The following is a 70,746-nucleotide window of genomic DNA, read 5'->3' as shown; positions in this document are numbered from 1 at the left end:
GTACAGGAATAATACTCTTGTCCACCAAGGAATATGTAAAGCCTTATATAGATAGCATTGGAAAGGTTTGGTGCTGAGGGGTAGCTTTTTTCTTTTTTTTTTGGGGGGGGGGGGGGGGGGGGGGGGGGGGGGGGGGNCAACCCCACAAAGTCTGCCTAAAACCAAAAGTTTCGTAGTAGTAAAGCTTACAATTCAACTAGCAGCAATGGCAAATACAATTTAAAAGAAAAATATATCTTTACCTCAGTTTCCGATTGCCTAAAGCTAAAGTGCCAGTCACCATTGATATCAGTCACTGCAACCCCCTTAGGTAGCGCATCAATGGAGACCACATCCTCACTGGTTGCAACAACTTGTGATGAAGGGTTCACTAATATCAATTTTGTGGTATCATCTAAGTTTGGAACTCCTGAAAATGAACCCTCATTGTTCTTTGTGAAATTTTCTGCTGAATTAGCTATAGATGAACCAAATTCATTATTCAATTTATTATCCACATCAGCAGGTCGAATGGATTCCAATGTGCCCACATCGGTAATGGGCAGTATAGCAGTGTCTTCCTTTGTATTGCTACTGATTGTTGGATGAACCACGGCAGGTGTTTCTTTTCTAGGCCGTGGTTTAGCTTTTGGTCGAAACTTAGCACCAGCCTGAGCTGCTCAAAATTCAAGAACTTAATATTAAACCACCAATTCTTGATTCAAATACAGAGATGAAACACAACAACTTTGAGTAGTTTCAAAATAATCACTTACCACGGTTGGCGGCTGGTTCACCAAGAATATCGTCAAAAGAATCCATATCAGAACCCTTTGTGTTTGTCTGACACCAGTAGAAATGTTTACATATTGATCTGAAGAATTGTTCTGTTCAAAACAGTTAGAAGCTTACAATGAAACAGTGGTCTTCTGGTGTATTTGATAAAGCTATGCAGATGGTGAACAATTAACACAAAAATTAAGTTCGATATGTAGTTGCAAAAGCATTATAAAACCCTTAAAACTGAATCAGATAGTAAAGTGAATTCTTTTTATCCTTTTTTTTTTTGTTGCAATCCACTTTGAGGGGAGGAAAATGAAGAATATGCTATAACTTCTCAAACTCCAACCAAAAAAATGATTACCAATATTAAACCCTGAAGCATAATATAATTGATCTTTCATCATATATGTTCAATTTATTTTGTTGAAAGAAAAAAAATCACTCATAATTTAAAATTAGGTTAATTGCACTTTACCCACTTGTGGTGTAGCCCGTTTTAAAGTAGCTTACCCTTGGTTTAAAAAGTGTCACTTTACCCAACTAAGATCATCTCTGTTAGACTTCCGTAACCCATCTTGCCCATTTCCATTAGAAAAAAACCCTTCTAGGGTATGAAACATAATAGAAAAACAAATCTAGCCACTCCACAGATTCTTTCCCTCAGTATCTTATAAATCCCATCCCATGACCCAAGTTTTTGGTATTCCAGGTATGCAAGTGAAATTAAAGAAGTTTGATGCACATAATAGACCATCGCAATATTAAGAAATTAAAAAGAAACTTATTCTCATCATTCAGTTCAAATCACCTGACTAAACTATTATTTAGGCAATGTAACTTAAAATGTACAGTAGGTACCCAAGGATTGACAGACAAAATTTCAAATAAATAAATAAGGACAAGAAGAAAAGGGGAAACTGCTGCGTATGCATGACCCAAAGAAAAAAAAGTATAATGCACACAGAAGACTATTCTCTAATGGTTTTTTGACGGTTCGTCATAAGAATTGCTGCACACAGAAGACTATTCACTTGTTATCTCCATTCCTAGTTGATGAGACCACTCAATTCCAAAGCAATTTTGCAGACACAATTAATTGAAAGCAAACTGAAATTGCCTTAAAGACATCTCCAAAGCTCGATCTTTCTATGTACAGCAAAGTGCAGATGAATATACAAGGAACTCTAAATAATAATTCTCCTCTATAATAAGGAAAAGAAACCATTTCACTTTAAGTTAGACTACAAAATCTTGTTGTAATGCTCTTAACTGAAGGCTGAAGCTAATTAGATGCTGCCACTAGGAGGGATACTAATCAACCTTTGGTCTTAAAACAGGATTTCCATCCATACTTAGCTCAATCTCCCATTAATCACTGTTAAGTTTGAATGAGCTCTTCCCACATACATGACAGTTGGCAGTAATTTTCAAATTGAGCTATCATCTCCATTCAAATCTCCAATGTTACTTTGTAAACAGCCTTTTTGATATTAGAAAAACACCTAGGTGAAGTTTTGATTACCCATATTTATTGTTACAGGAGTTGCATTCTTTTGAGTATCACAACATGTATTTTCTCCAAACTGACTTAACAGTGGATACTACTTTTTTTTTTTTTTTTTTTAAGAAACAAACTCATACACGCATACACATAAGGGAGAGGGAAAGGGGTTTTAACATAAAGACATATCATAACCCCACTCAAAAGCCATGGTAACTTTTAAGAAAGGGTGTGGCAAGTTATATTACACACAACACACTCTTTTAAGTAATGTGGGATAATTACCCATTCTTTTTTTTTTAGAAACAAACACACACACGCGCACACATAAGGGAGAGGGAAAGGGGTTCTAACACAAAGGCACATCACAATTCTACTCAAAAGCCAGTGAATAGTGCTGTGAGACCCAGTTTTAAAGTTAGATTTGCGCTTTTTTATACTTGCAAATCTCGTGAACAGTGCATGAGACTCAGCCAAAAAAACGCAGAGGCACGGTTTGCTACTATCCAAACCCAGCGTGAATGTGTTTGTCCAAATTGGCAAGCAATTGTGATCATTTCTGAACCAATTTGTCTGTTTGTTTTGTTATTTGCATGTAAGTGCTTATTGTCTAAGGCAACTTTATATTCTGGGTGTTAATAGGGTTCTTGGAATTTTAACACAAAACAAACTAAGAAAGAAACTTTCTTGTGATTTTTCTCTCTTTTTTTCTTTTCTAATTAACAGTCTGCAAAAGTCAATATTATATTCCATCTTGGAATTATTGATTTTTTGCCGAATGGAAACTTTTTTTTTCTTTTTTGGAGGGAAACTTTAGTTGATTCTTTAAATAAAAATTAAAAATGGCAACTTTGGTTCTTTTACCCCTTTTTTTTTTTTTTTGAGGAACACTTTGGTTCTTTAACTAGCTGGCCTTTCTCTCCCTACCAGCTGGGGCATGCTTTGCAGATTCTTTTTGACTACATTTGTTTTTTTTTTTAAGAATCTTTGACTACATATTATTTTTTGCAAAAGAATCCAAAAACTAGAAGATAATTAAAAGCTTTGGAGATGACATTATTGTTTAGTGAAATAAATCCTTGTGCCGCTCTTTGTTACCTAGTACTAGTATGTAGTCCCGTGCTACCGCACGAGAATGAATATATTATTAATCATGAGTTTATTTATGTTTAAAAGGTTCAGTTAAGTCTAAATTCATATTATTAACCAAAAAATTTCATTAACAAAACTTAGCGGTATATATATTTTACATAGAAAGATGAACGTTGGTGGCAATGTTTATCCAAAAGATCCATTCACACTTTTGAATCTTCAATCTCCATTGGTGATTGAAATTTTCGTAGCTTAAAAAATTTAAAATTAAAAAATAAAAAAAATAAACCCCTTAGAGTTGTACTCATTTTGTAGTTTTACGATTGGTCATTTTTTAACATGATGGGCATTTGTGTGAAGAAAAAACCTCTGAAGTTCCATGGCTGATAAAAGAAATTCTCTCCAATATCTTTTTATAGAGAGATGAGTTTGTGCATATTTTTATACATCCTTCATAGTTGCATTATCACGAAGCAGGTCCAATGGATTTAGATTGGTACTACCGATTCCCAAAGCATGAGTGTTTAATATGTTATTAATTTCATCTCATTGGCTTCTGCACATGACAGCAAAATTAAAAATAATTAGATTGTACACGTGTATAGTAAAATTGGACTCCAATTTCAGATTCTAATTGAACAATTGGAATGATAATATATGATAGTAATAACGATAGGAAAATTCAAATAAAATTTCGAATTAAATTGTAACAATCTGAATAAAAAATTATAGTAGAAAGACAGGGAAGTAACTTACACCAACATTTAAAAATCAAATTGGACACATAGCACAAAATTAAACTACAATTAGAAATTAATTTGATTCGATTTGAATTCTAAAATTGAACTTCAACTTAATATAATATATATGATTATAAATTAATTAAATCTTAATCCAGACACACTAAAAACTATTAAAAAATAAGAACTGATCATTGAGCTTGGAATCTTCTTGGAGGCGCCAATGAAGCGCTAATGTATGAGAGTGTGAAACAAGGAAGAGTGAGATTGAATATTGTGTTTGAACCCGACTTTGCTCTAAGCAGTAAGGAGGAGGAGAGGGCAGTGTATGGATCTAGTTGGTAGAGGTTGAGAGAGGAGGAGACATGAGATGACAATATGGAATTAGGAGGAGATGATGTTTTACTTTTATAGTCTTTCTCGTTGGATTCTTTGGTTCTGGTTGTGGAATTAGAAGAGCTCCAGACTCTATTGAGATCACCTATAAAAGTGTATAGGTGAGATGTTCTTACTTAAGCCAATAAGTATTATTATTGTGGTTTTTTGGGTTTCTGTATTAAATGTTAATGCATCATTTATTTGGGTACAAAAATTAGAAAATTTATATAAGATACATGGCACAAAATTGGAGTCTAATTTATAATCTTTATAAAAGTGTGTAGGTAAGATGTTTTTACTTAGGCCAATGAACATTATCATTGTGATTTTCTTGGTTTCCGTGTTAAATGTTAATGCATCATTTATTTGGGCACAAAAATTATAAAATTTAGATAAGATACATGATACAAAATTGAAGTCAAATTTATAATCTAATTAAATTTTTTTAAAATTTTAATTAGGATAAATGACACAAAATTAAGAATTCAATTAAAGTCTAATTGAATTTTATCTTTACTTCACTTACTATTATATATATGCATTTGCTTTGCTGGTACACAAAATTTGGCGTGCTTCATTTTATGAAGATGCTGGCTAGTGATGGCCCATTATGTTTTTTTGTTTCCATGCTTAATCAAAAAAAAAAAAACAGTTTTTGTTTCCTTGTTGATGGCTTGCTTGTACGGTATCATTAATGTTCTGGCCTTTTTGGGTTGTGACACCAACCGACAGTATATGTGGCCTAGTACTAGCTCTTGAAAGTAACAAAAAGAAATGTTATTAAAAAAAAAAAAAAAAAAAGTAACAAAAAGAAGAAAATTGAATGGGTACAGTTTTACCTTGTCTTTTAATATGTGGCCTAGTACTAGCTCTTGAAAGTAACAAAAAGAAATGTTATTAAAAAAAAAAAAAAAAAAAGTAACAAAAAGAAGAAAATTGAATGGGTACAGTTTTACCTTGTCTTTTAGAACCATTGTCAATAAAGTATTTTTATAAAGTTTTGATATATAACTTTATTAGAAATGTAAAAAATTGTCAAAAATAGTAGTAATTATTTTTTTCTTTTTCTATAAAAAGTTTCTAAAAATATATCTTAAAACAACAACGTTAGAGTTTATTTAGTTGGGAATATAGAAAATAGAGAAGGGATAGAAAAATGAAAAAATAAAAAAATTCTAATTTCCTTCATTTGTGTTTAGTTGGGAGTGTAAAAGTAGAAAGATGGGAAAAAAAAATTTATATGAATTTACTCGTATACCATTGTCAAAAAATAATGCCCACTTAAAAAAAAAGGCAAATAACCTAAAAAAAAAAAAATCCAAATTTATTAAAAAAAGAAAAATCATGCCTAGAAAAAATAAGTTTAAAAAAAAAATCAATTCTAGTTAAACCACAAAAAAAAAAAAAAGGAAAAGAAAAGAGAGAGAGAAAGTCCAAGAAAGCCAAAAAAAAAAAAAAAATGGCAAACAACAAAACACATCCAACACATAAAAGGGAGGAATAGTTCAATCATTGACTACAACTATTCCTCTTTCCTTTATTATTTTCTCTTTCAAATTGGAGATATACAATTTTGGTAGGTCAGGAGAGAAAACAACTGAGTCTCACCAATTTTTCATCATCACCTTCTCTCTAACCAAATATTCATAAAATCAGTTTTCTCTCCTTTATTTTCTATTTTCTCTATTTCACTCCAACCAAATAGACCTTTAAGGTATTTGTTAATTTTTCCCAAAAATGAATTATTATATAACATGACTGAATCTACCAATAGATTTGACATAGATACTATCTTATGTGAACAAATTTGGCATAAACATTGTCTTATGTGATCTTGTCACAATTTAACAAGAAAAATCATACTAAAGAAATTTAAGAAAATTTTGGAGTTACTATTTAATTTGTTGTGAGTTGCCAGCAAATATGACAAAGTTCCTATTGCTTGTTCAAAATGATTTTAAAAAGTAATAAAAGAATCACACCATGTGGCAAATTTTAATTAGATTTGATATAGACATTGTCATATGTAACCCTATCACAGTATACATGTAACCCCATCACCATCTAACTTCACAATTTTCAAACATTTTGAACAATATTAGATGTATCTCTCCATTTCTTAAAAATGAATTATTATATAACATGACTGAATCTACCAAAGGATTTGACATAGACATTGTCTTATGTGAACGGATTTGGCATAAACATTGTCTTATGTGATCTTGTCACAATTTAAAAAGAAAATTCATACTAAAAAAATTTAAGAAAATTTTGGAGTTACTATTCAATTTGTTGTGAGTTGCCAACAAATATGACAAAGTTACTACTGCTTGTTCAAAATGATTAAAAAAGAAAAGAAAAAAAAAGACTAAGTTATCGCACTATGTGGCAAATTTTAATTGGATTTGATATAGACATTGTCATACCTAACCCTATCACAATATACATGTAACTCCATCACCATCTAACGACAAAAGATTAAAAAAAAGAAAAAGAAAATTGTGAAGTTATTACTTATTACCCAATTTGATTGTGAGTTACCAATGTAATGATGTATATGACAAAGTTAGTATAATACGTGCCCTATAGCTATCTATCTATTCTATTTTTTTTAAAGAAAATTAGGTTACCATCCGACGTTATGCGATCTTTTATAGAATTTGATATAAACACTATATTTTATATTATATCTGTAAGGTAGGAATTTGTTCCCCCCACATCTGATTGTCCTACCGCGGTGCCTGGCGCGGTGCGGGTTTGTCCTCGTCCCCGAATGTGTAAGACCAAGGGCCACGGGCTTGCTGCGTGCGCAAGACACCGAGCTTGCTCGAATCCCACATCGGTTAGAGAGAGCGCCCCACTACCCTTTATAACGCTTCAGGAGCTTGGGTAGTGTACCACTACTCACATGTGAGTAGTGGTACACTACCCAAGCTCCTGAAGCGTTATAAAGGGTAGTGGGGCGCTCTCTCTAACCGATGTGGGATTCGAGCAAGCTCGGTGTCTTGCGCACGCAGCAAGCCCGTGGCCCTTGGTCTTACACATTCGGGGACGAGGACAAACCCGCACCGCGCCAGGCACCGCGGTAGGACAATCAGATGTGGGGGGAACAAATTCCTACCTTACAAAAAGCGCTTTTTGGGGTTAGGATGAGCCTTAGCTTGCCTCCGCCCCATCTAATTGTGTCCTACCGCGGTGCCTGGCGCGGTGCGGTTTTGCCCCTCGTCCCGAGTGCAAGACCAAGCAAGGGCTAGACCTTGTACTTGTAATCCCACATCGGTTAGAGAGAGCGCCCCACTACCCTTTATAACGCTTCAGGAGCTTGGGTAGTGTACCACTACTCACATGTGAGTAGTGGTACACTACCCAAGCTCCTGAAGCGTTATAAAGGGTAGTGGGGCGCTCTCTCTAACCGATGTGGGATTCGAGCAAGCTCGGTGTCTTGCGCACGCAGCAAGCCCGTGGCCCTTGGTCTTACACATTCGGGGACGAGGACAAACCCGCACCGCGCCAGGCACCGCGGTAGGACAATCAGATGTGGGGGGAACAAATTCCTACCTTACAATATCCTATCACAATATAGTGTAAAAAAAATTTGCATAATTATTGTTTAATGTAACTGAGTTACTAACCAACCTGTTATATATCATTATCATGCCCCAGAAATAGAGTTATCAAAGAATTTTTTTATTTTTAAAAAAAAAAATCATACCAAAGAATTATTCTTAGATGAAATATAGCATTCAACAGTTTACAAGGAGACAATACTAACATTAAGCCCTTTTTTTTAAAAGAGAGATGCTATGTCTACAATAATTTTATAACATTTTTATAATAAATTACAGGTGATTAGTTGTTATTGGTTCAAATTTAAAACTAACACTAAGATTACTTTTTTGCTCCAATAATAGCAACTAGTAATAACCTGCTACTTAAAATTTGTTGTAAAAATATTGTAGATATATCATTTTTCTCTTTAACGAGACCATTTAGCCCATTTATTTATCCTATGTTAAACTGTAGTACTTGTGTAAGAACTAAGAAGAGTCAAATATAGACAAAAGTTGAAATAATAATAATAATAATAATAATAATGAGGGAAAGAAAAGGTGGAAGAGTGAGAAATAATTCAGAAAATGAAAAAGGTCAACTGTTGGAATCAAAAAGAAAATAAACTGGCCTTATGTTGGGTGCCAAGAAAAGCTCTTTGCAACCTTTTCCCCTTTCTTTCCGCCAATAATCAAGCTCGTATTTTAACAAAATTTCTTCCCCAAAATATATATTAACAAGTGCTTCTCATATGAATATTTAAAAAAAAAAATTTGGAGGTTTTTTTGGCCTTAACAGTCTCTCCAACCACAAGGAAAAAAGAGTCAACATTTCTACCTAATACAGGGAAAGAAAAAAAAAAAAAGATGCTGAGACTGTTCATGCAATAAAGAATAATATTTTGATTCTTAATTGAACAAATAAGTATTGAATATTAAATCAAAACAAAACCGCGGTCCAAGCAAACCAAAATATATTAGAGCTAATACTATGCTAGTTGCCAAGAATCTTGTATTACAACTAACTGATACATTCTAGTGTATTCATTGGAAACTTTTAGAACTCAAATTCCTCGACCCATAAGCATAATAATCGAATTATTAAAAAAAAAAAAAAAGCATGCCACTTTAATAATGATTGAGAAATAATTATTGGGAGTTTTAGACTTGAGAATTTCTTCTTCCAAGTTCCTACAATTAATGACCTATTTATATTTCTTGATACTTTGCTTCTGATTTTCAAAATTAAACAAAAAATAAAAATAGCTTGAAAAAGGTAAAAGTTATCATGATAGTTTTTTTTTTTTACCCTCTAATACTGTTACTCATAAAAAATAAAGAGACCAAGTAGCCACCGACAATTTTCTAAAATAAAGTCATTGACAAAAAATTATTTGGAAAATTGATACTACTATATTGTTTTCCCTCAAAACGTGTTACTTTCTATATATTTATGAGAGAATAAATTTTTTGAAAATAACTTGATAAACACACTTTTCAATTGTCAATTCTTAAAAGAATAATGATAGATATACAAATTTATTTTATAAATTTTTCTACAAACTGCTGATGTGGTGAGTGATTATTAGTAAATAAAAAAGTGATATTTACTGACAATTTTCTAAAATAAAGTCGCTGACAAAAAATTATTTGGAAAATTGATACTACTATATTGTTTTCCCTCAAAACGTGTTACTTTCTATATATTTATGAGAGAATAAATTTTTTGAAAATGTTTGGATAAACACATTTTTCAACTGTCAATTCTTAAAAGAATAATGCTAGAGATACAGACTATTGTATAAATTTTTTTACAAACTGCTGATATGGTGAGTGATTATTAGTAAATAAAAAAGTGATATTAATAGTAGGTCTAGATAAAAACCAATAAGGGGTTAGTCACATCAAACTTCTTAAAATAATTAGTTAGTGAGTAAATTAAGGTGTATTTAATATTCTTTATTTTAGATAATTAAAAAATAAAAGTTCACATTGCATACAAATATCTATAAATAAAATAAAATACAAAACTATCTTGATCCTATGGCCAAATATTGTTACAAATTGTATTTTTTTTTAGGGATGCAACATATAAAACAGGAGTTTTGTCATTTGTGGGGAAGGGAATTAAGGAATGAAATAACTATAAAGGAATTAATATGAATGATCATTCCATTTTTATTTTCTATTGAGTACTCTGGTATTCTTCTTAAAAAGGGGAAGAACATATAGTTAGTTATATGTAGATTTTGTTCCTATTTTGAGAAAACATATTATATCGATTGTTTTCCTATTTTGTGTAAACATAATAAAAGGTGAATAGTATAACAATGAATTATATAATTCTCACATTTTTATTTATTCTTTTAGAACTATAAAAATACAATAGATTCGTCTTATCTTGTTTCCTTTATATTATAATCTATCTATTATGTTTTATTCCAATTTTGTACGAATCCCAAAACATAATGTTAAGGAATAATATTAAATAGGTTAAACCAAAATAATATAATGCACTTTCTAAAAATAAATAAATAAATAAAATAATGCACATTTAAGAAAAAACTTGGATACTCTTTGACAAAGTCAAGTTTGTTACTATCTGCTTGAGTGATTTTTAGTTGGCTTAATGGGGCATAAAGGCACACCACAACTCCGCTAAAAAATTATGGTAACTTTTAAGAGAGGGTAGGGCAATTAATACTACACACAACACACTCTTTTAAGCAATGTGAGACAATTACCCATTATTAATTTTTTTTTGAAAAATAAACACACAGACACACAAAATGAAAAGGGAAAGAGGTTCTATCACAAAAATACACCACAACTCCACTCAAAAGTCATGCTAACTTTTAAGGGAATGTGTGACAAGTTATACTACTAGTTGAGCTAACTAGAACCTACTATTTTGATGTATTTGTATATGAAATATTAAATAAATTTGATAGTATAAAAAATAAAATATGATAATTGTGATAGCTATTAATATGTATTTATTAATATATAATATGGTAATTACTAATATAATATATTTATTATGATTGTATTTATATATTCTATTAATTAAAGATATTATAATGTGGTAAGATTCTAATTGAGGGTCTAAGTATAGAATAAAATTTAAACTAAATTAATATATGTATTAGAATATTGATCTATTACTAGCTAGGTCAGGAGATTTGAATCCTAAACGTCTACATTGCAAATACTAAGAGGTGCCAATTAGTTAAACAACAAAATTGTTGACTATATATTAGAATATTGATATATAAAATTGTGAAGTTTCAAAAACTTACACAACAATTAAGCTAATATAGAATCAAATAAGGCAGCTCATCTTATAGCTCAATACACTATTAATCAAATAAGGCAGCTCATCTGATGATGTATTTGATTTGATTAATGTACCAATTTGCTTATACTCTAAAAGAAAAAAAAGAAAAAGAAAAAGAAAAAAAACCTTATATTGCAAAATATTAAGTGGTTAATCAAAATTAAACATTTTCAAGTTTATATATATTACAGAAAGAATAAACTATAAAGTTATTTGAGAAAAGTTAACGGGTGTTTTAAAAACATTAGTTTAACATATATTTTTAGAAACTTTTGATGGAAAAAGAAAATTAATATTTTTTATAATAATTTTTTATTTTTTTCATAAAAATTATATCAAAATTTTTTAAAAATAATCTATTAACAAATATTTTAAGAACACTAAGACATAAAAAAATAGTCTTTAATTAAAAAAAAGAAAAAGGTTCTTCTTGGAAGTTTGTTAACCAAAATGTACGTGGACAAAAACAAGAAAGGCTTTAAATGCATAAAGACTAAATTGATTCTTAATACACGGCACCCATTTAGTCTTTGAGAATACCATGTTACCACCAGTGACCAAATCATTACTTAATCACATACGTAGACTGGTAGACCAAACAAAACTGAAAACCCCCCCCTAACCCCAAGGAAAAGACACTCTCACACTCAAACCCAAACACCACTCATACTCATTCAATGCTAGTTTGTTACACCTACCGCCCGCAGATTCCTCGTTCAATGCACCCTACCCTCTCTCCTTTTGCCATCTGCCCATCTAAATCCCCGGAAAATATTAAGACTATAATTTGCCACATGACGAATTGCTAATAATAGAAGAGATTATAAAGTTTTTATGATGGATAAGTGATGTGATTTACCATTTTAATAAAAGACTCTTATTTGTTTAAAACAATAGAATTTTAAGTAAAAACTGAATATTGACTAAGCAATTTTAAATAGGCGAGGTCTTTTACTAGAATGGTGGGCAAATAATATGGTCCACCATGAGAACTGAATGATTTCTCTAACGGTAGAGAAATTTTTTTGAGTTCATGTAAATTTACTTAGGTCCACCAGAGGACTTCTGACGTAACCCTCCGTAATTCTTAACTGATAAAATACTATGATTTATACAAATATGTCATTATTTATAAATTTTTATTTTTTATTTCTGATTATAAAACCCACGTATTCATTTACATAAATATCATTATTTTACTTGTAAAAATTATGCAATAAATTGTGTACTCTCTTCCCAAAACTCATTCTCCCACAGTATTACTGTCAGTAATTAAATTTATTACCATAAAGAGAAAAAAATTCAAAAAAAGAAAAGAACAACACAGTGATGAGTGAGATTGATGTTAATTATAATTCTGATTCTTCTCGAATATTGTGACTCGTTACATTGCTAGATCAGTTACAAGTTACAACAACCCAAAAATAAAAATATAGAAAAATCAAAAGAAAATTCTCTTCTTTCACTGAAACACCGCATTTATCACCGTCGGATCTTTTTCGTGATTCGTTACACTTTACTTGTACAAATTTGCAGTGCTACTCATTCTCTCCTCTTTTCTCTATCTTTCTCTCGGATTCGGATTCGCGTGTTTTTTTTCGAAGCTCCGTTTTCATTTTCGGATCGGAATGCGGTGTTCCTCTTAGGTTTTCGCCACCGAAATCCAGCTTTGGTTCTGCATTGTTCATCGGAGCTTCTTTGCTTGACATGTCGGGTCCACTCGATCGCTTCGCTAGGCCTTGTGAGTGATTATTTACTGTATTTTGTTTTTATGGTTTTTAGGGTTTCGCTTTGTTAGATTCTGTATGGTTGCTGAGAAAAAAAAAAGTGAAGGAAAAGAAAGAAATTTGACTAAAAGAGGGGTATGTTTGGTAATGTTTTCTTGGGAACCAAACGCAATTGTGTCAAAGAAATTGATTTTGTGTGTAAGTATTAATTTATTGGAGTTCTTGTTTAGGATATTGGCCATGAGAATGTATCATACTAAAGAGAAAGATTTGGGTTTTAGATTTTAGTTTAAATGACTTTAATAAACTATGAAAAATTAGATTTTTATTTTTTGGGTTGATGAAATTGATGGATGGATTTAAGAGATTTTAATATGTAGAGTTGAAATGATTAGGTGTATGGAAGGTGTTATTTCAAACTTTGGAGTGAAATTCTCAATGTTAGATTGATATTGAGCAATTCATACTACTTCTTCAGACCTTTTGGTTGTAAATACTCAAATCCTAATGCAATCTTTGTGTTTGGGTTTATTAAATGGTACCATGTGTGGTGTGCCTTAATGGCTGTGTGATTATGCATAATTATATGAAGTTGATTCCCCATTATCTTTCAAAAATCTTAAAAATTTAATGGGTTTGGGATGATGCATAATATTTTTGATAATTAAATAGTTACAACAATGGGGGAGGGGGACGTCTTTGTTGGAAACATCATGAGGTGCCAATTGAGCGACAAATGCATAATTATATGAAGTTTATTCCCTTTGATTTTTAAACTCTTATATTTATTTTGAGTATATGATTTTATATAGGTTTATATGATTTTAAGAATGTAGCTTCTTTGGATACCTTTAACCTATCCTAGTTTGGTTATATTGGTTGCTTGTGGTTTAACATTTTTGTGCTTTTCTTCGTGGTAGGCTTTGAAGGATCCTCTGGTAGCGATGAGAGAAGAGATGAGAGAAGAGACGAGAGAAGAGAAAGGAAATCTGATTTTGAAAACTCTGAGGATGAAAGGAGGACCAGAATGGGGTCTCTGAAAAAGAAAGCACTCAATGCATCTACCAAATTTAAACACTCTCTCAAGAAGAAGAGCAGTAGAAGAAAAAGTGATGGCCGAGTCAGCTCTGTTTCCATTGAGGATGTTAGGGATGTTGAGGAGCTACAGGCCGTTGATGGATTTCGACAATCACTCATAATGGATGAATTGCTACCGGAAAAACATGATGATTACCATATGATGTTGAGGTGTGTTATCTCTAATCTTTTTATAGTTTATATTTTCATATGCATACAAATACTTATGGTAACGAGCTCTAGCTCACCTCCTCCCCCATAAGAAAGGGGTAGAGGGAAAGGTTATGGGTTTAAAATTCACTGGGTGTTGTAAACTTACCAATAGAAAAAATGCATACAAGTTCTTCTAGATGTTTGTTAGGTATTGTTTGGTTGGCAGGAATGTTGATTCATGAGAGTGAAAGATTCTTGTGAGTTTAAACTCTGGGCTGTTTAAAATTCTTGAGAAATTACAACTGAATGTTTGGTTGGTCCTTAGAATTTAGTTTTAGAATTCCTGAGAGTTTACCTATCCAAAAAAAAAAAAAATTCCTGAGAGTTTAATGTAGGTTGTTCTGCTAACTTGAATTTCATTGAAAAGAAATAACTTGGATTTTATTCTATTCCTGAAAATGGGAAACATGATATGTTTAATACAAATATTCAAATCCATCAATAATGAGGAAAAAAATTATTCAGAAAAGCAGAATAATAAAGAAGCTCGCTGACATATATAACACTGAGGGGGTATACATAGATAATTGAGTCTACTGCAAGTGTAAACTTTGAATTCCTGTGCAAGTGCTTTTATCTACAAAGGTCATCTAGTTATCTTAAACTAGTTTTATACACATGTTTTTTTTTTTTTTTTTTTTGATAAATAGTTTTATACACATGTTTTGTTCATGCTTGATCTAAATGAATTTATTAAGTATTGATATTATTAAATTTTACTCTTTCTATATAATTACCCTTCAAATATACATCAGCAAAGCAACATGAGAGCAGGAGGGGCCATATTCCCCTTCCCTAAAAATTTTTTGAAATTTTTTTAGTTCATGTGAATGTGTATGAGGGTGCACAAGATCTATTGGGTGGAAGTGCCTACTGGTGATAAACTGAAACTTGGTGTGGGGGTTCTGATATGAAGCCACATGGGTAGATGAGACTCCAAGCTTTATTGAGTCAATTAGTTGGGTTGATGTACAAATGATTTGTTATCTTAATGAAGTCTAATTTTTTTTTTTTTTTTTTTCTAAAAAAAATCTATGATTTATCACCCAATATCAGATTGGATGAACAACAGATTGTGTGCTATAATTTTGCTCTGTTTTTTGCCTCCCAATAAAAAAAAGACAGAGGCTTACTGTGAATTTTTTTGCATGTTTACAAACTCCTGCTCAAGTGCCAAGTTGTGAGAGACTCTAATTCCTTGGTTTTAGGAGAGGCTTTAGCTTCCCATGAGTTGTAGGATTTGAGGTTGCCCGAGATTTTTTTTGATTCCCACTATTTAAGTCAACTGAACAGATTTATCTTTAACACTCTCTAGAATTCTAAAATCTCACCCCAAAATCTTGTCAACCGAACAGACTTGTAGTGACTTTGTGAAATGTCTTCTTTCTCATTCTTTATTAGGGACATTCTAACATGTGTCTCCTTTCATATCCCATGCTTTTCTTTTAATATTGGTTGTGATTGTTGCAGTTTTTATTTTCTGTTAGGTTTATGACTTTCTTCTCCTTCTTTTGAAAAGATGTAAGTAGCAACATTCTCAAGGATTATATTACTCTCAGGTTTTTAAAAGCAAGGAAGTTTGATATCGAAAAAGCAAAGCATATGTGGGCCGATATGCTTCAGTGGAGGGAGGAATTTGGTGCTGACACTATTATGGAGGTAACTGTGTGCATTTGGATAGGCTTATTTTCTTATCTGCTTAAAGTGAGGTAGAAATATGATAATAGGGGTGGTAAAACTAAAAACTAAGCAAATCATATGCTATATAATAAAAGTTATAAGCCCTAGAAACACTTTTCAAAGAAAAAAAGGTTAAGTCCTAGAAACTGTGATAGTGCCAAGTGGTTACACTCTCCTTACACCAAGTGGCTAGCCTTATTAAAGACTTAGGTAATTAGTTAATCACATAATTCCCCAATAATTGCGGTAATTTCAAATTAAAATCCTAAATTCTAAAAAGTTTTAATTAAAACCATTAACTTTTTAATCTTTTCAATTGACGCCTTTAATGAGTTACTATTAACAAAAAGTAGTAGAAATTAACGTAATCTGTGACTAAAACTTATCAACAGAAAAAAAAATCCTTCCATTTGAAATTTTAAGACCTTTAGACATTTAATTAAATTATTTTACAATCTATAGTAATATTTGTTTTTTAATAAAAACTTAGTCTTAATATGATGTGCATTCATTGTGTAACTTGAATTAATTTCTGTTATTGTATTTTTACTATCTATTTTATTAATTAATTTTGATTATATTATTATAAATAATTTTTTTAGTTTACAAATGATTCTTTGATTAAGCCATGCATTGCACATAAATAATACTAGTAAGCTATAGAAAATAAGCCAATCCGAACCAACACTGTGTTGTCTTTTTCCCGGATCTGTAGTGCCTATTAGTTATATTTTCACATATTTACCATATTGTTGTTTTCATCAGGATTTTGAGTTCAAAGAGTTGCATGAAGTTTTAAAATATTATCCTCATGGTCATCATGGTGTGGACAAGGAAGGAAGACCTGTTTATATTGAAAGACTGGGAAAGGTTGATCCTAACAAACTTATGCAAGTTACAACCATGGATCGGTATGTAAAATATCATGTGCGGGAGTTTGAGAAAGGCTTTGCCATAAAGTTTCCAGCTTGTACCATTGCTGCAAAGAGGCACATAGATTCAAGCACTACAATTTTAGATGTTCAAGGCGTGGTATGTGGCACCTGTAAATAACCATTGTTGATTGCAGAGTTGATGTTTTGGTTAGAATTTGAAGGAGTACCTAATTATTCTTTATTTCTTATTTATAATATTATCATTTCAGGGCTTTAAGAACTTTACAAAATCTGCACGGGATCTCATCATGCGGTTGCAGAAGATTGATGGTGACAATTATCCAGAGGCATGCAGTTTCCACTCTTTCAATATGCTGTTATGATTCCTTCTTTAATGATTTATATTAACCATGTGAGCAAAAATGAAAGTCTAATGTCAATTTTTGTTTTTGGTATTCTTTCAACTGTGCAGACTCTTTGCCAGATGTTTATCATCAATGCTGGCCCTGGATTTAGGCTACTATGGAATACTGTCAAGACTTTTCTAGATCCGAAAACAACTTCCAAGATTCATGTATGCTTCATATTCCCCTTCCCACATGTTTTTAGGATTGTGTTTTAACACTTTAGGGCCATTGACTTTTTGTATCATTTATTTATCAGTAAACTTGTCTCTGTTTTTTTTGTTGTTGGCATTATTTAGGTTCTTGGAAACAAATACCAGAGCAAATTGCTTGAGATAATTGATGCCAGGTAGTTTGGGTTTGATACCTTTGTAATATATGAATATTCTATAAGCTTTATTTTTAATGGTTGTGATGTTTACTTGTACATCTTTCAGAAGTGAAATAATATATTTCAGAACTTATGCAAATCTTTGCAATTATGCAGTGAGTTGCCAGAATTTCTGGGTGGTACCTGTACCTGTGCAGATCAGGGAGGTTGCCTCCGGTCTGACAAGGGGCCATGGAAAAACCCTGAAATTTTAAAGGTTATGTTTTACCCTCAGAGTTTCTATTTAGATTTTTTGCTTTCAAATGGGCTTTTTAGTAATCCACTTGTGCTTCATAATTTAATAGAGAAACCATTGGTTGGTTGTTTTGTTTGTTGCAGATGGTTCTTAATGGTGAAGCACGGCGTGCCAGGCAGGTTGTGAAAGTTTTAAACAGTGAGGGGAAGGTTATTGCTTATGCTAAGCCGCAGTGCCCAATGGTTAGACCTTCTCGATTCACCAGTTTTTATGGATGGAGCTATATTGCAATTATTTTGGATCTTACTCAGAATTGTCACATTTTTGTCATCTGTCGCTATCTTGAAGCAGTTAAAAGGAAGTGATACATCCACAGCTGAATCAGGATCTGAAGCTGAAGACATCACTTCCCCAAAAGCAAATAGGAGTTATTCACACCTTCGATTGACTCCTGTTCGTGAAGAAGTAGGTTTCTGACCATTTAGTCTGTGAATTTTTTAACGGAATCAATGTTTTTCATTGATGGGTTAGGGTGTGTTGGTGATACTTGTTTAGCTTAAGGTAGAATGAACAGTTTGATCTTGGGAGAGTTTCCTATAAAATTCTGGTTTTGAATTCACAAATTGGTCAATTTGGAAATGGTTACATAGCATTATTGATTCCTTGCTCTATGTCTTTGGGAACCTTGCCCCTTATACTTAAGAGAGTAACTAATTGATATTGCTTGTTTGTAATGTACAAGACCATGATCTCATAGAATTTTTCTATGCTATCTTAAAATATTGAAATTTGCTCATGATTTGTGGAATTTGCTTAGTCTTCTAATGTACTTTCATGGATATGCAGTCTAAGGTGGTTGGAAAGGCAAGCTATGCGAGTAGCTTCCCAGGGTATGATGAATATGTTCCAATGGTTGACAAGGCTGTCGATGCTAGTTGGAAGAAGCAAGTGTCCCTCCAGAAACCTTGTGCAACCGTTGCTTCCAAAGGTTAGAAATTACCTGGGTGTACTGCTCGTTTACCACATTTAACTGTCAATCTCATTAAAATGGTGAAGCTAGTCTGTTATGGTACATGTTTTTAAACTGACTTCCTGGATTTGAAGTGCTTTAAATATGTCAAGAGCATCTGATACTTGTTATGCTACTTTTCTGGCATTGTTGTTTTCATAAAAACAGAGAACCCTTTTTGTCCAGTAAAATACTAGGATAAAATCCAAATCATGCCCCTTAAGTTAAAAGTGGAATATCAGTAGCATCTCTGAAGTTTCATGTTTGTCAATTTGTCCTTTTGTTTTCAAATTGATCTTTTTATCCACCTCCCTTAAAAAGTTAACATTAGCAACTTTGAAAAATGTAGTTGTTTTGGCCATGTCTCCACCACTCATCTCTTTGCAGCTGACTAACAAGCTCCTGCCTGGAATTCCTCTCCCTTTCATTTGTAGATGTTGCTGCCGAAGCCTTCATTAGGCCATAGAAATTACTTGTCAACATCATGATTGACAAGCCTTTGTCAAACCTGATGGTTCATGATTCCTTTATCCCAGATCAGCAAATCTTAGTGTGATTATGCTTGGATTAACTTGGGTGGCCGAATGATGGTTTGGAAGGTTTATGGTGGTGGCATGGCTTGGTTTTGGGTGGAATTAGAGGAGGTTGGTATTTTGGTGCAGCCATGCAGGGTGGTTGGGCACAGTAGCAAAGCTGTAGTTAGTGTTTTGAGTTTAAAAATTATTATTTTTTATGTAAAATAAAACTTATTAGTGTTTTGTTATGTATAATATTCCTTTATATATATATAACAGTAAATTTTTAAATGGTAGTGGATGAAGGATCAACTTGACAATAAAAGTATACTTTATGGTATTTAATTTTTTTTTTTTTTAAATGGTAGAGGACGGAAGGATCAACTTGGCAAATAAAAGCAAACTTTAAGAACTAATTTGACTAAAAATGAACTTTATAGACGAAAATGACTTAAAGGTTGTAATTTGGATTTTAGACAAAATACTATAACAATCTATGTAATGTAGCATAAATACATTGATCTTTGCTTGCCTGTACTTGACTCAACTTTTTTGTCCAGGGTCTGACATTCATATAGTTACATCTGGTGTAAAACTTGATAACATTGTTCAATCTTGTTTCTTTTCCTATGGAGTGCATAATATTTTAAACATGTATACTTAAGAAGTTTAATTCTCCTTTTCAGGGACTCTTCCCCCATCTGACAACCAAAAGCCACCTGAAGGGATTCGTGGTCATATTTTTGTGGCTGTTATGACCTTCTTCATGACCTTTTTCACTGTCTTCCGTTCAGTGGCTGGTCATGTGACAAATAAGCTTCCTGAAACACTACCTAATTCTGAGCAAAATACTCCTGATGCAACAGACAAAGAGGAATTTCACCCCACTTCACAAACTCCATCTTACACAGAGGCAGAGCTCCTGTCTTCTGTGCTGAACAAGCTTGGTGAGCTTGAAGAGAAGGTCACCATGCTCCAATCAAAGCCATCTGAGATGCCCTGTGAGAAAGAGGAATTGCTTAATGCTGCTGTCTGTCGTGTGGATGCCCTAGAAGCAGAGCTAATTGCAACTAAACAGGTAAAATTGTGGAATTTCTGAAGTTTATTTTTTTTTGGCAGAAGCATTAAAGTGTTACTGTAGTGTATTTAAAAAAAGGTTGTACCCAGTGCACCTGTCAATAATTATAATGTGTAGCAGTGGGGGTTTAGATACTCTAAAGTCACTGGATCATCCAGTGCACATGGCAGCCGGCCACTACAGATGGGGCTTACATTTCAAATGTTGGCACAACATGGAATAGATGGCTTCTGTGTGCGTTGGAGACATCCAATGATCAGAAGGGATCTCAGCATTGATGCATACCTTCATAACTTAAAGAAGCCTTTTTTTTATTGGTATTACACAGGCACCCAGTTGGTTTTGTACCCATGGCCTCATACTCCACCTTGTTCTTACAAGGAGAGGAGCTGCCATTTGGCTATTTTAAGAAGCTTGTGGTGTAAACACTGGACTGCTTCTTCATTTCATATTGTAGCACATGCAACTTATGTTTGCTTCATCATCAAGCTGATAATATTGTCTCACAAAACTGGATTTATTGCCAGCTTGGTTTTTTTTTTTTGTGTCCCAATGAAGTTTTTAATTAGTCAAAGCTCCCCCCCCCCACTTTTTTTTCATTGCTATAATCATAATGAGTTTCTATTTTGTCTAGTTTGGATGCAAGGTATGTTTTTTTTATTTGTTTTAGCTAAAAGATAATTGGCTGTTATGTAATTCTCTTTTCACTCTCCATTTTGTGTCGTGCTATTTGATGTACATGCACAATATCTTGGTTCTTGACTTGCAGCGGTGTTGTCTCACCATGCAAGCATTACCTGTCTTTCTTTTGGGACTTGTTTTAAACATAACAGCACCAGCATCCTCTACATATTTACTAGATCAAATTTTCCAAAGATTCATGTATTGATTTTTGGCTTTCTTCTGAGCAGGCTCTCTATGATGCTTTAATGAGACAAGAAGAATTACTTGCTTACATAGACAGACAAGAGGAAGAAAAGTTGCGGGTAGGTTGATGTGTTGATTTTAACTGTTACATGTATGTAGTTAACCTCTTTTTTTTATTAATGAGATTTGTGGCTGATATTTCCTCTTTCTTTTTTTTTTCTTTTTTTTTTTTTAAATTTTATGGCATGCCAATCAGAAAAAGAAGTTTTTTTGCTGGTGAGATGTTTTGCTGATGGAGATACTGCAGAAGATTTGTTTGATCATGCGATGAAAACAATCTTAAAAAGTGTGATTTTCTATCTACGTCTACTGAGAAACAGACATTGTAAAGAAACGTGTAAGGCGGTAGATGTTCTAAAACTATCAGTGCTGTTTGATTTTATAATTTTAAGCCTTCATATAATGTTTGGAAAGAGCAGACTTAGACCCATCTGGTTTTCATATCTATTAAATCTAGTTTGATACTACTGCGAGTTTGTGTTGCTCGAGCCTTTAGTGTCTCGCCTAGTTCCCAATATAATATGGTCACAAGTGATCAAAATACAGGATGGAAATAGCCTTTTTATTTTTCCATGGTAGGGATTTAGACTTGTAATATATAATGTGAATCATAAAATGAATTTGGTGATAAGAATCTACTTAAGCTAGCTCAAGCAGAACAAAAATAAAACCTGTGATAAAACTAATTATTAGGTTATAATATTAACTAAAAGCACTTGTGACAGGTCTAGCACCTAAATTGTATCATGAATTGGCGGGGGAAAATACATGATTGTGTAACCACGTATAGATATTATACATACATGGAGTTTAATCCTCCAAATCATTTGAGAAAATGAAGACTTCAAACGAATAACTTCACCTTCTAGCCTAAGAAACAAAGTACATCATCTCTGACCGCCAAGCTTGTGCAGTAGCTCTTTTTCCCTACCTTTTCTTTTGGCAGAAGAAAAGACACTTTAATAAAAACTGCAAAATTCATGAAGATTTACGTAAAACTAACACAAGTATTAATCATTCAAAATATACAAAAGTGTGAATGTACCACACACACTGTTGATATACAAAGCCATTTAGTTAATAATTGGACAAAGCAAACACGAAACATCAAATGAATGCAGCAAACAGCATCCCTGGGACTCAAAATCAACATCGCCGCCAACTTAGAAAATAATAACTATTTATTTGGAGCAGTGTTCGTTAACCAGCTCTTGTATCACCTCACCAGTGGAATAGGCTCTGCAATCAGAGTCCAAAAAACTACATCTTTTAATATGCTTAGTACTACTAGCTACATCTTTTAAAGAATGAAAACACATACACTACATCTTTTAATATGCTTAGTACTACTAGCTAACATCTAAAGATTTAGTAACATACCAGTTTCTTCTTCTTCTTCTTCTCCTTCTCAAGGTAATCTACGAGCTCCTGTTGTCGAACAAGAGAATCCTCGAGTGCCTTCACCAAAGAAAAATCATACTTAGTACTGCACATTTGGTTATCTAAATTAAGATTAAAATTTAACCACGTGATTATTAATATTGGCCAATGCATCACAACCATATGACTTATTGGCCAATGCATTTCCTTGTGGAGCGTCTAAGGCCACATGATTGAATCTGATTAGGAAACCTTGAGTTACAGTATCTAAGGAACTATATTGAAGTTTTACGCTTTAGTAATAGATCCAACATCTAATTTTCTAAGAAATTAAGGCAATACCTTCTTGGTTGAGGATAGCTCTTGTTCCAGGGCATCAACACGGCTTAGTGCAGCATTCAGCAGTGCCTCCTTCTCAGCTGGCATGACTGCTGGCTTGTTGCTGAGAACATTCACCTTCTCTTCCAATTCGGCCATGCGCTTTATCACTGTCATGTAGTCTGTGGTGGAGATGGCTGGTGATGGCAACTGATGGCCTTTAATCACTGTGTCATCATAGTAGACAGAGCTGTTATAGATGGCAGCTTCAGCGACTTTCTTTGGCATGTTCTTTGTCAAGCGGACCATAGTGACAATGCCCATAGCAAAGGCCATGATCCCGGCAATAATATGATTGGTTATTCCTTTGGGGGCCTTCGAAGCACCTTGCACCGGGTAATAATCTGTGGATATGGAAAATGGAGGAATGTTTATACTATAAATCTTGACTGCAAGGAAATTTTTCAATAGACACTGATTTGGTAAACTGAAAATTCTTCTACATACCGAAAAATTAGTATAAAGCATAGTAAAATATAAAATCTTAAAGGTGGTGTGCTCGGTCTTTGGTATCACAATTCCATAAAGAGCCTACGTCAAAATTTTATAACATGTTAACAAGTGACAAGTGTTGCTTAGGTAGCAGTATATAATGCATAAAGTTGGGTATTGATGCAGTGCCCCCTAAGAATCTTTTCAGAAACAAACTACAAGCTGGAATTATTTTCAGAAAGCCTTTAAGCATTTTATATCTATCTATCTATCTATCCAACAGTAAATTATAAGTATTATATCAGCAAAATGTGTACCTTCAGTAACAGAGAATTTAGCAATTTGTACTTGTTTTGACCAAGCTGCATCCACTGTCTTGTCAACCATTGGAACAAAGCTGTTATAGGGATTATGGTAATTTTTGGTGCTGGGAAACTGCAGCATGCAAAAAGAATATTAAGGAACTGATGGAGCAAACACAACAATCTATGGACAAATTGCAAGAGGTTATGGCAGAGATCAGAAATAGGAATTAGAATGTGTACCTTCTGTTTATGTGAACAATTTATACATGAATTAATAATAAGATGCTTTGAAGAAGCAAGACAACAAAGATAGCACAGAATTCTTATTAATTAGTTGAAAAGTCTCAAAAACTTGAAGATGTTGCATATTCAACTAAAAATATAATGATCCTACAAGGTTTACTAGCACTCCTAACCTTGATGACATAATCCTAAAGTATGTGTGTTAGAGTTGATCAACTTGATTAGGTTAGTTAGCTTCATCATGCTAGGAAGGAGATGGTTTTGGATGACCAGAATGTGATGGAAGTCGAGAAAACTTACTGCTTCTGGAACAGAAGAGAGTTTTGGTTCTTCTGCATAATCCCTTGGAACATCACCTGATTCTGAGCTGAAAGAATCATACCTCTTCATTGCATTGGAAAAAAAAATGTTAGGGAATTTAAAGTTTGTATAAAGAAATTGACCAGACAATTAATGTTAACACTGAGAAGATCAACCTGCAAAAGTTGAAAGACAAACTTCACTCACTACCTTTGGGCATGCATTCCCATCTTCAGAGATTGTCTTCTCCTCAATGCCAGTCAGTATTTTCCTTGGGCATTTGGCCTCACCATTTTGAACCATCTGGCTTATCAAAATAACATATTCCATCATTTATTTTTTATGTTATACATTGCAGAGAAACAAGATATGTAACTAAATGAAAATAGAGTAAGTAGTAGCAAATCACCTTGAATATTTCTTGATCATTCCATGGGCCCTTATCAGAACGCATGCAACCACCCTTGTCTGCACAAGTACAAGTACCACCGAAAAAGTCTGGAAGTTCACTGTCTCAAATCCAGAAAAACAAGTTGTAAATGTGGTTTAATAGAAAACTTTATTCTAAAATTATTCCATCGAAGTATATTATTAGATGTTGTTGTCAAGGTAACTAAAAAAGAAGGGTCCTGTTATTGAGGAGACTGTAATTGCAAATCTTAAATATGTCACATGTACTAGACAATCTAGTCTAAATAAGTTGGTAATTTTTTTTAAAGATGAGAGACCAAATAGACAAAATATAGATTGTTTGTGAACTTGATTAAGAAGGACTTACCTGGCATCAATTATTTCAAGCAACTTGCTCTGGTATTTGTTGCCCAGGACCTGGTAAATAAATCATGTATCTGTTTAGCAACATTACATGATCAAAATCAGTGCTATTTTGAGATAAATGATAAATGCTTACATGAATTTTTGCAGCAGTCTTGGGATCAAGGAATGATTTGACAGTATTCCATAAGATCCTAAATCCAGAACCAGCATTAATGATGAACATGCGGTTCAGGCTCTGCAATAAACAGAAGGCTTTGTTAACATGATTGAAAGTCAAACACCATCATTCAGGCTAAGGTTGCAAGCCAATAAGCTCGTGGCACATGAACTTGTAGAGTTGAAATGCGAACCTCTGGGTAATTGTCACCATCAATCTTCTGAAGGCGCTGAAGAAGTTCCCTTGCTGATTTGCTTAAATGTTTAAGCCCCTGAGGAGTCAATCATGTAGGAATTTGGAAAACACATATTCCAAAAGTAATTAATTGGTTTGTATTTAAGTTCAATGCAACTTTTATAAATGAGTTTACACCATTCTATGTTTGATGTTTAATTATTGCTCGGTTGACCAAATATGAAGCAGAAAAAGCTTACATACCACTCCTTGCACATCCAAAATAGTTGTGCTCTGGTCAATGTGCTTCTTTGCTGCAATGGAACATGCTGGCAACTTAACAGCAAAGGTCCTCTCAAACTCCCGTACATGATACTTGAGATAGCGGTCCATTGTTGTGACTTGCATCAGCTTGGTGGAATCAACTTGACCGAGTCTTTCAATGTAAACAGGTCTTCCTTCCTTATCAACTCCATGATGTCCTTGTGGGTAGTACTTTAAGACTTCATCGATTTCCTTGAAATCAAAGTCCTTAACCAAGAAACCAAAGGGAAAAGATTCAGACACATACATTGTAGTCAAATAAAAAAGAGATCAACACCAAATGCTGGGTTTAAATATTAGAAAATACTCATAGAATACCTCCATGATTGTGTCTGCTTCATACTCCTTCCTCCACTGAAGCATATCAGTCCACATTTGCTTTGTTTTCTCAATGTCAAATTTCCTAGCCCTTAAAAATCTGCACCATCATGATTCATATAAACAACTTGGTTGGTTTTGTGTATTCCTGAGGTCTCTATAACTAAATGGCTACAAATAATGCAATCTTAGATCTATAGTAGTGAACACAGAACAGGAACTGACCTTAGCATCATATGATGATCATCATGTTTTGAGGGTAGTAGTTCTTCCAAGATAAGTGCTTGGCGGAATGCATCCACTGCCTGCAACTCTTCTGCATCAATGTGATCCTCAATAGCGACGGACATGACCTTACTGTTTCTCCGACCCCGTTTCTTCAAGGAATGCCTAAACTTGGAGGAGGCACTGATTGCCTTCTTCTTGAGAGATCCAAGTCTTGTCTTCCTCTCATCCTCAGAGTTTTCAATGTCAGATTTTTCAAGACCTATAAATGCATTTTGTTTAATGTTTAGAAACTCAAGTGCAAGGTGATAACAAAAAGATAGGCACAAAGATCTTTTTCCTCTTGCTACTATGCATTTCATAACATAAAATTTGACGTAAACGAGCTCCCTATGAATCTAGCAAGCTCAACCAAAAAGGCTCTATCTAAATGGCCAAAAAGAATTACAAAGCTCAACACCTTTTCGAGATTTTAGAGTTTTTATCTTTCTACTTATGCCAGCTGAAATTTTAGTTTTAAATGTTTTTCTGAAAAATGGGATAAAATGAAAGAAAGAAGAAATCTGTTGGCTTTGGATTTCCAGTAACCAGTACTATAATTAATAGCTTTTGTGAACCACTAAGGTATCTATATTCAAATGACATAAAACTGACAACAAAATCATTTTGGCTCATATTAGACTTTTTGATATTTTAAAACTTTGTAAGAAAGAAGGGATCAAATAAAAAAGAAAGCTACATTGGACTTTGTTAAGAGGAATATTCTGGTCTTTCATTTCTCAAATCTTTCTATTCCTTTTTTTTTCTCTTGTTTGACTTTTCTAGGAAACGAATTGATGATCAAGAACCTCCAAAATCATTCCTATTGGTTTCATACAGAGAACATAATCAATGAATTATTTAGAAACATCAAAACCTATGAAGATTTCCTATAATCTATTGAAACCAAAAAGATATCATAACAAGATTCAAGAAGATGACATTGCAGAAAAAACATTTAATTGCGAGAGACTTGCCTGCTTTAAAAGGTCTATCAAGAGGTCCAGACATTGAACCTGCTTTAAACGGTCGATCAAGAGGTCCAGACATTGTGTCACACATTTTTCTAGATATTCAACGTAAGCTCAACAAAAGGGCAGGGGAATCAAGCACTCATATATAACAAAGACGCCCAGACTATTGCCCTCCCCGAATATGTCTACACCTTTATAAAACCAAACACAAAGAGTCAGAAAATTTACCACATTAAAAGCGAACAACAGAATCAATATGAAAAGGTTGGCCAAAGTAAATGTATATGCATATGTTTTGTTATCATATCTGCTAGAAGCTGGACAGGGTGGAGATTAAAAAAAAAAAGGTAAAAGAATTAAATCATGATGAAAAAAAAAAAGGAGATAAACATATAAACGGCCAAAGAAAATGTATATGCATATGATATGCTATCATACATGCAAAAAGCTGTAAAGGGTAGAGATCAAAAGGTTCAAGAATCAAAAACCTGATGAAAAAAAAAAAAACGTGAGGAAGGTGAAGAAGAGAAATGGGGTAGGAGAGAAAAACCTTTTTTTTTGGCAAGAATGTAGTAAAGCAGGTTGAAGAAAAGAAGAGAGAGAGAGAGAGAAGTGTATATATGACCCGGATTATTCTCTTGAAATCGCGGCAGAAAAGGGACGGCTAAAATGGACAGCGAGGATGATATGACAGAATTAGAAAAGTGAAAGATTTTGTTCCATGACATGCCATTGACAAGGTCTCTGTAGAGGCTTGTTTTTGTTGGTGTTGGTGTTAGTGTTGGTGTTGTTGGTGGCGGTGTTGGTGTTGCTAATAAGGAACAGAAACTGAGAAAGAGTTGGCGAAATGCAAGCCACTCCGTTCAAACTCTTACTATTCCTAACAGACTTAACTAACACCTCCTACCCATTTCCCCGGAAAATTTTGTCTATAAGTTTTATCTGTTAAACTTTTTTTTTTTTTTAAGGAGATAATTACAACATGTTGTTTATCTCGCAGTTTGAACTCTTTTTCTTAAATTTTAAATTTTTTTTTATAGATATAATTGCCTTTTTTTGTGTGTGGATGAATAGATTAATTGCACATTTGTCGTTTATATATATTGTGATAGTGTCTTCTAAAAATTGTTATGAAAATATTGCGACATACTAATATACTGTTACTCTTATATATTTTCAAATTGTTTTAAAAATCTATTATCATCGTCCAATAAATGAAAAATGCTAACATGTTAATTAAAATTTCTTCACCATCAAGGATTTCACTGTGAAGTAATCTTTGATTTTATGAATTTTATTTGTTACACGTTCATATGGTAAGGATTTTTTTTAGAAACATTTTACAGTATAAGGATGATTTCGAAACCCAAAAAAAATCACATTTTTAGAACCGAACATGCAATTTAACAATTTTTTATAGTAATATAGTGAAGTTTAGTTTCATCTGATTCAGTCTTGGATTTGATAATTTTAAATTTTTAATAATGGTTTTGCTGGGATTACAGCTATAGGTAGATGGTGGTAGCTAGTTGGTATGTTTGTGAACTATATATTACATATACTTTGGATAGTTTATTTATATTAATGAGGAGAAAGTCAATTTTGCTAACGTTGTGGCACTCCACTAAATTTTGCAACCTGGGTTCTAAGTTTTCTAACTCTCTTGCCAGCTTTTGCATGGAAAAATTATGTCATATTAAATAATATAACAATAAAAAATTGGATCAAATTCAATAATATAGTTGCAACATTTTTTAATTTATTTATATTCTTATTTGCCTTCATTTTCTCCCTCTAAGCACTGGTTTTTATCTATCTATTCCAATGTGCTCTCATTAGTTCGTGGTTGAGATCATGGAACCCATATAACTCATTAACATGTTGGTTTCTTTTCTCTAGAGCATGATATTGAATCTTTTTTTTTTTTTTTAATTATCAAAATAGTAGCTTTGATCCCACGATTTTTATAACTTCATAACCAAGATAATATGGGATAGAGAAGAGTAGTGGATTTCACTACTACCATCTATCACAAAACAAATAAAACAACATCAAGTGCCATTTTACTATATGCTTTAATCAAAATTTGATAATATAATTGCACACTATCTCCTTTTTTTTTTCTTTTTTTTTTTCCCGATAATATGCAGTCATGCACACGATCTCCTATCATGCACACTACTTCTTGTTAAAATAATTATTAAATTGATAGTAAATTCTTAATGTTTTAGGTTTTTAAAATCAAGTGGTAATTTATCATGGTAGAGTTTGTGGTCTTGAATTTGAATTTTATTTTTACTCTATCTCGTCGGTGTTAAGACTTAGTTCTATTACAACCACACAATTTGACAACTTGTTGAGATGATCAATTGTGAGTGATAGACAACCACTTTTACATGAACCCCTCATTTTTTCTAAATCGCTCATAATCGATCGTATCATAGTTGTGGCAAAAAATTGTGTCCCTTGGCTTTATCTTATCACAAAATCAAATGAGTTTTTAGGTTCAACATTACTATCTATTGGGGTTTTGACGTTTTGTTAGGTTAAGGATTATTCTAAATTTAGTTCATTAAGCATAAACATATTAAATATGAAGTACTATTTGGGTTCATACTAGATCGTTCATTGGATTACCGAGAAACTTGTAACATGAGAGTCCATCATTAGCCTTCATATTAAATTTCTGAGACGCCATTGGCTTTTCCTTGACAAATATACAGTTGACTTCAAAAAATTAAAAATGGTACATGTTTTTGTACACCATAGGTCCAAAGTACATTTCGTTTGGCTGTTTCTGTAAAAAGACTATTTCTGTTAGCCATTTTGTTTGTATGTAAGTAAAACCATCTAAGTGACTAAGTCCTAAAATTCTCGAACAACTTGAAACTTTCATATTAATTTAATATCTTTTCATTTTAAGTTTAGTAGATCTAGGGACAAACCACAATGAATGTGGTTCATTCAGAATCTAAGGTTGTGTTATAACATTTTTTAAGCTTCAATTCTAAGAATCTCGTAGATTTTAGTTAATTCAAATGATACAATTTCTTATTATTGAATAAGTTATATGAAATTTAAATTTTGCCTACAACAAAAGAAATTGGTATTTTAGCTTGATAATTAAAAAAAAAATTCATAAAATGAATATAAGCTTAAAAAGAAGGATTCATTAATTGTAAGCTTAAAAATGTCAATTTACTTTGAGATCAATGAGATGGGGTTTATTTACTTATTAAGAAGAATAAAAAATTAGTATTGTATACAGGCTACGTTTTTTATTTTTAGCTATTTATGATGAGATGATATTGAATTAATAAAATTCTTTCGGAACAAAATTGCAAGATTTCACTACAAAACATTTCTGCTAAGGCGATCATATAAATTGTGAAGGTATAGCAAAAAATTAAAAGAAAAAAAAATATATATATATATATATATTTATTTATTTTGCAAATGAAAGGAAAAGCATATAAAAGTCTCAACACTAACTAAGTTTATAATGCGATAATTACTTCACAGGTATAAGTGCTTGTGAGGTATAGAATTTCTATCTTATATAAAAAATCATTATTGCCTTTTTCAACTAAAAAAAAAAAAACTGTGTTAATAATTATGAATCCTTAATTTATTGATTCCAAGTGTCCAAACACCACATCTACACTTTGGAGTTTGAACAGTTGGTGCGTTTTTTTTATTATTGATTTATTTATTAGGTTTAAAAAATAAGTGGCCTCTTTATAGTCATCAATTGTTGAGATATATTCATTCTCCAAAAAAAAAAAAAAAAAAAAATTGTTCAAAATGGTGCAGATTAACAAAGTTCATACAAAACTACATATTTCCTTTTCAAATTTTGTTTATCACTTCCTAATATTTTTTCACATCTTATTGATATTTATATTATTTAATTAGAAAAGCAAATTGCACAAAATTGATATGTATATTTTTCACAAAATTAATGCACTAAAAGAGCAAATTGCACAAAATTTTAAGTTTTGTTACTTATAAAATAAGCAAAAGGTTTCTTTATAATTGCTTATTCAAAAAACAAGTAAGCTTAAGCCTACTTGAATCTTGACTATTAAATAAACCAAACTCAAACATAATATGTCATTGAATAAGCCAAACTCAAACATAATATGTCATTGAATAAGCTAATGAGCATGAGACATGATATAAAATAGAAACTATATTATGGCAATGAGAAATGATATGTCTATAACATTTTTACAACAAATCCTAAGTGGCAAGTTGTTACTGGTTGTTATTATTAGGGCAAAAAAGTAATCTTAGTGTTAATTTCAAATTTGAACCAATAACAACTAACCACCTGTGATTTGTTGTAAAAATATTGTAAACGTAGCATCTCTCTTATGGCAATTGAGAGAGAATCAGGCACAAAGTCATGATTCACATTTTCAATATCATCAGTTTCCTTGGTTGTTAGGTCAAAGGTATCCCTTATAGTCATTATTTTATCCATCTAAACATGATAATTCCAATTTTCACCTTCCAAAATTCTAATGACAAAAACCAAAATTTCAAAATCTCATTCTCACGAAAAAAGTATCTTGTGTGTTAGGTGTATGCAGTAAGCCTCTCCCTCTCTCAACCATTTTCACCACACGCCCATAATCATATCCAAACCCTAAACAATTATAGAGTACAAAATTCCTCATTTGATGCAACAACAAAATAATTAATAACTCTTTCATTTCTCTAACAAAAAAAAAAAAAAAAATGGCGAGGATTTGTTGCAAACTAAATTGCAACAACTTTTGCAAAATGCACACATATCAATGCCTCAAATAGACTCCATTTGGTGAAAAATTTAATCTTGACACAAAAAAATATAAGTCTGGACAGATGTCTATCTGAAGCATTGACACGTATGCATTTTTGCTAGAATTGCTAGCTACAACTTAATTTGTAGTAAATCTTTGCCAAAAAAATAAATAAAAAGAAAAAAGAAAATGAAAGCAACCAATTATATTGGGTCAATGGATTCTTTAGAATTTAGATCCTAAAAGAATTCCAAATGAAAATATTTTTATTTTTCCTCACGTTTGTTTAGTAGATGAGATAACAAGTTGAAGAACATCAAATGAATACCGTTTTCCTTTGTTTGGTTAGAAGGAAAGAAATTATAATGTGGTTAAATTTCTATTATGCTTTTATTATATAAGTAACATTTTTTTAAAAAAAGTATTACTTTTTTGTAAGTTACCGTTATACCACTAGTATATGAAAATAAAATTATTACTATTTTTATAAAACTTAAAAGTTTACTACAATTTCATTTTCAGATATCTGTGAGCATTGTAGGCTGTCTCCAGAAACCATTTGCCATGCATTATGGGAGTGCCTGAAACTTGTGGATGTCTGGGATTCCATTCCAGATTTTACATTTCGTCAGCTGCGCTCCTTTCCATCGTTCAGGGACCTGGTTTTCTTCGTACATGTGGAAGGGAAAAATCATAAGCTGATGGCAATGATCATGTGGACATTATGGTACCAAAGAAACCAACTTAGAGTTGGCCTAAAGGAATTTCTTATCTCCCAGGTGATCCCTCAAGCATCACAATCTCTCTCTGATTTCAAGATGCATCTCCCTCAGCTTGGCATGTCGACCACACCAACTCTCAAATCCAATGGTCTCCGCCTCCAAGTGGTTCTCTTAAGATCAACTTCGACGGGGCTACGTTTAATCTAGACTTGGGTATGGCTGGTTTGGGAGTAGTAATCCGCTTTTCACCAGACATTGTCGAAGCTATGGCAGCAGTAAGGGCAATTTCCTTTCCACAGGAGCTCAGCCTCAACTCATTTATCCTCGAAGGGGATTCGACAACAGTGATCAATTCTCTCAACTCTGCTGAAAACTCTCTTTCTCCCTTTGGTCACATTCTTTCTTCGGCAAAATCCACTTTAGTTATTAGGAATTGTATTTCTTTTTCTCAGCAGACTTGGTCACAAACCTAATTAAATATGTTAGACATGTTAGAGGTTTGTCGGTGAAGAACTAAATATGTTATACATGTTAGAGATTTGTTGGTGAAGATGTTGATTACAACTAATTTCTTTGAATAATATGAATGCTATTCTTTTTCAAAAAAGAAAATTTTCATTTTGTATTAAGAAATGAGTATGTGAATTGATGTTCAAAAATTATTATACTTTAAAAATCAAACAATCTTAAAAAAATCAAAATTTGAGAAATTCAAGGTTTTGTGGTCAACCAAAGTTCCATCAAAGTTTGAATTGTGATGAATTGATGATATCAAATTAATTTAATAATTAATTAAACTATAAATAACAAAATATATTAATTTGAATATTAGCAATATTGAATAAAAGTATATAAAACAATTTAAACCATTTTAATAAAAGTCTCTTATTCCTTTTTTTTTTTTTTTTTTGGAAACGTTCCTTTTTGTTTTTGTGTTATATATATATATATATAGAGAGAGAGAGAGAGAGAGAGAGAGAGAGAGAGAGAGCCCCAATGGGCCAATGGGCCAATGTATCTAAACCAATTAAAGGCCTAGCCCGTCTACATCAAGGCCGAACCCAAAAAGAGATGGATATACAAAAGGATACGCTTGGATTTAGAGCACTAAAAAACACTGCCACTGGCCCACTGGAGCCAAAATTTATGGGTCCAATACTGAACTGAACCACTTTTTGATCCTAATTTTTTTTGGGTAAAATTGATAATTTTTTTTTTTTTGACAACATTGATCCAAACTTTTATCAGATATAAAACATATCTTCCAATTTTTGTCACAATTCAAGTCTTTCTCGTAGAGTTTGTAGATATGTAATGTATTATGTTCAGATAGATACACCCATCACCGTCAGTGCTGATAACAAGAATAGAATGATGATGATGACTACTGAATGATATGATCATGTGATAGAATCAAAGTATAAATGCATCGAGTGTTAAGTAGAATGATTTGATCTGGACTATCTAAGAGAATTTGATATTGGACTCAAATTGTGAAATTGAGAATCAGAAAAGGGTAGTTTTGTCCAGCTATTAAAGAGCTTAACTATCTACTATTTAAGAAACTTCTCCTATTTGAAATTTTCATTTTTTTTTTTCAAAAATGTTCATACATTTCTATGTTTAAATAGAAATAAAATTAAAGGATAATTTAATAAAAGTACAATTCTAATTACTACTAAAATATTACTTAAAAATTATATGCACTTTTTATTAATTTTCAAATTACCTTATTCACTTATAAATTATATTATCAAAATAAAAACACAAGTTTTGCTAGTTATTTTTAATCCATTTAGGCCTTTTTTTTTTTTTTTTAATTTTAATATTATATATATATATATATATATATATATAAAAAGACGGACAACAATTGAGACCATCTAACTTTTTCTTTTCCTCTCCCAAGTAGGAGACTCTTCCTCTCGTCTTCTCTAAGCCGAGCCTTCTCTCCTTCTCATTTTGTAGCAAGGGTCTCTTCCTAGAGTTCATCTCTTTCTTTCTCCCCATCACTACCATGGACAACACGGTGGTGGAGGGTTTGTCAAATCTCTGTCTCACCAAAGAAGAAGAAGAGGAAATATCCATCAAATCGAGGTGCAAATCCGATCTACTGGAGGAGTGTTCGCTCAGTCTTTTTGGGCGTATCTTAGCGAATAGAAATCAGAATTTAAGAGCATTGAAGAACACCCTACGAATGGCATGGAAAATGGGCTCCGATCTTCAGATCGTAGATGTGGGTAGTGGTATTATGCAGTTCAAGTTCAGCTCGGAGTACCAAATGAAATGCGTGGAACAAAATGGACTGTGGAATTTCGAAAACAACTTGCTATTGTTGTGCAGATGGCAAAGAGGGCTCTCTGCCACAAACATAAGCTTCACACATTCTCCTTTTTGGGTACAGATATGGGGTCTCCCTTTTGAACTTATGTCTGATGAAGTGGGTAGGGAGCTTGGAAACAATATAGGAAGGTTCGTTGAAGTGGATCGGCGCGCAAGACACTCAGACCAGGCGAAATTTATGAGAATTAGAGTGAATCTCCAGTTGGATAAACCACTTAGAAGAGGGGGAAAAATTGCTAGTGTGGAAGGTGAAAAATTTTGGGTTAACTTCAAGTACGAAAGGTTCCCCATTTTTTGTTTCCAGTGTGGGAGGCTGGGTCATGATGAGAAGCACGGCACAGAGCTCTCAAACTAGCAAAATCCCAGACAGTACGGTGATTCGCTTTGAGCTCAAGGAAATTCAAAAATGGGCATGGACAAATCTCGGTCAACTAGTAGTGGGGGCCAAGGGGAGGGCAATACAGACCGACCTGAGGATAATCGTGCCACTGTAACGAAGATTTCTTCAACCTCAGTATCTGATAATGGCGATGGCCCTTCAGGTAGTATGGAAGACCGGAGAATTTCAAGTTCAAAAAATTTTGAACAGCCTAATGGCTTTAGTGAGGGAGATGGTGCACAGAGAGCAGCACGTGCTCAGTCAAATCGGAAGGAACAAGCTACTGTTGGGAGTTAGGTGCATGTGATGGGAATAGTAGCTCCTTTTCCAAGTTGCCGTGTAAAGCTTTGGACAATGAGAGCATGCGTGGAACAATGGGGAATTTGGGCAACGTTACAGCACGTGACTTGAGTCAAAGACCTTTGACTGATTTGCAAGGTGGCATTATGGAGTTTGTGGGCTCTGAAGACGCCTTTTCTTTAGCGGGCCAGCAAACCCATTCCGAAAAACAAGACATGGAAGTGAATAGTCCTATTAAGCTCGTTGCTGATCAAAGAAAGAAAAAAGAGACTGCTTTGGAGACAACGGCCAAGGCTTAGACGGGAAAATAAAGGCAATAGGCCAATGGAAAAGATTGGCAAGGGAGAAAGGGAAAAATAAAAGCCCAGGTAAGGAAATCCACTTAATGAATATTGGGTCAAAGAGAGTAGGGAAGCTAATATTTGAAGAAGAAAAATTAGTAGCTCCCCAGAAAAAGCTACGGCTAGCTAACACAGGGGACTTAACCAAAAATGATGAGAGATCGGCGGTGGCTACAAAGCAGCATCGCCGGGAGCCATGAATCCCTTAAGTTGGAACTGCCGGGGACTTGGGAACCCCCGGTCAATTCGAGCATTGCATGATATGGTGCGACGGTGGAATCCCAAGGTAGTGTTTTTGATGGAAACGAAAGCAAAAAACAGAAGAATGGAAAGAATAAAAAATAGAATCGGGTTGGCAAATGGTCTCTTTGTTCCTTGTGTTGGCCGAAAGGGGTTTAGCTATGCTGTGGGCTAGAGATATTGATCTGGAAATTAAGAGCTACTCTCTTAACCACATAGATGCGGTAGTCAATGACACGGAGAACAGCTTCAAATGGAGACTAACGGGTTTACGGTCATCCAGAGACCTAGAGAAGGTATGAATCTTGGCATTTATAGCTTTCCTAAACAATCAAATGCATCTCCCTTGGTTATGTTTAGGAGATTTTAATGAATTTTATCAAATTCTGAAAAACAAGGGGGAACCATCCGGTCTCAACAACATATGGATGGGTTTAGGAAGTTGATAGCTTGCATCTCCAGGATTTTGGCTACTATGGTTCTGATTTTACTTGGTGTAGACATGTAAGATGGGAGAATAGATATATCTAATATANAGTTATAAGGAAAGGAACACGATGGAGAGTGGGAAATGGGTAGCTAATCCATATATGGATGACAAATGGTTGCCAACACCATCTACTTACAAGGCCATCTCCCCCCAAACAATATCCTCCAATTTCCAATGGTCTCCTCCCTAATTGATCCAATGACAAAGTGGTGGAGAGTGAACACAATAAGGGCTGCCTTCCTTCCTTTTGAGCGGGAGACAATTCTAAAGATTCCCTTAAGTCATGACCTTCCCGAAGATAAAATAATTTGGATTGGAATAGACGTGGGGAATTCACTGTAAAAAGTGCCTACCATTTAGCATATAACTTACTGGTTTCAACTGAGAGTGTGAATGCTCAACTGGAGACCCATGCAAACTGATTTGAGGAAGCTTTGGCACCTAAATCTCCCACCAAAAATCAAGATCTTTGCTTGGAGAGCTTGTATCAATGGCCTTCCTACAATGGAGGCCATAAACCATAGAGGAATTTCCCATTCCAAGACCTGTCCGGTGTGTAAATGATGCTGAGATCTTGATCATGCCCTCCTTAGTTGTGCCTTCTCATCCTCGGTTTGGATCTTTGGCTTGAAAATCCGCTACGCATCCATGGTACTAAAAACTCTTTCCTTGACTCTACTATCTGTATTCTCTCCAATGCAACGCACCAAGACTCAGAGCTTTACTTTACTATTGCTTGGGCCATTTGGTATAATAGAAACAAGGTTGTTCATGAAGTTGCGGGCTCCCTCTTAATCAGGTATGGCATTTAGCGAAGAGTAATGTTGAAGATTATGTGAACTCAGCTTTGTGGAATTTCAGTCACCAAAGAACTTCCCCAACCTGCTGGGTCCTCTCCCCATGGTTTTCAAAAATAAATGTTGATGGGCCATCTTCTGAATTGGATAACTCTTCTAGCATCTTTTATCATTAGAGACAGCCATGGCCAAATTGTGGCTGCTCTTAGCAAGCCTCTCCAAGCTTGCTTCACTGCTGAACTCGCGGAAGTGATGGCGCTGGACATGGAGCTCTCTTGGCTCAGGAGCTTCAACTATCTAAGGTTATATTTGAATCAGATTCCCTTAATGTCATCCAAGCAGTCCATGATAAAGCTACTGGCAGCAGCTATGGGCACATTGTGCAAGGTATTCATCAAGTTAGTGAATCTTTTGAAACATGCGTTTTCAAGCACCTAAACAGGAACTTCAACTCCATTGCTCACGAGCTCGCTCAACTTGCTAGAAGATCTGGAACTCAACACCTTTGGTTTGGGGTCACGCCCCCTTGTGTAATTCCTTTTATTTCAAGCTGATATGATGTAATTTGTGTTTCTGCCTTGTTTGCAGGCAGATTCTGTATGACTCTTTGTTATGGTTTAATTCCATATCATTTCCATTTCAAAAAAAAAAGACGGACAACGATTTGCTCCGCACAGGTTTGCTGGAGCTGCTGCACTAAGGGTTAGGTGGCAAAAAACATAAAAGCGACACATGTTTATTGGTCTCATGCAACGCACATGACCAATTAATTCATTTGAGATGACAAATGGCGTTAAAACATTTGCTCCCACCGTGACCCAGCCATATCAAACACAGCCTACCACAAAACCGGATTTTTTTATAAAATAACTACAAAACCCAAACAATATATTTAGTTAGGCAACGTTTCAAACATATTGCATTTTTAACAATTCGACTTTAGAGGAGTCGATTTTACTGTTCATATCCCAATTTTTTTCGTCACGTAGATAAAAAATCGAGTCCTTTATAGTCAAATTTTATACATAGAAATCGACTTCAGTGGAGTTGTTTTCAATACAAAGAAAACGACTCCAGCAGAGTCGTTTTCTTTGTATTGAAAACAACTCCACTGAAGTCGATTTTACTGTGTAAAAATTCACAGAAACATCACGTCATTGCCGGCCTGAAAAAAAAACCTCACAACCTTCAAATCCAAAACGGAGTCGTACCCACTGATCTGATCCGATCACCTGAAGCTTTCGCCGGAGTTTGGTCAAAATCGGCGCTGGGTTCGTTGGGGTTTGGTGAAATCAGCGCCTGGGTTCGTCGGCGCTCGTCGGCGCCTGCTTGCTCGTCCGTGTTGCTCGTCTGCTTGCTCGTCGGCGCTCGTCGGTTCGTTTGCTGGGTTCTTCTGGGTTCGTCGCGCCTGGGTTCGTCGGCGCTCGTCGGCGCCTGGGTTCGTCGGCGCTCTTCGGCGCTTGGGTTCGTCGGCGCTCGTCGGTGTTGCTCGTCGTTGCTCGTCGGCGCTTGCTGGGTTCTTCTGTGACAACTGAAGCAACTGAAGCTTAAGTGTTCGAGCTCGTGGGTTTATGGGGAAATCGACTTCAGCGAAGTCGTCTACAACACAAAGAAAACGACTCCACTGGAGTCGTTTTCTTTGTGTTGTAGACGACTTCACTGAAGTCGATTTCTATGTATACAAAATGACAATAACAGACTCGATTTCTTGATTTACGTGGCACAAAAATAGGCGATATGAACAGTAAAATCGACTCCTCTAAAGTCGAATTGTTAGAAATGTAATTTGTTTGAAACGTTGCCTAATTAATAATATTGTTTGAGTTTTGTAGTTATTTTATAAAAAAATCCCACAAAACCCATTGGTGTCGATAAAGCAACGCACTAGATCCAACCACTCAGCAACCATCAACACACAAAAACTCCATTGACGACAATCCAAGAAGCCAGTTCGACAGAGAAACGTTAACGGAGAAATTGCACTCACAGCTGGTCTGGTCATGTGCTCTGGACACATGTCACTTTAAAATCCCTGTCCTTTTTAAAACTCTGTACCTTTCTTTTATTTTATAAAAGACCCTAGTTCTTCTTTAGAGACCAATTATCAAACAGTTCTCAGGCGATCTTTCTTCGTCAATGGCGGCTACAGGTACACACTTCCTCTGCTACTCCCCAACCTTTACCAAAACATTAAATCACTCTCTCAACCAAAACCCATTTTTCAAAATCCCAACTTTATCTCTCAAAACCACCCAAAAGCTGTCTCTTTCTCTTAAAGCCATCCTCTCCCCAAACCCTGCAAAAACCCTAAACCAAAACACCTCATTTCAGCATTGTTTCACCAAATCCTCAGATGGGTTTCTTTACTGTGAGGGCCTTAAGGTCCAGGAAGTCATGGACTCTGTTGAGAAGAGGCCATTCTATCTCTACAGTAAGCCACAGATAACTAGAAACTTTGAGGCTTATAACCAGGCTTTGGAGGGTCTGAGCTCTATTATTGGGTATGCTATTAAGGCCAACAATAACTTGAAGATTTTGGAACATTTGAGACAGCTTGGTTGTGGTGCTGTGCTTGTCAGTGGAAATGAGCTGCGGCTGGCACTCCATGCTGGTTTTGATCCCACTAAGTAAAGTCATCTACACCCACTTGTGTTTATTTCTGATTATGCTTCTGGCTCTGCTTTGTTTTCCTTTCCTTTATGTTGTACCACATTTTTATAGTATAAAATGAAATGCATTATACCTTAGGCAGTGTTACAGTTATTAATATTTGAATGTTGTTGATACTATTAGTATTTGACTAGTAATGGTGTTAGTAGATCCGATCACCTGAAGCTTTCGCCGGAGTTTGGTCAAAATCGGCGCTGGGTTCGTTGGGGTTTGGTGAAATCAGCGCCTGGGTTCGTCGGCGCTCGTCGGCGCCTGCTTGCTCGTCCGTGTTGCTCGTCTGCTTGCTCGTCGGCGCTCGTCGGTTCGTTTGCTGGGTTCTTCTGGGTTCGTCGCGCCTGGGTTCGTCGGCGCTCTTCAGCGCCTGGGTTCGTCGGCGCTCGTCGGCGCCTGGGTTCGTCGGCGCTCTTCGGCGCTTGGGTTCGTCGGCGCTCGTCGGTGTTGCTCGTCGTTGCTCGTCGGCGCTTGCTGGGTTCTTCTGTGACAACTGAAGCAACTGAAGCTTAAGTGTTCGAGCTCGTGGGTTTATGGGGAAATCGACTTCAGCGAAGTCGTCTACAACACAAAGAAAACGACTCCACTGGAGTCGTTTTCTTTGTGTTGTAGACGACTTCACTGAAGTCGATTTCTATGTATACAAAATGACAATAACAGACTCGATTTCTTGATTTACGTGGCACAAAAATAGGCGATATGAACAGTAAAATCGACTCCTCTAAAGTCGAATTGTTAGAAATGTAATTTGTTTGAAACGTTGCCTAATTAATAATATTGTTTGAGTTTTGTAGTTATTTTATAAAAAAATCCCACAAAACCCATTGGTGTCGATAAAGCAACGCACTAGATCCAACCACTCAGCAACCATCAACACACAAAAACTCCATTGACGACAATCCAAGAAGCCAGTTCGACAGAGAAACGTTAACGGAGAAATTGCACTCACAGCTGGTCTGGTCATGTGCTCTGGACACATGTCACTTTAAAATCCCTGTCCTTTTTAAAACTCTGTACCTTTCTTTTATTTTATAAAAGACCCTAGTTCTTCTTTAGAGACCAATTATCAAACAGTTCTCAGGCGATCTTTCTTCGTCAATGGCGGCTACAGGTACACACTTCCTCTGCTACTCCCCAACCTTTACCAAAACATTAAATCACTCTCTCAACCAAAACCCATTTTTCAAAATCCCAACTTTATCTCTCAAAACCACCCAAAAGCTGTCTCTTTCTCTTAAAGCCATCCTCTCCCCAAACCCTGCAAAAACCCTAAACCAAAACACCTCATTTCAGCATTGTTTCACCAAATCCTCAGATGGGTTTCTTTACTGTGAGGGCCTTAAGGTCCAGGAAGTCATGGACTCTGTTGAGAAGAGGCCATTCTATCTCTACAGTAAGCCACAGATAACTAGAAACTTTGAGGCTTATAACCAGGCTTTGGAGGGTCTGAGCTCTATTATTGGGTATGCTATTAAGGCCAACAATAACTTGAAGATTTTGGAACATTTGAGACAGCTTGGTTGTGGTGCTGTGCTTGTCAGTGGAAATGAGCTGCGGCTGGCACTCCATGCTGGTTTTGATCCCACTAAGTAAAGTCATCTACACCCACTTGTGTTTATTTCTGATTATGCTTCTGGCTCTGCTTTGTTTTCCTTTCCTTTATGTTGTACCACATTTTTATAGTATAAAATGAAATGCATTATACCTTAGGCAGTGTTACAGTTATTAATATTTGAATGTTGTTGATACTATTAGTATTTGACTAGTAATGGTGTTAGTTTCAGTGTGATTTGGTGTTGTTCTTGTGTCATCGTTTCTGTAGTCTTATTTTTTGGTTTTTGGTGTTTGAATGAACAGGTGTATTTTTAATGGGAATGGAAAACTTTTGGAGGATTTGGTTTTAGCCGCTGAAGCAGGTGTCTTTGTTAATGTTGATAGTGAATTTGACTTAGAGAATATTGTAGCAGCTGCAAGAATAGCTGGCAAGAAGGTTAATGTTTTACTTCGGATCAACCCAGACGTGGACCCTCAAGTATGTAATGACCAGACTGTAATACTTGTTGTTATGGATTGTATAGTGTGTAGAGCCTGTAATTTGGTAGTTAAGACAACAGTTTTTACAGAATTTAAATTGACTGCTTAAAATTTTTTGCCAATTGACTGAGATCATTCTTGATGACAAATGGAGTTTTGTAACTTGAGAAAATTTGAAGTTTTTAAAAAATATGCATCAGCCCTTATTCAACCGTTTTTCTTGAGATAACAATCTCTAATAGGAGGGTACTTGATGCATGTAATTTGAATTATTCAACTGTTCATTAGTTTCAAAGTTGAAATCATGTATACCGTAGGATTGCTCTTGTTTTCAAAATTCACTCTTGTTTCCCCAGTAATTATATGTCTTCAAAAGCAAACATCATTGATTTTTATTTTATTTTTTCTGTTTGAATTGAAACTGATAAGCAATAGACTTATTAGAAGACATGAAAACATAATTTATTCAATCTTTTTTGGCTATTATGTTAATCTAAATGGAACTTAATCAATATTTCTGGGACCTTGTGTGACGCCCCATATCCAAAGGAAATAAAATTGTACAATTGGTTTTGGTTTGTGGTCTTCTCATGCATTACACCTTTGACAGGTTTGGGGTGGGAAACCTTGACCAAACTATTGTCAACTACGCTCTCTAATCGCCATTACCACTTTTTCGGCACTACTGTTATTACACCACCTCTATTGTTATGTCTATCTCTACTGCCACATTGCATCACATACTCTGAATTACCTTAGCACCAAGGCACCCCCATTTCTACACTATCAGCTTGGCCTTACCACCTTATTCATCTGTATTGTTAGGTTGGTCTAAGCTAAAGCTTTATCTTACTAATGTATCTTTTTCTTTTCTTAGGTCCATCCTTATGTTGCCACTGGGAACAAGAACTCCAAATTTGGTATTAGAAATGAGAAGTTGCAATGGTTCTTGGATGCTGTAAAGGCGCATCCTAATGAGCTGAAGCTGGTGGGAGCTCATTGCCATCTTGGGTCCACCATCACCAAGGTATTTCAACAACTTTGTGTTCGTATCCTTTCATTTATTTCATGTAATTACAATTTTGAACCTGTAGAAGATGAGTCTGGGACATGTATGGCCATAGTACAATAGTTATTACATTTTTTCAGTGTATGATAGCTATTACATATCACTGTTCACATGGCGAAAAGTAAACTCAAGATTTTAAAAAAATTGTTATTTGCGCAGCTAGTTGTTTGATGCTGCTTTGCAAGCCATTGGCTGTAGCTGTAGAAATATTCTTCTCCCCTTTATTTGTTGTCTTGTTATCTTGCCGTTTATGCTGATGTTGATCTTGTTTTCATTCTCTGTTTGAATTAGTTATTTTATTTTATTTTATTTTTATTGTTCTGTCAAATTGCAATGGTATGCATTTAGTTATTTTCTGTGACTTTATGAAAAAGTGAAATTTATATTTTTTTTAATTTTTAATTTTTTTGTTAATATAAAGTTTAATGCTCTGCTTTTTTCTATTTACAGGTGGACATATTCAGGGATGCTGCGGTTCTTATGGTCAACTACATTGACGAAATCCGAGCTCAAGGTTTTGAAGTTGATTACTTAAATATTGGAGGTGGACTTGGGATAGATTATTATCACGCTGGTGCTATCCTTCCCACACCCAGAGATCTAATTGATACTGTGAGGATCATATCTCTAAGTCTTGTTTTCTGGCCTTTATTAAGTATGAAATTCATGCCTGCATGTCTAATAATTCACTTGAAGAAAGAGGGAGTTCTTGATACACGGGTAGCATTGCTCGCACCATGCACTTGTGTCTAGTGTGGGCTGCTAATTTTTGTCCTCAAACCTGATCTTAGAATGATAAGTGCAAAATAGGTTATTAAATTTCCAAAAAAAATGTAGAGCACATGAGGTTTTGAAGGAAAATGGTTTTCATTTTACCATGGTCTTCATGATCTACTGTGCCTCACTTCAATTTCTTGGTTTATATGGAAGCCCAATCTTAGTCAGAAATGAATTAACCTTGACACAATGGTCCTTGTACCAATTGACTTCTCCTCTCCCCAGAAACAAAGGATGAAGGATATGGTCAATAACACAATCCTCTATGCATTGTGACTTGTATATTACCCATCAAAAGAAACTTCCGCTTTATTTGTGACCACAGATTTTGTGCCCCAAAATGTGGCTGTAAGTGAAACAGGCTCTTTGTTAGGTAAAATAGGCTGACAAAGAATTTGCAAAACACGGAGTTAAGTGCTTTGCATTCGAGAAGGCTAAATGTTTTAACTTATTTTTAATGGCCAACCTATGATATTATTCTATAGATATATGAAAAAAAAAAATTTGTGCACTTTTATAATGCACCACAGTACAAATGATTGCATATATAAGCACATATCCATGTTTTTTTTTTTTTTTTTACCACATATTGTAGTGGCTCTGGTTTTTACTCAGATCTAGGGGCCATAAGTATCTAATAGAATGCAGTAAGGATTCATTGCCAATGTCAATCTAATATATACTCCAAGCCTAAAAGGATACATAACTCACCTAGTCTTCTGATACTTTTTATGATATTTAAAGCAACATCCCCCAACCCTCTCCAAGAAATTCTCTTTTTGTATAGTTTGGGTTTATTTTTTGCGAATTATAATATCATTAACATATTTGAGAAATTTGTAAGGTTTCATTGTAAATAAATTTTTTGACTAATTTACAGTATTAGCGTAGGATTAAAATGGATGACAAAAGGTAATAAAAGGCTTCACTTCCCAGTGGGGGATATAGTTATTTAGAGAATTAGCAATGTTCTTACTTTGATCAATATGAAGGCTCCCTGAATCCTTTTAACCTTGGTGGTTCCTGCAGGTTCGAGAGCTGGTCCTTTCACGAAATCTTAAACTCATCATTGAACCTGGAAGATCATTGATTGCAAATACTTGTTGCCTGGTTAATCGCGTTACTGGGGTCAAAACTAATGGAACAAAAAACTTTGTGGTGATTGATGGAAGCATGGCTGAACTTATCCGTCCTAGTCTTTATGATGCTTATCAAGTAAGAATTTGACTATAGCTAACTGCTTACTTCTGTAGTAGATAATTATATTTATGTGAATTGAAGATAATGGACATCTAATTAGCTTTTTAAAGCATATTATCAAATGCTTTCAATCTAGTACTTGAAAAACAATCTTCAACATTCTGTTGTTACTTGTTAGTCAAATATTGTAATAGTTAGTGGCCGTTTGCCCTCATATCATACCTATATAACAGTGTAGTACCAATCTGGTAAAAAATCTAAATTGCTGGTGCTCATCAATGCTACCTACATAACAAATGCTCTTGTATTTTTGCTCATTTTGGACTTAATGATAAATATTTCTCTAATCACCATGGCTGTTCACACATTACATTGTTGTGGCTTTTCATCACAATTGACTTGTCGGTACCTGGTTGCAGCACATAGAGCTGGTTTCTCCTGCACCACCTGATGCAGAGACCTCAACCTTTGATGTGGTGGGCCCTGTCTGTGAGTCAGCAGATTTCCTGGGAAAGGATAGAGAACTTCCAACTCCAGCCAAGGTATTGTGTAGGCTTCCTGTTGGATAGTTACAGCTATAATTTTCTTCATATCCTTTTCTTTTTTTTGGGGATGGGGGGTTGGTGGTGGCTTTTATGCATGTTCTAATGAGTGAAATGACAACAACAACCATCGAGGCTAAGTTCCCAATGGACTGGTTGATTGGCTATGGATCCTTAATAGACTAATTAGTGTTGGTTACTCGTATTCTTTTCCACCATTTTATCATATCCAAAATCATAAAATTTGTGATGCAGGGAGCCAAGATTTTATGTTTTTATTTGCAATTGATATTGTTTTTGAATTTGAATTTTGTTATTAATGTTGAGGGTTTTAAGCGATTCAAATTAGATGTTTTCCATGTTGGTGTAATCCTCTAAACCCTATTTAACTTGTACTCTTGTAATGGTGAAAGACAAATGAATTTGAATAAGATTAATTATAAGGAGTTGAGAATGTCTCCTCCCTTGTTTCCTTTTGTTTGGTGGTGCTGCCAAACGCCCTTAGGTGGTGAAGCCTAGGGTTTGTTCTGTTGTTCCTTTTGTTACTCTTTTATTTCCTATTTTCTACTGTGTGCATCAACTTGTCACCTCCTTCATTGACACATCCTTTTTTATTTTTTCATCTAAATGTTATTTTAGATCTTCTTCTACCATTTTTTGGTTCCCTCAAATTTAATCAACTCACTCATCCTCACTAGTGTATTCCAAGGTGTGAAACCCAATAAAAGATGACTATTCTCTTTTTAAATTCTCTGATCTAGAATTTCACTTTGCAGGGAACTGGTCTGGTTGTTCATGATGCCGGTGCTTACTGCATGAGCATGGCATCAACTTATAATCTTAAGATGCGGCCGCCAGAGTACTGGGTGTGTCACTGACTTCACATTGTCTATATTTTATACGACACATCTATGCTGTACAAATGATACCAGAAACTTTGAATTTTCCATTTTATATTTCCATCTAATTACACAATTAAATTTAGTGGTGGTTTCTACTGCTTTCAGTAGCTCTGAGTCCTCTGACAAATTTAAAACTTATGCCTCAACAAGCTCCTGTATTATCAATCTTATTTTGCTTGGAAATTTCTACTTTAATTCTGAAGACCTTGTCAGTTTTTACCAACATGTTTCAAACTATCTCGGACATTTATGGATTAGTTATGAGAAATTGTATTCCCCCCCCCCCCCCAACCCCACCTTTTTTTTCTCTCTCTCAAGAAGCTGCACAAATGATACTAAAAAATTTGACTGCTCCATCTTATATTTCCATCGCATTACACAATTAACACTAGAGTTGGCTTCCATTGCTTTTAGTAACTCCCACAAATTTGAATCTTATGCCTCAGTGAGCTCCTATGTTATCAATCTTAATCACAGAAATTTCTGCATCTTTAATTCAGAATATCTCATATATTATGGAATAGTTATAAGTCATTGTATGATTGTATCCATTGCCTCCTCTCCTCTCCTTTTTTTTTTTTCTCTTAAAATGCTTTGTTTATCATTTTTAGGTTGAAGAAGACGGATCGGTGACCAAAATCCGGCATGGAGAAACATTTGGAGATCATTTAAGATTCTTTGAAGGGCTTTAATCAACATCATGGGTTGTGTCTGTAACTCCAGATCAAGATACTTGTGATTTGCTCTTGATGCATGGTTGCATTATTTCATGTTGGATGTTGTGAATTTGAATATTGAATTTGCAGATGCATTTTTTGTTTGCACTAGCCTCTTATTTGAGGGGAAGCATGAACTTAAAATTTTCAATATTTTGAGAAAGGAAGAGTGAGAACTGAGAAGCCCTGATAAATCAACTAAATAAGACCTGTAGCTTTGAACACAATAGATTAGGATGCCTACTCTTCCCTAACCCCTCCCCCACCCCTCCCTCATCCTATGCACCTCACCTTCACCCCCTCCCACAACCATCACTTTCTTTTTTCCTTTTTTGCCGCCCTTCCATATTCCTCCCCCCCCCCCTCCCCCGCTGCTTCCCTCCACAGTTTGGGATCTTCCCATATCCTTATCCCTCTCTTCCATCATTGCCTTCCCCATCCCCACCACTTCAAGGATCTAACCATGTTTTGCCAAAACTGCCTAATCTTGCACCTGTACCTGCACCTTTAGCCACACTAGATATCCTCACTATAGAAACTTCACAAAATATCCCTCCTTTACCTCTATCGTCGAACCACAAGGGCATTAAGAGGTCGTTTCATGCCAAACTTTTTTCTTTCTCTTTTGACGGGGGGTGGTCTGATTCGTATGCTATACATGAGTCATGTCGAGATGCTAAGAGCTATTTGGGTTGGACATAGGGGTATGGAGTGGATCCTTTCTTGTCTCGTCGATATACGAGACTAGGTGCCTGGTCGAGCTTTACATTGTAAGAGATTTAGGGAATATGGAAAGTTGATAGAGTTCTGTGGGAGATCTAACAAAGCTGGTCTTTTTGTAGTTATTGCGGTATATTTTGGAGGGTCTAGGAGAGGCTCTATTATGATACCAGCAAGCTACAATCGTGCAAGTTGGTCTTTGTTTCAAAGAGAGATGAGGAATTTTTTCACTGGTGCTAAATCGGTTTCTATGGCTGAAGTATCCTTCAAAAATGGTGGTAGTGGAGGCAGTCAGTTTGCTAGTGGTGACTGGAGTGGGAAACTTTTTTCTGTTTATGGTAATCAGTAAAAGATCAGGAATTTTGAAAATTTTGGAACAAATTTGGGGCAGAACGGGATTCTTGGAGTTCCTGTAGAAAATGTTTCAATCATAAATGGCAGACCCACGTGGACATAATTTTAAGTTGACTCCTGCTAGTTTGGCTTTGAGAGTGTGCAAGCCTGAGGGCGAGAGACGTATTGTGACTTGTTTGGGTGCAAAGGATTTCAGATGGCCTAAGGTTTTAAGTGGTGGGTTGGAAGTTACTAAACAAACTGGTGGGCTTGTCAAAGCCCATCCCGTGGCTACAGTACCATAGCTAAGTGAGGGTACTTTGGTCAAACTAACTCTTTAAAAGGGCGAGTTTTCGGGTCGTCGGTGACAACAGCGGTGCCAGCGAGTGCGATGGAGGGTTACAAGCTTGGGTTTTTTGGCGAGGAGGTGACCAATCAGAGGAAATGGGATGAGACCCATACTTCGATAGTTGGTGTTTTGAGGGTAGGGACAACGGTGAGGCCGATGGGTCCTAGGATTGATGTTTCTTCTAATCATCGGCATCAGGGTGCTGCTTAAAACTTTTTTTCTCCTCTGTTGAGTCGAGGTAGCGAGAAGGGTCTCTGTTTTGGAGAGAGAGATAACTCCACGGTGGTTTTAGGTGAGAATGGAGAAAAATGGAGCAATCCTATTGCTGAACTAGTGTCGCTGAGCCACTTGGATGGGGTTGAGCTGTTACATGAAGGACTTGATCATGTTCTGCTTCAGTGGAAGCACAATGATGTTAATCTTATGGGCTTTTTTCGTGGAGAGGATGAGAGTGGATTTTTGGAATGCTCACCTTTATCTAAATGGGATCCCAATGAACAAAAGGAGTTGGAGGTGATCCAGGAAGGTGATAAGGGAGAGGTTCAGGGGCTGGCGGTGAAAAATTCGAAAAATGGGTTTGTAGCCTAATGAAAATTTTCTGTAGAATTGTGGGTTTTCTTATTGTTAAGCACGGGGATCAATTTTTGGCTCTATTTCGTCTTCTTGAACAAGACTGTGTTGATGTTGTTAGTGTTGAGACTTCTAAAGGAATTGTGAACTCAAAGCACAAAGGGCTTAGAGAACTCAAATGTTTGATTTTTTTCTATTAATTATGATGGGTTAGCATCTAAGGGGAGCAACAGAGACTTCTTAGTAAGTATGGGGGCGATTACCAGTTTTAAATGAGTTTACGGCTACTATCTTGGAATGTTAGGGGATTAAATAATCCTCAAAAGCGAGAGGTATGTAAAAATCTTCTCAAGGAGTGGAAGTGTGATATAGTTTGCTTTCAAGAAACTAAGCTGTCTTCTTTAAACTCTTCTGTCGTTCGAAGCCTTTGGGGTAGTTCGTTTCTAGATTGGGTGGTTCTAGATGCAATCAATATTGCAGGGGGGGTGTTACTGGTTTGGGACAAGAGAGTTTTTGAAAAAGTTGATTATGCTGTTGGTCTATTTTCTGTTAATGTTTTACTGAAGGGGGTTGTAGATGATTTTGTTTGGGCTTGTTTAAGAGTGTATGGGCCTAATGAGGATAATCAGTGGGGTGCTCTGTGGGAAGAGCTTACAAGGATACACTCCAAGTGGAATATGGCATGGTGTGTTTTTGGAGATTTCAATACCATTTGATATCCGAGTGAAAGATTTGGCTGTGAGGCTTTTAGTCCTGCTATGTTTGCTTTTTTAGATTTCATTGAGGCTAATTACCTTGTGGACTTACCTCTTGAAGGGGCTTCGTTTACTTGATTTAGAGATTTGTGGATAGTTTGTATGTCAAGAATTGATAGAACCTTGGCATCGGTGGATTTGGTAGATCACTTTGGAAATGTGTCTCAAAGGGTACTCCCTCATGTAGTTTCTAATCATTGCCCTCTTTTGGTGGTAGCTAGTAGTGTTAATAAAGGTCGGAGTGCCTTTAAGTTTGAGAATATGTGGTTGAAAGAAGAGGGTTTTGTAGAGAGGGTTCAACAATGGTGGAATGGGTATTGCTTTTCGAGTTCTCCTAGCTTTATTTTGACTTATAAATTAAAGTCTCTTAAAGAAGACTTGAAAAAGTGGAATAACGAGGAATTTGGGGATTTGGCCTTTAGGAAGAAATGTCTTTTATCTAAATTGTTGGGTTTGGATGCTAGGGAGGACTTGTTAGGTCTTTCTGAGGAGGATCTAACTCGTCATAATTAGATTAAAGGTGAGATTGCACATCTTGCCTCTTTGGAGGAGATTTCTTGGAGAGAAAAGTCCCAGATTTTATTTGTGAAGGAGGGGGACAATAATACTCGTTTTTTTCATCGGGTTGCAAACTCCCATAAAAGAACTAATCATATTCGGAGTATAGAGGTGGATGGTGTCCTCTATGAGGGTGAGGAAGAGGTACGGTTTAAGGTGGTCCATTTTTATTAGAGTTTGTACACTAAGTCAGATACTTGGCGTCCTTCTATGGATGGATTAGAGTTTGCTAAAATTGAGGAGGATGAGCGGCTTGAATTAAAGCCCCAGGTCCTGACGGTTTTGCTATGGCATTTTTTCAAAAAATGCAGATGTGTAGTGGAAATTGATGTCATGGCCTTTTTTGATCATTTCAATAAGAGCTTAGAGTTTGAACAGTCTCTGAATGCTTCTTTTCTATCTCTGATTCCCAAGAAAAATAATGCATTGAATATAAACGATTTTAGGTCTATCAGCTTAGTGGGCAGTGTGTATAAGTTTTTGTCTAAGATTTTTGCTAATAAATTGAGGCGGGTGCTGGATAAACTTATTTCGGAGTCACAGAATTCTTTTGTTGGTGGTAGACAGATTTTGGATTTAATGCTTATTGCTAATGAATGTTTAGACAGTAGACTGAAGTGTCGTACTCCAGGGGTGGTGTGTAAGTAGGGGTGTCAAATCATGTTCGCGTGTTGGGTTCGTGTCGTGTCAACTCATGAGTATTCAACTATATGGGTCAACACTAACCCGACATGTTTATTAAACGGGTCAAGATTCCTCAACCCTAACACGATTCATTTATTAAATGGGTCAGTCATGTCGACCTGTTTATCTGATTTTATCAAAATGAAGAAAAACATTTATGAAAAAACAAGCAAATAAATATTTTAAATATAAAATTCAAAACTAATAAGTAACTGCATCACAAATAATCATTCAAAACTAAAGTATATCTTAATATCATAAATAATCAATCACAATATGTCAAAGAAAATAAATCACAACAACTAATAAGTTTATATACCTAAGGTTTGAAGTGTATATTGGTAAATTTTTATTTAATTAAACGGGTTAGACGGGTCAAACGGGTTCCATATGTTGAACCCTAACCCAACCCGTTTATCAAACAGGTCCGTCGTGTCAACTCGAATATGACACGAACTCATTAAGCCCCAACCCGTAACCTGTCAATTTCGTGTTGTGTTGTATCGGGTTCGCGGATTGTGTCTAATTTTGCCACCCATATGTGTAAGTTAGACATTGAGAAAGCATATGATCATGTGAATTGGGACACTTTGTTTTATCTGTTGGAGAGGATGGGTTTTGGGGATAGATGGAGGAGATGGCTAAAGACTTGTGTCTCTACCATTCGATTCTCAGTTCTGGTTAATGGATCTCTTGCTGGTTTTTTTGATAGCTCTAGAGGTCTCAGACTAGGTGATCCTTTGTCTCCCCTTCTCTTTCTTTTGATCATGGAGGTTTTAAGTCGTATCCTGAAGAAACTGAGGAAGGTGGTTTCATTCAGGGTTTTCATGTGGATTTTATTAATTCTACTGGTATCCGTGTTTCTTACCTTTTATTTGCTTATGATACCATTCTTTTCTATGATGCCTCTAGAGAGCGGATTCTTTCTATTAGTTTGGTTTTGACTTGTTTTCAAGCTTTTATTGGTTTGAAGGTGAATGTGGGGAAAAGTGAAATTGTCCCTATTAGGGAGGTGCGTAACATTCAGTCTTTGGCTAATATTCTTCAATGCAGGGTAGACAGTTTGCCTATGATTTACTTGGGCATGCCATTGGGAACTTTGTATAAAATAACCTCTATTTGGAATCCGATCCTTGAGAAGATGGAAAAGAAGCTTTCAAGTTGGAAGCATCTTTATTTGTCGAAGGGTGGTAGACTCACCTTGCTGAAAAGTACCCTTTCAAGCCTTCCGACTTATTACCTTTCCCTTTTTATTATCCCCAAAACTGTGGCAACTAAATTGGAACGCATTTAGAGGAATTTCTTGTGGGGTTCATCAATTGAGTGTTTCAAATATCCTTTGGTGGCTTGAGAAAAGGTTTGCTTACCACGTGAGTTGGGTGGTTTGGGAATTCGGAAGTTGGTGTCTTTTAATCAGGCCCTATTAGGGAAATGGCTTTGGAGGTATGGCCATGAAACCACTCATTTGTGGCGAAGGGTCATTGCCATGAAATATGGGAAGGGAAAAGGGGGTTGGTGCACTAGAACTTGTAGTAAGGCTCATGGTTGTGGGTTATGGCGGAGTATTAGTGAAGGGTGGGAAACTTTTGCTAAGCATTTCTCTTTTGTGGTGGGGGATAGTTCTTGAATTTGTTTTTGGCATGATAAGTGGACTAGGGATGTTCCTCTTAAAATTCTTTATCCTAAGTTATTTTTGTGTTCAGCTAATAAGGAGGCTTGTATTTCTAATGTGTTAAGCCCTCTAGTGGGTAATAATGACAGAGTGTGGAGTTTAAGATTTCATAGGAAATTCAATGACTGGGAGTTGGCGGCTTCCTACTCCCTACTTCATTTCATCCAAACCTGAATTCCTCGAGGTGGAAGGTGTGACAGGTTTTGTTGGGATCTTAATGGAATTGGGAAGTTTGATACTCGGTCTTTTTATCATAAGATTCGAAATGCAGCCCTTTCCACCTTCCCTTGGAAGGGCATTTGGAAAGTTAAGGTTCCTAAAATGGTGGCTTTTTTTATGTGGACAATAGCTTATGGTCATATTCTAACCTTGAATAATCTTATACTTCGTAGTCGTCCTTTGGCGAATCGTTGTTATATGTGTTGTTGTAATGCAGAATCTGTGAATCACCTATTACTTCCGATAGCTCATTCTTTATGGATGTATATGCTTTGGTTGTTTGGGATCAATTGGGTCATGCCAAGTTCAGTTGTGGACTTATTATTTTGTTGGTATCATTGGCTTGGGAAGCATAGTTTTGATATTTGGGATTTAGTTCTAGGCTGTTTAATGTGGACTATTTGGACTGAAAGGAATCGGTGGTCTTTTGAGGATGAGGAGAAAACTGTGGTTCAGTTATTAGAGTTTTGCCAGCGGACCCTCTTTGATTGGTCTCGATGTTAGGGTTTCTTGGACTGTTCTACCCTTATGGATTTTCTTTCATCTATTAGAATAGATTAGGGGCTGCTTTTGTCTTTTTGTTCCTTTTCTTTCCTTTGTTCACTATCGTGAACTTTTTTTGTTTTTCTTGATATTCTTTTATTAATAATATTCTCTTCTTACTTATCAAAAAAAAAAAAAAAAAAGATTTCTTCACATCCTGCAAATTTAAAGTTGTAGTGTAAAACTTAAGTACATTTAAAATAGGTGCAGTATATTAGATTCTCCAATTAGTTAGCAACTATGTGTTTGAATTTAATTAAGAAACATAATGTACAATACCTAAGGAATTATACTTAAGTTTTGTTCAAAATTATATATAATTTCCAATTGTAACAGCCACTTGTTTGTTCATGGCTCATATATGTGGGTTTAATGATGCATCTTTCCATGATTTTTGCTATTCTTTCTTTTATTTACTTACCCATAGACAAATTTTTGTATCAGAGTGACTAACACATTTCCATTGGTGTCTGTTTGGGAATAAGTTATCTAGTTTTTGCTAAAAGTGTGCTAGAAAAAAAAATGTGGGAAAAAAAAGGTTTTAAAAAACTGTACATTAAAGTTAAAAACTTATAAGCTAATGTCAAACAAGTTTAAAAATACAGCATTCGGATAAGAATGACAAATGCATTTCCATTGGTGTCTGTTTGGAAATAACTTATCTAGGAAAAAAAAAATGTGGGGAAAAAAAAGGGCTTAAAAAAACTATTCATCAAAGTTAAAAGCTTATAAGCTGATGTTAAACAAGTTTAAAAACACAGCATCCAGTTAAGAATGACATTTGTTACACAGTTGAAATTGGAGTGTGTTTCCATTAGTACCGCTATCAATGAGTGTGAGTTAAAGAGGTTTAAAGCATGTGTTGTGTATTCAAGAGTTAAGTTCTTTTTAATACACAAAATTGTCAGTTTTTTTAAAACCTTCTCTCATTTTTTCGTGTGTGTTAAAATTCTTAATATTCAAAAAAAAATTTAAAAAAAAAACCTAAAAAAAAAAGGTGATCCATTAACATCAAGTGTTGGTACTGTTAGGATTAGTGCCCTTAAATCCTATTGTATGATGCTATGTATGACATTATGTATGACTTAATATTGTAATTAATAAATTTATTTTTTTATTATTTGAAATAATGGTAACATGAATATTCGTATATTATCATATAGTTCGTGAGATGCATAGTATGTGATTTATGTGATTTAGTCACAGAAAATATAAGTCACAAGTTTTTTGTAAACTCAGAATTTTAGTTCATAGTCGATAATGAAATTGAGCATTTCATTTGCGAAAACTATAACATATCAACTAAGATAATTTGTCTCGATCATGGAAGTGAAGACTTTTAGTTGATGAGTTAATATGTTTTAAGAGTTAAAACATATTGAACTGGACTGTTATGAGATTTATTATTCTCACAACTTCTATTTACATGAACTCTTAATCCTGAGAGAATAATGGACCTGATCATAAAGCGTAGGTTGCTTTGATATATTAGAAGTGAGATCTAAGGTAACGGTCAAAATCTCAGTATGGTGGGCAGCCACATTTAATGTTGATGGAACATATATTCTCAAGATGAAATTCACAGTCTCTTAATGGATATATAAAATATTCATTTGAGATAAGTTTAATAGGTTCAGTTATTCAGGAAATTAGGCCTAACCACTTTAGTAAGAAATTACTAAAGTGTATATTTATGAAATTAGATTTCATAAATATATGATGAATAACTTAAAATGATTAAATCAAGTACTCAAGGATTAAGATGTAGTAATTTATAAAGTGACAGTCTACATTCACGACTTTGTATTACTATGAATATTTTATGAAGGAGTTGCATGTATAATAAAGTCTTGGGACATAATTTATTAATAAGGCCTAGAGTTCAATTATATTTATATAGTGGTATTAAATATAATTAATGGTAACTTAGGATTTGTCAAGAGTTGACAGAAAAGTTCAAAGCCCATTGGAGCTAATGTCTTATTTGTTCTTTTTTGATCCCATTCCAAACCACATACTAAAGCCCAATTGGAAAAGTCTAAAATGCTAGCTCAATTAAATAATCAGTTGTAAGGAGAGAAACATATAAATTTTTTGTAAGAACATAAAATGGAATATATGTGAGTGTTAGATTCTTTTTCATTCTCTCTAGAACATACACATATAATTGTTGACACCCCATTTTGCAACCCGCATTTAACCTCGCATGGAGGGTAAAATGGTACTTTCACTTTTAAAATATGCATCTTGATTCTAGCCATTAGATTATTGGACTCATTTCACCAAAATGATCTTGATATTGTAATGATCAAATCGACTGGTCATAAGCCCTAATCGGACCATTAGATTGAAAGTTATCATCAAATCAAGTTTTAATGGCTAAGATGTACTATCACAAATTGAGTCCGACTATATGTGATTATGAACAATTGATTTCAATTGGTTATGGGTGTAATCAATTTGAGAACAATGATGTGTCATAATTTGAAAGAAAAGAAGAGTTAGGAGAGGAAGACTGAGTCTCACTCATACCTACTTGAGTCTCAGGAAGACCAAGATATGACAAGACTACTCAACTTCACTAGAACTCAAGAGAGGAGAAGAGGGGGGGGTTTTTTCGTGTCTTGGAATGAAGGAGGGGAGGGTTTATATAGTGGTAGTGGAGAGAATATGAATGGAATGCCATTTAATGAGGGTTGACAAGGATTATGAACCTAGACCTCATTTTAGCCTTGGGGAAAATCTGGTGCATTAAATGGAGAGATTGGTGGGAGTGGGGAGCAAGCCAAAATTCGGTTTTTCCGTAGCTGCTGTAACAGCTTGTAGAGCTAACTTCGAAAAATCATATCTGACCCAATTCTGATCGGAATTGTCTCGTTCTTATGCTCAAATTGAAGCCCCGGATGTCTAGTTTCTGGAAAAATTAACCTCATTCACAGATTCAAAATATTCTGAGAGATATTGATAAAATAGTGAGCAGAGGTCATTTATTAGAAAATGGTTTCAGCACAATTAACATTAATAGGTCCCAAATTAGCTCCCAATTAACATTAAATGGCTCCAATCACTCTCATTTCAGAATTAATTGGTTCCCAATTTACTCTAATTAAAAGATAATTACACAAATTACTCATTGAATAATTAATGTTTAACTATATAATTAATTAGGTGTATGCAACCTCACCATAAAATGTAGTCCTAACCATTAAAATTATGACACATCATTGTTCTCAAANGTTACAATCTAGAAATTGAAAATTACAAGGATAAGCATTTGATCTACTAACCCTTGATCTAAGTTCGGAGGCTATGTTACAAAGTGGGAAGGTGTTAGGCACCCACCTTGCCCGGTGAAACCGGTCTTCTAGACTATGGTGGCCAACAATCATATCATATCATCCAATATGTCAATCAATTTACATGTTGAATTTAATGTGTGTGCATGTGATAAACCCTAATTCAATTTATTAAGCATTTCATTTGAATTGAAAAATAAATTCTAGTGAATGTGTGTGGATGGTGATAATCTAGATTCAAGGATTTGAAAGAATTATTAAACAAACATGTTTTTCATATTTTTGATGTGGATTTAAGATTAAAACTAGTGATATGGAATAGGAAACAAAGCCATGTACTTTATCTTAGATTGTATCTAGGACCAAAGCCATGTAATTTTCCTATGATCAATGTAAATTCAAATTTCAAATTAATAAAATGAGGAATTTTTCAACTATGGTTTTCTTATTTTTTCCAACAATTAAATAAGTGGCGACTCCATTGTAAAACCCTTAATCTAAAGGGGAAAATATAACTAGTCGAACCTCCATTTTGAGAGGCAATAACACGACTCCACCCATTCACGTGGGTTTGGCCCAACATTTCATTAAAACGGGCCGGGGGCGTGGTCTCTCACAATAATTGATTGAGAGACAATACTTCTTGGGCATCAAGTGGAATTGGAGTGAAGATAAAAAATATTCACAAGTTCTTCTAATCTTTGGTTTTAAATTTCACCCAATCAAGGTACACTCTCTTGTTCTTATATTCTGAAACTTACATAGCACATGTTATTAATTACGAATGAAATAAATCCATTATTTTTTTGCTGCGTACATACATATTTCCATTAGGTACCAAATTCCTACGGAAGGCATGCTAGACTTTCTCAAAATCCTTGCAATGGATGAATGTGGTCCATGATTTGGAGTTCAGGCTTCATGGGTTGGAGGTCCTGGCCCAAGAGCCCAAGAACAAACAGTAATCTAGCAATGCAAAACATTTTTCCCTTAAAGTTCTGACAGAAAAGAAGGAAAAAAAAAAAAAATCAAGCTTTTAGTGATTTGATAATTGCTTTGTTTAAACTTGAAAGTTTCAAACAAGGGAGCCATTGTCACTTGTTGTCTGGGAAAGCTACTTTGAATAATAATAATAATTGACGGACTCTAATGTTGACCAGTTGATGTTTTTTTTTTTTTTTTTTTTTGGTTAACAGGGAATTTTATAAACAACAACTACCCAGCAGTAAGAGCAGCTGGGTTAGAACAAAGTCTAGTACAAACAGACCTTGAAGAGTCTATAAACAAAAGCTGGATAATCTCTACAGGTGGAGTTTCCAGTATAACAAAATCTTGCCCACCTCTAGAACCTGCCTTAGCTAGCCCATCGGCACAAGAGCTAGCTTCTATAAGCAATGGCTGATCTTCAGAGCTGGGATTAGAGACATGAATTGTCTGCAATCATTAAGAATAGGGGCAAAATCAGCTGTGGAGCTATCATTGTTAGAAAGTAAATAAACAACAGCTTTAGAATCAACATCTAGTTCAATATCAAGCAGCCCAAGGTCTGTGCACAGAGCTAAACCATCTCTAACTGCCCCAAGTTCGGCCTCCATACTATTAGCTCGGCCAATGGATCTAATGAACCCTTTAACCCAAGCACCATGATGATTCCTGATAAGTCCCCCACCAACAGTTGATGTCACATGTTCAGTTCTACTAATTAAAATCCAAATGCATAGAATTGAAAATTTCTTACATATGATGCAAAATTAGAGTTAAATAAATGTTCAATCAGTTTTACCTTTTTTTTTTCTTTAATTGGATCAACACAAATTTTAACAGTTCACCTTGCCTCATGTAAATGTAATTTTACTAATTGAACATTTTCAGTAATAGTGTCCTAGTTCTTTGTATCTTTTCTAATTTCTAACATCTCATGAATGGCGGCTCCGGTGTCTTATTCCAGATTCTGGCATCTTCTCAACATGGTGGTTTCTGGACTGAGATCTGGTGCAATTGCAATATATAATTGCACTATGCAATTAACCCCCTCCCATCTCATAACAATTTTTTTTATTAATTTTACTTTCTCTCATTTTTTTTATTCAATGGTTGAGACTTAAAGTTGTTTTTTGCAACTTTAAATTTTAGTCGTTCATAGCAATTGCACCGAGTGCAATACCTAGATCTCAATCCCTCTAGTGTGTTAATGCTTCAAACGTTGATTTTTTATTTTTATTTTTATTTTATTTTTATCTATACCACTAATAATAGGATTCTTTATTTGAGTTTCAACATTTTGCGTACTAAAATATTCTCACACAAATTCTTAATATCTTTAAAATACCCCTATTTCAGTTAAATAATTTTAAATTAAAAAATACAAACTTGTTAAAAAAGTAATTAAATGTTCCTAAGTTTTAGGCACATTACCTTACCTCTTTCTTTAAAAAAAAAAAAAAAAAACAGTTATTTATATATCACTTTTAAATATTATAACATTAAACCAAATAAATACATAAATAAAAAAGAGTATAATTGCAAAGTACGTGTGATGAGTTTATTTTATTTATAAAGTTAAACACTTAAACTTAAAAAGCTTTTGTGCTGTTAGTTTGTAACCTATTGCTACTGCTAATTAAGAAAGTGGATGCTGTAATTGCTCCCCCCCACCACCCCCCCAACACGCGCACGCGCACGCACGCACGCACACACACACACAATGCTAAAGCTTAGAGAAGATTGAATTAATTTCAATTGGAGTCTAATTTTATACCAAACATCCAATGTAAATATTTTAATTTTTGTGTCAATGAGTTATTTGGTTTAAAAGCCAACAAGATAATTTATATAGCTTTGTTCCATCCACAATCCTTAAAAACCTCAAAATTCTCTCTCATAGACCTTGTGATCTTAAGGGTTTTTGTTTTTGTTTTTGTTTTTGTATTTTTTCTTAATGCTAATTTTTCTATTCTTTTTCCTGGTAATCTTAAGGGGGGTTTTCCCCCTTTTTTTCATGCTTATCTTTGGAGGTTGTCCATCTCACATCAAACAAAAATGACTAATTTTTCTATTCTTTTTTTTTTTCTTAGATACTTTTGCATTAAATTCAATTCATTGTTTTTGTCCTACTTTGAGGCTCTCTTTCACGTCTCTCCATAACAAATCAATGTCTCACCTTTGTATTTAAAATCTATTGAATTTATATATATATATATATATATATTTCCAATTGGTCTCTCTCAACTTTTACACTATAATGTCAGAGAGACTCACTATATGCATACAATATTCAAAGCGCCTGAAAGATTAGATACAAAATGCATATGTATTACGTATTATTGCCCTTCAAACATTAAATTGTCTTTTAGACTTATTGTTTTTCCTCTTTTTTCCTTCAAGAATCTACAAATCAAGATATTAAAAAGAAATGTACAGATTCAAGTAAAAAAATTAAGGGATTAATGAGAAGAAAAAAGGCAAATTTTCTAGTGAAAACTGAGAATATGCAGACTTGAAAAAGTCAGTTAAAGGATTACAGCCGAATTTGCTCTCAAAGCCAATATATATTGTGAAGGCGGTTCAATCTACCTCATATGTGGACTAATTATGTGACTTATTAGGGTCATAACTCATACAAACTCTCGTACACAAAGCTAAATTAAAACCCAAACTTAAAACACCACAAAAATGAAACCCATATATACAAAACCATAGCTTTATAAGTCAACACAAAAATGAATAAAAGAATTAAGACCACACCACCACAACAAACTCATTCATACATTAAAAAAAAAATCCAACTAAACAATTCCAATACCATAGATCAGAGGAAAAAATAAAAGAAAAAACTCACTTCAAAGGCAATTTTTGATTCTGCTTGTAATTGGGCGACTTCTACGTAAGTTGAGAGAGACCAATTGGAAATATATATATATATATATATATAAATTCAATAGATTTTAAATACAAAGGTGAGACATTGATTTGTTATGGAGAGACGTGAAAGAGAGCCTCAAAGTAGGACAAAAACAATGAATTGAATTTAATGCAAAAGTATCTAAGAAAAAAAAAAAGAATAGAAAAATTAGTCATTTTTGTTTGATGTGAGATGGACAACCTCCAAAGATAAGCATGAAAAAAAGGGGGAAAACCCCCCTTAAGATTACCAGGAAAAAGAATAGAAAAATTAGCATTAAGAAAAAATACAAAAACAAAAACAAAAACAAAAACCCTTAAGATCACAAGGTCTATGAGAGAGAATTTTGAGGTTTTTAAGGATTGTGGATGGAACAAAGCTATATAAATTATCTTGTTGGCTTTTAAACCAAATAACTCATTGACACAAAAATTAAAATATTTACATTGGATGTTTGGTATAAAATTAGACTCCAATTGAAATTAATTCAATCTTCTCTAAGCTTTAGCATTGTGTGTGTGTGTGCGTGCGTGCGTGCGCGTGCGCGTGTTGGGGGGGTGGTGGGGGGGAGCAATTACAGCATCCACTTTCTTAATTNCTTAAGATGATCAATTGGTCATTTAGTTTTATTAGTATTTTGGGTACTAAAAAGAATTACATTTATTAAAAATGTCTAACAAATATTTTTGCACTATTATAGGTACTTCCAAATTAATTGAAAAACTGTTTTTTGAAAATTAATGCATGATATATATGAGAGAGAAAATTTATAGATATCTAATTTTTAGTTATAGCTAGATAAAAAAAAAAAAAAAAAAAAGGTGATATTAGTAGTCGATGTGAGCTTAAAAGATAACTAGTAAATCTAATATGACAATTTTGTCTCCTCCAAAGTAAAATTTTTAGGTCCACCCCTGAATACAATGTCAAATAAATAACGAAAATTGTATGCTTGTGAGATTATGATGATCATTTGAAGGTATAAAAATAGTTTTTTCTTGCAATTTTGATGATATTATTTTCATCAATATGATACATATTTAAGACATGATTAGCTAATTAGTTAAAAATGTACATATAGAAAATAGCACATAAACATAGAAGTAAAGAACTTCTTAACCTATTACACAATATATATTCTTAACTATATTTAACCTTAAAAAATTCTATTTTTTTATATTTTGTAAATCGATTTCATGTATTTTTATCAACTATATTTAATTGGTGAAATATTATTGAAAATAATTATAAATTACTCTCAAAAACCAAATATTTTTGAACTTTCAACAAATATCACAAATTATTATCCCCTTTCTCCTTCTCAACAATCGCCCTTTTTTTTTCTATTTTTTTTTTAAGAAGGATTTCCCTTAAAAATAAAGTTCATTATAGCCATCATCCGTGAAATTCAAATTATGTAGTTAAAAATCAACCAAATATTAGCAAAAAGAAAACAAAATAAAAAAATCATATATTTCAGTGACCACCCTCATTCTCTAATATCACAGTTTACAACATCATTAACAACAAGAGATCCCTCTAAGTAGCGACAATATATATACTCAAAAGATAATATTTGGCTCCTAAGATAGGTTTACATTTGCAAAGAACCATAAATGGGAAAGTATATATTTTTATATTCCTTTGTGTTTTAGCAAGCAAGCAAGTAAATAAAATGCTATTGAAACATAAATAAACTAATAAAAAACACCATTAACATTGCACACACCCAACACATATTATTACATAACCACAAAACCTTTTTAACCTCTATGTTTTCTCACAACCGAACAAAACTTTACCAAAATTTCATTAGTCAAGTGGAAGTGACACTTCAGAATATGTCTTGTTCTCTTGTTCACTGCTACGTCAATTTTAAGTTTCGAAAAAACACTGGTATATGGTTAAAAAACCGTCGATAAAGGTTATATTAGAAAATATAAAAATGTCTATAGTGACGGTTTAAAACCGCTAGTATAGATTCAACCTACTGTGACGGTTTTCAATTTCTAAAAAGTGCAGGTTAACAAAACAGCCAATATAGGTTATTCCAACAGTTTCAAAAAGCATCGGTAAAGGGTTACAAAACTCTGGGACCTATACGGAGTTTTAAAATCGTCGGTGTAGGTCAGCTGTATTGTCACACTTGTTGGGAGCACTACAAAGCGCCCAAAAAAAAAAAAAAGCGTCGGGATAGCCATTTGGGTCTATACCGGAGGTTTTTGGGTTATAACCGTGGTTTAAAAACGTTGCTTTTAACACTATAATGTCAGAGAGACTCACTATATGCATACAATATTCAAAGCGCCTGAAAGATTAGATACAAAATGCATATGTATTACGTATTATTGCCCTTCAAACATTAAATTGTCTTTTAGACTTATTGTTTTTCCTCTTTTTTCCTTCAAGAATCTACAAATCAAGATATTAAAAAGAAATGTACAGATTCAAGTAAAAAAATTAAGGGATTAATGAGAAGAAAAAAGGCAAATTTTCTAGTGAAAACTGAGAATATGCAGACTTGAAAAAGTCAGTTAAAGGATTACAGCCGAATTTGCTCTCAAAGCCAATATATATTGTGAAGGCGAGTTCAATCTACCTCATATGTGGACTAATTATGTGACTTATTAGGGTCATAACTCATACAAACTCTCGTACACAAAGCTAAATTAAAACCCAAACTTAAAACACCACAAAAATGAAACCCATATATACAAAACCATAGCTTTATAAGTCAACACAAAAATGAATAAAAGAATTAAGACCACACCACCACAACAAACTCATTCATACATTAAAAAAAAAATCCAACTAAACAATTCCAATACCATAGATCAGAGGAAAAAATAAAAGAAAAAACTCACTTCAAAGGCAATTTTTGATTCTGCTTGTAATTGGGCGACTTCTACGTAAGTTGAGAGAGACCAATTGGATATATATATATATATATATATATATATATAATTCAATAGATTTTAAATACAAAGGTGAGACATTGATTTGTTATGGAGAGACGTGAAAGAGAGCCTCAAAGTAGGACAAAAACAATGAATTGAATTTAATGCAAAAGTATCTAAAAAAAAAAAGAATAGAAAAATTAGTCATTTTTGTTTGATGTGAGATGGACAACCTCCAAAGATAAGCATGAAAAAAGGGGAAAACCCCCCTTAAGATTACCAGGAAAAAGAATAGAAAAATTAGCATTAAGAAAAAATACAAAAACAAAAACAAAAACAAAAACCCTTAAGATCACAAGGTCTATGAGAGAGAATTTTGAGGTTTTTAAGGATTGTGGATGGAACAAAGCTATATAAATTATCTTGTTGGCTTTTAAACCAAATAACTCATTGACACAAAAATTAAAATATTTACATTGGATGTTTGGTATAAAATTAGACTCCAATTGAAATTAATTCAATCTTCTCTAAGCTTTAGCATTGTGTGTGTGTGTGCGTGCGTGCGTGCGCGTGCGCGTGTTGGGGGTGGTGGGGGGGAGCAATTACAGCATCCACTTTCTTAATTAGCAGTAGCAATAGGTTACAAACTAACAGCACAAAAGCTTTTTAAGTTTAAGTGTTTAACTTTATAAATAAAATAAACTCATCACACGTACTTTGCAATTATACTCTTTTTTATTTATGTATTTATTTGGTTTAATGTTATAATATTTAAAAGTGATATATAAATAACTGTTTTTTTTTTTTTTTTTTAAAGAAAGAGGTAAGGTAATGTGCCTAAAACTTAGGAACATTTAATTACTTTTTTAACAAGTTTGTATTTTTTAATTTAAAATTATTTAACTGAAATAGGGGTATTTTAAAGATATTAAGAATTTGTGTGAGAATATTTTAGTACGCAATAAAATTGACGTAGCAGTGAACAAGAGAACAAGACATATTCTGAAGTGTCACTTCCACTTGACTAATGAAATTTTGGTAAAGTTTTGTTCGGTTGTGAGAAAACATAGAGGTTAAAAAGGTTTTGTGGTTATGTAATAATATGTGTTGGGTGTGTGCAATGTTAATGGTGTTTTTTATTAGTTTATTTATGTTTCAATAGCATTTTATTTACTTGCTTGCTTGCTAAAACACAAAGGAATATAAAAATATATACTTTCCCATTTATGGTTCTTTGCAAATGTAAACCTATAATAGGAGCCAAATATTATCTTTTGAGTATATATATTGTCGCTACGTAGAGGGATCTCTTGTTGTTAATGATGTTGTAAACTGTGATATTAGAGAATGAGGGTGGTCACTGAAATATATGATTTTTTATTTTGTTTTCTTTTTGCTAATATTTGGTTGATTTTTAACTACATAATTTGAATTTCACGGATGATGGCTATAATGAACTTTATTTTTAAGGGAAATCCTTCTTAAAAAAAAAAAAAAGAAAAAAAAAAAGGGCGATTGTTGAGAAGGAGAAAGGGGATAATAATTTCTGATATTTGTTGAAAGTTCAAAAATATTTGGTTTTTGAGAGTAATTTATAATTATTTTCAATAATATTTCACCAATTAAATATAGTTGATAAAAATACATGAAATCGATTTACAAAATAGAATAAAAAAATAGAATTTTTTAAGGTTAAATATAGTTAAGAATATATATTGTGTAATAGGTTAAGAAGTTCTTTACTTCTATGTTTATGTGCTATTATCTATATGTACATTTTTAACTATTTAGCTAATGATGTCTTAAATATGTATCATATTGATGAAAATAATATCATCAAAATTGCAAGAAAAAACTATTTTTATACCTTCAAATGATCATCATAATCTCACAAGCATACAATTTTCGTTATTTATTTGACATTGTATTCAGGGGTGGATCTAAAAATTTTACTTTGGAGGAGACAAAATTGTCATATTAGATTTTACTAGTTATCTTTTAAGCTCACATCGACTACTAATATCACCTTCTTCTTTTTCTTTTTTTTTTATTTTTTATTTTTTTATCTAGCTATAACTAAAAATTAGATATCTATAAATTTTCTCTCTCATATATATCATGCATTAATTTTCAAAAAACAGTTTTTCAATTAATTTGGAAGTACCTATAATAGTGCAAAAATATTTGTTAGACATTTTTAATAAATGTAATTCTTTTTAGTACCCAAAATACTAATAAAACTAAATGACCAATTGATCATCTTAAGATCTTTTTCCCCCCTTGAGTTTCTCTTATTCCTTTATACAGTTTTAAGTCCATAATATTCATAGAAATAAAAGATAAGTATATAATAAAACTAGACTACATTGCAAGAACAAATAATATTAATAGAAATTAAATATGACAAAATAACTGTTAGCAACCATAAAACAAAAGATATCATTAAAAATTAAATTCAAGACTTTTGTACCTCTCAAATATATATAAATTTAACTTAATAAGAAAACCATAAACCATAATCATAAGATTAGTAAATATAGATTGAATTATAATAAAAATGAAAAGGAAAAACAATAATTGTGTACCTCTCAAAATTCACAAAACTACATATTATAAAACTCGTTAAGAAAGATATATATTTTTTTTCTTAGGATATGCTTTGTTGAGGAAGAGTTTTAATGAAGTGAAATTGAAGAGAATGTGAAAATACTACGTGATAAATGGATTTTGAGTGACTGGAAGGTAAAAGTTATAGAGTATTTTGAAAAAAGCTAAACTAAAAAAGCTAGTAAAAATATGGGTGTCTGACGTGTTAAGCAGAGGATTGGGAAAGACTAATGGGCAAAAGATGCAATCATATAAAAAACTAAGGGGCAAAGACAAGTTGGGGGGCCAGGTCCTGTGATGGGGTGACCAGCTCATGAAAAGACGAAATTGGGGCATTAGTTTTACTTAGTCCACAGTATTTTTAAAAACATTTGGGGGAGCCCAATGGTGCACAACTCTGCCCCTAATTGAATTATAAAACACAATTACTCCAAAATACAAAAGTCTTGGTCAAACTAATATTTTATATGTTTAAGGACAAAATTTAGTTACAAAATTAGTTGTATTTTAAAACTACAACCTTACTCAATATCTTTTTATCAGAGATAAATTTTGACAAATCCATCGTTAAATGTAAAAATACTACGTGATAGATGGATTTTGAGTGACTGGAAGGTAAAAGTTATAGAGTATTTTGAAAAAAGCTAAACTAAAAAAGCTAGTAAAAATATGGGTGTCTGACGTGTTAAGCAGAGGATTGGGAAAGACTAATGGGCAAAAGATGCAATCATATAAAAAACTAAGGGGCAAAGACAAGTTGGGGGGCCAGGTCTTGTGATGGGGTGACCAGCTCATGAAAAGACGAAATTGGGGCATTAGTTTTACTTAGTCCACGGTATTTTTAAAAACATTTGGGGGAGCCCAATGGTGCACAACTCTGCCCCTAATTGAATTATAAAACACAATTACTCCAAAATACAAAAGTCTTGGTCAAACTAATATTTTATATGTTTAAGGACAAAATTTAGTTACAAAATTAGTTGTATTTTAAAACTACAACCTTACTCAATATCTTTTTATCGGAGATAAATTTTGACAAATCCATCGTTAAATTACATTTTCTTCTTATATCCTCCATGTTTGTAAAATTTCTAAAAAATTAAAAATCAATAGTTCTGTTATCAAAAAATTATTTAAATTGCAAGTTTTTATAGTTTAAAATTATGCATAAAATATAATCTTATAGATTATATAGTAAATAATACCCTATTTGCACAAAATTTGACGTGTATTAAGAGTATAAAAAATATATAATCCAATGGTTAGATTTTCGAAATATGTAAAAATGTTAATGATATTGAGTAATATTGTAGCCTTAGACTACAACCAATTTTGTAACTAAACTTTATCCATAAAATACTCAAACTTAACATTAATAGTACAATTACAATTGAACATTCTTGTATGTAAGCACATGTTACATTCTAGTTAAAACAAAAAGGAGATGTCTAGTGAAATTGCTATTGGAGGCAAGCTAAAGCCATATATATAAATGGAAATGTTAGAGACGACAATTTTTTTACAACTATTGACATAACAAATACTGGTTGGAGTGACATTATTTTCCGATAGAGTTCTTGATTTCACTTTTATTAGCAACACATCAAAAAATTGTGCAAAATTTTGTGACTCTACACCGGTGTTATTAAACCCGGCCCAGCTGGTCGAACCAATGACTCGGTGACCTGGCACATTGACCAAGCTGGGTGATCAATTGGATCGGAAAAGTATGTTACCCGGTCAAAATCGATGCAACCTAGTGAGTTTTAAGCAACCCATATGACCCAGTTGAGTTTTATTAACCTGGTTGGATTTGTGAATTGTGTAAAATTACACTAATATATTCACTTTATTGACTCTTTTATTATTTAAATACGTGATAATATGGTAATTTAAACAAGAGAAAACCTTAAAAAAATCCAAAAAAAAAAAAAAAAGCATTGTTTCACTTTTCAATTTTCATAATTCTTAAAACCTACTGCTATAGGCTGCTATTGTGTATAAATTTTTTTATGCTTTGAATTTGAAGTCTGAATAGATGTACTTGGCCAACAATTAGCATGTAGGTATGACCATATAACTCTATGCCACCAACTATCTTCTTTTGTTTAGGTGTTTTTTTTATTTTCTTATTTTTTTTAATACTTTATTTCTTGATTGCTTTTTAGTTTAAGCATCTTTTGTTTTTGTTTTTTTTTTGGTCGTGTATAGTGTGAGTGTGTGAGAGACTGAGAGAAATACACATTAGAGTTTGAGATTTTCCTTTTTATTTATTTAATATATGTAATTTTTAGACATGTAGCAAGATTTTCTTTAGTAAAGACTTTGTTAAAATCTTATGACATTTGTTTATTTTCCTTGTGAATTTTATAGAATTTCTAATGCTATTACTTATGAAACATTGATTTTCAATTATAATGGCGAGTTAAGTTTAGGCATATGCCTATATTTTTTTCTTTTTTTCTTTTTTTAAAAATTTACATATTCAAGTTATAATTTCTCAAACTTAATTTTATATATATATAATATATATATATATATATTTATATATAATTTTTAAAATTTTGTTATTTGACTCTGCGGTTCGACTGATGGCCCACTAGTTCAACCAGTGACCTAGTGACCCAGCTCATAGACCAGGTCAATATCTGGTCTGGGTTTAATAACTATGCTCTACACCTACTTGTTTTTTGTTTTTAGAGGAGAGTTGAGCACTCTTTCACCCACCTCTAAAAAAGTCTCCAAAATATTCCAAAATATTGTGTTAATTAATGGTAATCAAACCCAATTAAAATCCTTAAATAAACAAGAAGATTGAATAAATAATCCAAGCCAAAAAGAAGACTGAATAAAAAAAATAAGATTAGGTGGATCAAATTCAATAATATAGTTGCAACATCTTTTGATTTATTTCTATACTTGGTGGCTAGGTAAAGAGATCCTCATCATAGTGATTATAATTATAAAGCCTCCAAATATTGATTAGGTCAAACGTGACAATTCCAGTTTCTAATTCCAAAAAAAAAAAAAAACCAAAATTTCAAAAAGGCCTCCAATCACACGAAAAATCATTAAATCACACACAAGACAAATATAAAATAACAAAAAATTAACAATAAACAAATAAAAAAATTAATAAACCTAGACTAACAAACAATAAAATCTATTTGATTTAATTAATCAATTTTTTTGAATAAAAAATAGAAATTTATTTCATTAATCAACAGTTGTGATTACCTGAGAGGCTGTCCCTTTACGTATAAACCAAAGAGATTACGCGTACTTTTGGAAAAAGCTTCTTCTTCTTCTTCAATGGCGGCTACAGCTACACACTTCTTCTTCTCCTACCCTCCAACCCTTCCCAAAACCTTAGGCTGTGTTTGGTTAGAAAGAACAAAAGGGGAGCAAAAAGACATATGGAGAGAAAACCTTACCCTCCAACCCTTCTTTTTTTTCTTTTTTTTTTTTTCTTTCCCTCACTTATTATTTTCTTTTCTCTTCTCAGTCCTTCTTTCCAACCAAACATAGCCTAAAACACTCTCGTAACCAAAGCTCACATTCCAAAATCTCAACTTTACCCTCAAAACCGCCCAAAAGCTGCTCCTTTCTCTCAGAGCCATTCTCTCCCAAAACCCTAAACCAAACACCTCTTTGCACCATTGTTTCACCAAATCCTCAGATGGGTTTCTTCACTCTAAGGACCTTAAAGTCTCAGAATTGTGGTTGGCCTTAATAGCATACCCGATAATAGAGCTCAGACCCTCCAATAGGGTCTATAAAGTTAGTGATTGTTCAAGTATTTGATTGATTAAGTAAATAATAGTGTATTATTTATTTAGGGTTTGGTTTACCTCCAGTACTTTTTTAACTATTTTTTTTTAATGAGA

The 70,746-nt window shown here is 33.9% G+C and overlaps 5 protein-coding genes across 11 annotated transcripts in view; 3 read left to right on the top strand and 2 right to left on the bottom strand.

Moving 5' to 3' along the window:
- The window catches only part of LOC136061563 (uncharacterized), an 871-nt gene extending 9 nt beyond the window's left edge, over nucleotides 1-862 (bottom strand). The window contains exons 1-4 of the mRNA XM_065780364.1: nucleotides 756-862; nucleotides 243-655; nucleotides 142-155; nucleotides 1-16 (exon numbers count right to left, since the gene is read on the bottom strand). The exon at nucleotides 1-16 is cut by the window's left edge and continues 9 nt beyond it. Coding sequence (XP_065636436.1) covers nucleotides 1-16; nucleotides 142-155; nucleotides 243-655; nucleotides 756-801 — 489 coding nt within the window. The 5' untranslated portion in view covers nucleotides 802-862. The remainder of the gene's footprint in view (nucleotides 17-141; nucleotides 156-242; nucleotides 656-755) is intronic.
- An 11,879-nt stretch (nucleotides 863-12,741) lies between these two features.
- On the top strand, nucleotides 12,742-21,896 carry LOC112038480 (phosphatidylinositol/phosphatidylcholine transfer protein SFH6). Of its 2 annotated transcripts, none has more exons than XM_024071284.2 (14): nucleotides 12,742-13,099; nucleotides 14,006-14,333; nucleotides 15,935-16,034; nucleotides 16,821-17,087; nucleotides 17,200-17,277; nucleotides 17,403-17,504; nucleotides 17,634-17,683; nucleotides 17,822-17,921; nucleotides 18,044-18,142; nucleotides 18,249-18,365; nucleotides 18,747-18,888; nucleotides 20,111-20,502; nucleotides 21,414-21,488; nucleotides 21,626-21,896. In XM_024071284.2, exons 1-14 carry the CDS (start codon nucleotides 13,066-13,068, stop codon nucleotides 21,647-21,649), a joined length of 1,908 nt encoding a protein of 635 aa, XP_023927052.1. In that variant the 5' UTR covers nucleotides 12,742-13,065; the 3' UTR covers nucleotides 21,650-21,896. The 2 variants fall into 2 exon arrangements, with proteins under 2 accessions (XP_023927052.1, XP_023927053.1); XM_024071285.2 differs by having other exon boundaries at nucleotides 12,743-13,099; nucleotides 18,252-18,365.
- A 249-nt stretch (nucleotides 21,897-22,145) lies between these two features.
- Nucleotides 22,146-28,098, bottom strand: LOC112038481 (phosphatidylinositol/phosphatidylcholine transfer protein SFH3). 4 transcript variants are annotated; one of them, XM_065780336.1, is made up of 15 exons: nucleotides 28,006-28,098; nucleotides 27,459-27,646; nucleotides 26,443-26,704; nucleotides 26,218-26,317; nucleotides 25,840-26,106; nucleotides 25,595-25,672; nucleotides 25,378-25,479; nucleotides 25,246-25,295; nucleotides 24,877-24,976; nucleotides 24,678-24,770; nucleotides 24,468-24,551; nucleotides 23,937-24,054; nucleotides 23,152-23,531; nucleotides 22,810-22,887; nucleotides 22,146-22,398 (listed from the first exon to the last, which is right to left on the bottom strand). In XM_065780336.1, exons 2-15 carry the CDS (start codon nucleotides 27,541-27,543, stop codon nucleotides 22,357-22,359), a joined length of 1,839 nt encoding a protein of 612 aa, XP_065636408.1. In that variant the 5' UTR covers nucleotides 27,544-27,646; nucleotides 28,006-28,098; the 3' UTR covers nucleotides 22,146-22,356. The 4 variants fall into 4 exon arrangements, with proteins under 4 accessions (XP_065636408.1, XP_065636407.1, XP_065636409.1 ...); XM_065780335.1 differs by lacking the exon at nucleotides 28,006-28,098 and adding an exon at nucleotides 27,944-27,968; XM_065780337.1 differs by lacking the exon at nucleotides 28,006-28,098 and adding an exon at nucleotides 27,894-27,917.
- Nucleotides 28,099-39,725: 11,627 nt separating this feature from the next.
- LOC112038483 (diaminopimelate decarboxylase 2, chloroplastic) lies at nucleotides 39,726-47,918 on the top strand. 3 transcript variants are annotated; one of them, XM_065780334.1, is made up of 8 exons: nucleotides 39,726-40,481; nucleotides 42,373-42,547; nucleotides 43,427-43,576; nucleotides 44,069-44,230; nucleotides 45,425-45,610; nucleotides 46,015-46,137; nucleotides 46,914-47,003; nucleotides 47,651-47,918. In XM_065780334.1, exons 1-8 carry the CDS (start codon nucleotides 39,991-39,993, stop codon nucleotides 47,729-47,731), a joined length of 1,458 nt encoding a protein of 485 aa, XP_065636406.1. In that variant the 5' UTR covers nucleotides 39,726-39,990; the 3' UTR covers nucleotides 47,732-47,918. The 3 variants fall into 3 exon arrangements, with proteins under 3 accessions (XP_065636406.1, XP_065636405.1, XP_065636404.1); XM_065780332.1 differs by lacking the exon at nucleotides 39,726-40,481 and adding an exon at nucleotides 41,349-42,104; XM_065780333.1 differs by lacking the exons at nucleotides 39,726-40,481; nucleotides 46,914-47,003 and adding an exon at nucleotides 41,348-42,104.
- Nucleotides 47,919-52,263: 4,345 nt separating this feature from the next.
- Nucleotides 52,264-53,018, top strand: LOC136070423 (uncharacterized). The gene is made up of 2 exons (XM_065780363.1): nucleotides 52,264-52,575; nucleotides 52,698-53,018. The coding sequence occupies exons 1-2, from the start codon at nucleotides 52,264-52,266 to the stop codon at nucleotides 53,016-53,018; spliced, it is 633 nt and encodes a 210-aa protein (XP_065636435.1).
- Nucleotides 53,019-70,746: the final 17,728 nt, after the last annotated feature.

This window comes from Quercus suber, unplaced genomic scaffold, assembly GCF_002906115.3.
Source record: "Quercus suber isolate HL8 unplaced genomic scaffold, Cork oak 2.0 scaffold_233, whole genome shotgun sequence".
Lineage (NCBI taxonomy): Eukaryota > Viridiplantae > Streptophyta > Magnoliopsida > Fagales > Fagaceae > Quercus > Quercus suber.
This window is presented reverse-complemented; position numbering and strand designations above follow the sequence as displayed.

What these genes read in the sequence shown, in the direction of transcription:
- LOC112038481 (XM_065780336.1), bottom strand. Translation starts at nt 27,543, where the DNA reads ATGTGTGACACAATGTCTGGACCTCTTGATCGACCGTTTAAAGCAGGT. An exon ending in AGCTATCCTCAACCAAGAAG is followed by an intron (nt 22,888 to 23,151) that starts GTATTGCCTTAA and finishes TCTTTGGTGAAG; the next exon opens with GCACTCGAGGATTCTCTTGT. An exon ending in AGAAGAAGAAGAAGAAACTG is followed by an intron (nt 22,399 to 22,809) that starts GTATGTTACTAA and finishes TGAATTTTGCAG; the next exon opens with TTTTTATTAAAGTGTCTTTT.
- LOC136070423 (XM_065780363.1), top strand. Translation starts at nt 52,264, where the DNA reads ATGTGTAAGTTAGACATTGAGAAAGCATATGATCATGTGAATTGGGAC. An exon ending in GGATTTTATTAATTCTACTG is followed by an intron (nt 52,576 to 52,697) that starts GTATCCGTGTTT and finishes ATTGGTTTGAAG; the next exon opens with GTGAATGTGGGGAAAAGTGA.
- LOC112038480 (XM_024071284.2), top strand. Translation starts at nt 13,066, where the DNA reads ATGTCGGGTCCACTCGATCGCTTCGCTAGGCCTT. An exon ending in GTGCTGACACTATTATGGAG is followed by an intron (nt 16,035 to 16,820) that starts GTAACTGTGTGC and finishes TGTTTTCATCAG; the next exon opens with GATTTTGAGTTCAAAGAGTT. An exon ending in ATGGTGACAATTATCCAGAG is followed by an intron (nt 17,278 to 17,402) that starts GCATGCAGTTTC and finishes TCAACTGTGCAG; the next exon opens with ACTCTTTGCCAGATGTTTAT.
- LOC112038483 (XM_065780334.1), top strand. Translation starts at nt 39,991, where the DNA reads ATGGCGGCTACAGGTACACACTTCCTCTGCTACTCCCCAACCTTTACC. An exon ending in GCTGGTTTTGATCCCACTAA is followed by an intron (nt 40,482 to 42,372) that starts GTAAAGTCATCT and finishes TTGAATGAACAG; the next exon opens with GTGTATTTTTAATGGGAATG. An exon ending in TTGGGTCCACCATCACCAAG is followed by an intron (nt 43,577 to 44,068) that starts GTATTTCAACAA and finishes TTCTATTTACAG; the next exon opens with GTGGACATATTCAGGGATGC.